This window comes from Diaphorina citri, unplaced genomic scaffold, assembly GCF_000475195.1.
Source record: "Diaphorina citri unplaced genomic scaffold, Diaci psyllid genome assembly version 1.1 scaffold238, whole genome shotgun sequence".
NCBI classification, from domain to species: Eukaryota; Metazoa; Arthropoda; class Insecta; order Hemiptera; family Psyllidae; genus Diaphorina; species Diaphorina citri.
In genome coordinates this window covers 186,643-248,734 of record NW_007377675.1, presented here as the reverse complement: position 1 = coordinate 248,734, position 62,092 = coordinate 186,643, and the positions used below count along the sequence as shown (strand labels likewise).

General features: G+C 36.6%; 3 protein-coding genes across 5 annotated transcripts in view; 1 reads left to right on the top strand and 2 right to left on the bottom strand.

Annotated features, from left to right (window-relative positions):
- Positions 1-6,072: 6,072 nt before the first annotated feature.
- On the top strand, positions 6,073-34,355 carry LOC103506485 (talin-1; the record flags this gene model as incomplete). Of its 3 annotated transcripts, none has more annotated exon segments than XM_026821536.1 (34): positions 6,073-6,215; positions 7,776-8,168; positions 9,690-9,960; positions 10,795-10,963; positions 11,338-11,595; positions 12,019-12,095; positions 12,612-12,703; positions 13,881-13,969; positions 15,773-15,916; positions 16,401-16,700; positions 17,006-17,266; positions 17,433-17,627; positions 18,014-18,172; positions 18,643-18,861; positions 19,366-19,656; positions 19,962-20,101; positions 20,602-20,792; positions 21,213-21,472; positions 21,885-22,082; positions 22,407-22,693; positions 23,135-23,372; positions 23,764-23,934; positions 24,516-24,627; positions 24,784-24,929; positions 25,322-25,585; positions 26,164-26,392; positions 26,842-27,092; positions 28,020-28,136; positions 28,704-28,889; positions 29,317-29,661; positions 30,869-31,005; positions 31,125-31,359; positions 31,855-31,991; positions 32,338-34,355. In XM_026821536.1, coding segments are annotated over 34 exon segments (6,867 nt in total). In that variant the 3' UTR covers positions 32,507-34,355.
- A 2,625-nt stretch (positions 34,356-36,980) lies between these two features.
- On the bottom strand, positions 36,981-55,355 carry LOC103506494 (protein quiver). The gene is made up of 6 exons (XM_017442892.2): positions 55,237-55,355; positions 41,319-41,434; positions 40,855-40,902; positions 39,548-39,694; positions 37,947-39,210; positions 36,981-37,025 (listed from the first exon to the last, which is right to left on the bottom strand). Exons 2-5 carry the CDS (start codon positions 41,395-41,397, stop codon positions 39,005-39,007), a joined length of 480 nt encoding a protein of 159 aa, XP_017298381.2. The 5' UTR covers positions 41,398-41,434; positions 55,237-55,355; the 3' UTR covers positions 36,981-37,025; positions 37,947-39,004.
- Positions 55,356-59,982: 4,627 nt separating this feature from the next.
- LOC103506489 (forkhead box protein P2) overlaps positions 59,983-62,092 on the bottom strand; it is a 10,270-nt gene continuing 8,160 nt past the window's right edge. Inside the window, exons 5-8 of the mRNA XM_026821526.1 lie at positions 62,022-62,092; positions 61,606-61,650; positions 60,760-60,841; positions 59,983-60,175 (exon numbers count right to left, since the gene is read on the bottom strand). The exon at positions 62,022-62,092 is cut by the window's right edge and continues 149 nt beyond it. Coding sequence (XP_026677327.1) covers positions 59,983-60,175; positions 60,760-60,841; positions 61,606-61,650; positions 62,022-62,092 — 391 coding nt within the window. The remainder of the gene's footprint in view (positions 60,176-60,759; positions 60,842-61,605; positions 61,651-62,021) is intronic.

Here is a 62,092-nt window from a genome sequence, read left to right as displayed (position 1 = left end):
ATACTGGAAAGAGAGAGCGAAATAGGAGAGAAGAAAAAGAGAGAGAGAGAGAGAGAGAGAGAGAGAGAGAGAGAGAGCTTAATAATAATAATAATAATAATAATAATAATAATAATAATAATAATAACACTGCTTGTTTATAATCAATAGGACTCCTTTACACCAGCAGTATACTGCTACGAAAACACCATCTAGGCAGAGGCAGGTAATTATTCATCTTACCATCAGTATACAACTCATGGCTTAACAAGGCCGAATATCCAACTTCATTTAAATTTTCCACACCAAAAAGTAAAGATTGTGGTTAAGCTCTGATGTAGGTGTAGTCAAAGTTCTGAATAGGGAGTGAGTATACCAACTACTAACGCTCAAATATGCTTTTTTCCTGAAAACGCCTGATTGTGGTTAAGCTCTGATGTAGGTGTAGTCAAAGTTCTGAATAGGGAGTGAGTATACCAACTACTAACGCTCAAATATGCTTTTTTTTCTGAAAATGCTCAGCTAAACCTTGATTATCATGGATTCAGTTTTCAACGAAAGAAAATGTATTCTTTCAAGTTTATAAGCTTCACTTTTTGGTTTCATTCAATCTCTTCTCTCTGAGATTTTCAGTCGCAAACAATCCTCCTCTCATAAAGCTTTGTCGTATTGTAAATCATCTTTATCGAATGTTATTTCCTTCCACATAAATCAAGGGGGAAACTAAAATGCCTTCATGTCAAACGCTAATAAAGTTAAAACTTCCACATAAAATACATTTACAAGCAGAGGGGCTAACGTTAGAACAATGTTAACATAAAGAGGGAGGAGGTGGGTGTTCAAGTCTGAACATTCTGTCAGCGAAAAAGCTCCAATATGAAAATGGATTAAATTTCATCAAGTAATAAATTTCATCCTCAAATTGAGACTAGAATAATGCAATAGAAATAAGAAGGAAGCGCTGAGAGAGAAGTGAAATATGAGGGAAGCTGAGAATAGGAATTTCTGACTCATTACCCAACAAATGATATTTTGATGGGAATTTCGCGTTGATTATGGAAATCTTCTTAATTTTATTCTCCTTTGTTTAGCTGCTAAGACAGAAATTATAAAGGCGGCTGGGTGAAATTAGCGCTGAAAATTGAGATTAAAAGATTTAAAAATGAAGGAAAACAAATTAGGAGGAAGAAAAAGTGTGCAGTATGAGAACTTTACTGGGGGTTTAAATTAACCCACACAGTGGTAATACGAATATTAATCCGAAGAATTCAATTCAGGGGAGAGGAAAACTCGGTCACGGTAAGAACGTGTACCTTACGAGTATTCTACAAGAGTAATAAAGGGTTGACTGTATGCACAGAGTTGAATGGTAGAGATTGCCTTAGGCAATTCGCCCTTTGTAACTTCTTGTATTTGTGTACATTGAATTAAACAATAACCAACAAACAGTCTAAATAAATAAGTAGGTAAATAAAAAATAGCTCAAAGGTCAAGATGTGCAGATTAAAAGCTCACTCACGTGCATTTTCACAAGCAGGCATTTAAAAGGGTTGTGTACTCATTCATTATTAAAAGATTTAAAAATGAAGGAAAACAAATTAGGAGGAAGAAAAAGTGTGCAGTATGAGAACTTTACTGGGGGTTTAAATTAACCCATACAGTGGTAATACGAATAATACGATTCTTGAGAATTCAATTCAGGGGAGAGGAAAACTCGGTCACTGTAAGAACGTGTACCTTACGAGTATTCTACAAGAGTAATAAAGGGTTGACTGTATGCACAGAGTTGAATGGTAGAAATTGCCTTAGGCAATTTGCCCTTTGTTTGTAACTTCTTGTATTTGTGTACATTGAATTAAACAATAACCAACAAAGAGTCTAAATAAATAAGTAGGTAAATAAAAAATAGCTCAAAGGTCAAGATGTGCAGATTTAAAAGCTCACTCACGTGCATTTTCACAAGCAGGCATTTAAAAGGGTCGTGTACTCATTCATACGAATTCACAATGCATTCAATTTTCATTCATAAAATGAATTTCAAGACTCTCAACGATATTTTAAACCTGTATATCAGCTTATTATCAGCCCATATGGTATTACGAATGAATTGGCCTTAACAGAGTTCGTATACGTTTCACTAGGCGTGGGCTGAATTAATGCTCTTGTGGAATTTAAGGGGGGTTTTCGTGGAATTTGGACTCTCGATTTCAGTGGGTGAAAACCACCCACATTGTTTTACTCCTATACAAATAAATAGTATTATTGTAACAAGTTTATTTTCATCATTCTTTAAGATACTAACAAACTCTTTAACATCTCTGTAAGTACTTGTGATCATAACTAAGAATAATTCGTAGGAAATACATATAGTTGGTGTTATTAAAATCATTACTTATTAATTTCACAGGGATTCCTGGAATAGCTGACTTAGCATTGTCAAAATCTATACACGTGCCATTTTGTACTTTGTTGGAATAGAAAAAGTTCTAAGACAAAAAGAAAAATTATTTTTTAAGTCCCGACCTTTTTTTACTTCTAACTAATAAGATTTAATAGAAAAAGGAGAATGGATGGGTGACTTCAACTCTTAAACATTATATTGGTATTTATTAGGAAACATAAAAGGAATAAAGAGAGAACGGGCTCTAGTCTTGATTTTAAATCATTACATGAAAGTAAAATCAAAAAATCAAATCAAAAATAATAATAAACTGAATATTAAACAAATTAGGTAGGTACATAGGTACTGATTTTCTTTGACCACGATCGAATAAACTACGGGCTAAAAAATTCCCGGAGGGACGGGCCCAGCTTGTTATCCTAATACTTCCCTTCTTCTTATGTTCTTTGGTACCGGATGTTGGCAATATTATGTTAAGGCGGTCTCTTCTTGTCTTGTCTTAATCTTAATCCCTTGTGTGCCGCGTCCATTTTAGTTCAGGACTATTACTTTGTTTTAGCAAGACAAAAAATTCTGCTGAAGACATATTGAACCAGACCCTTCTGGTGACGCTCCAGAATATTCCCATTTTCTATTTATTTTATTTTCATTTTCCTGGGAAAAATTCTCTCGTTTCCATGGAAACTGAGCTTTATCTGGTAACTGGCAAGTTTAAACATCATTTACTGTACATCCTAACGCTCTTAGGCTTCTTGAAAATACTTCAAACTTGGAAATACTCGAGTCTCTGCGTGGTACTTTTGTAAATTTACAACTTCAACACCCTGGCTGCCAAAGCATATTCCATGGCGTTTACCCTTAGAAACCCATGTATGAAAACATCCCTCTCAAATGGGAGACAGACTCTTTTTATTCTTGGAATTTTTTCGTCTAATAAATAGCAAAATTTCACTCCAGAGGCCCTCTTTCAGATAACCATTTTAAGACGATATCTATCCATCCATTAGAGACAGATACCTGAGTATCAATTTACTTCTACATTATTTTTTCGTCAAAGTTGTCTTCAACAGTCTCCTTCTTTGTCCGCCCACTCAGCGTTGTAGCTTATCGAGTGTTTCTATTGTTTAGATTTTTGGACTGGATTTCAGTACATTAGGTATTTAGAGAGTTTTAGACAAGGGAATAAATGCTGACGTTTCACTAATTAACACGTCACTCTGCTTATTATTAGGTTACAGAATAGAATACGCCTTGCTTATATGACAGAAAAGTGTTGACCGAAGATTTTAGCTTTTTCAGTTACTACCTATAATAGAATCAAGGAGTTTGAATTTCTTTTGAAATGTAAAGGGGCAGATATCTAACTTGGCCTGGCGCATTGCCGTGAGCTCACGTGAGTATCCCCTATTCAATACCTACTGATGTAATTTCAGCAATTTTTAAAACATCAGCCAAGAGCTATCTTGGAAAGTAATATTTTTTAGCCAGTTCCAATATAAGGTCTTCTATCTAGAGACGAGACATTTCGGGGCAGAAAGTTGCAATTTGGGTCGGTGATTGCTTTTTTGGGTCACTACCTATACCTATTTTCAATTTTTTCGCTTTCAAAAGAAGATAGTTTATGGTAGTCATAGGATACATTTATAAAGCCATCAAAAATTAATCACGAAGTAACACTACACCAGATGAAATAATTTAATCGTTGTATTTACACCTATCATTTGTATAAACACCTAGGTACTTGAAGAAAAAAAAAATCAAAAGAAATGATAAAATTGGAATTGAAAATTAAATTACCTTGTCATGCGATCAGTTAGGAAATTTACTAAATTCTTGTATTTTAATAGGTTTCCCATTATCACCATAACAATAAATGAATGGGTGACTTAAACATTATATTGGGAATAAAGGGAGAACGGGCTCTAGTCTTGATTTTAAATCATTACATGAAAAAAATCAAATCAAGAATGATAATAAACTGAATATTAAACAAATTAGGTAGGCTGCCAAAGCATATTCCATGGTGTTTACCCTCAGAAACCCATGTATGAAAACATCCCTCTTAAATGAGAGACAGACTCTTTAATTCTTGGAATTTTTTCGTCTAACAAATAGCAAAATTTCACTCCAGAGGCCCTCTTTCAGAAAACCATTTTAAGACGATATCTATCCATCCATTAGAGACAGATACCTGAGTATCAATTTACTTCTACATTACTTTTTCGTCAAAGTTGTCTTCAACAATCTCCTTCTTTGTCCGCCCACTCAGCGTTGTAGCTTATCGAGTTTTTCTATTGTTTAGATTTTTGGACTGGATTTCAGTACATCAGGTATTTAGAGAGTTTTAGACAAGGGAATAAATGCTGACGTTTCACTAATTGACACGTCACTCTGCTTATTATTATAGGTTACAGAATAGAATACGCCTTGCTTATGACAGAAAAGTGTTGACCGAAGATTTTAGCTTTTTCAGTTACTATAATAGAATCAAGGAGTTTGAATTTCTTTTGAAATGTAAAGGGGGAGATATCTAACTTGGCCTGGCGCATTGCCGTGAGCTCACGTGAGTATCCCCTATTCAATACCTGCTGATGTAATTTCAGCAATTTTTAAAACATCAGCCAAGAGCTAACGTGGAAAGTAATATTTTTTAGCCAGTTCCAATATTAGGTCTTCTATCTAGAGACGAGACATTTCGGGGCAGAAAGTTGCAATTTGGGACGGTGATTGCTTTTTTGGGTCACTACCTATACCTACATATTTTCAATTTTTTTGGTTTCAAAAGAAGGTGGTTTATGGTAGTCATAGGATACATTTTTAAAGCCATCAAAAATTACTCACGAAGTAACACAACACCAGATGAAATGATTTTATCATTGTAGTTTACACCTATCATTTGTATAAACACCTAGGTATTTGAAGAAAAAAAAATCAAAAGAAATGATAAAATTGGAATTGAAAATTAAATTACCTTTTCATGCGATCATTTAGGAAATTTACTAAATTCTTGTATTTTAATAGGTTTCCCATTATCACCATAATGTGTTTTGGCACTAAAAACTGACCATCGAAATTTTGACCCGATTACATTACTTTCCTTCCTATAGGATAAGGAAAGTAAAAATACAAAGCTGTGTGTATTTTTTTAAAGTCTCTTTCTCTAGATGAATGCTTCATACTATTTCTCAAAATGGGGAAAAAAGTCATTCCTTCTCAAGCACTTTCTATTAAGGGTTTTTACGGCAGCATTACATAAATTTTCTCCATGTTTTTGTTTGTTTTCCCCCGGAGAAAAAGAATAACGTATGCCACTTTCCTTACCCTTTCCTTTATTTTGAAGATGAGTAGTTTGGCCAGAAGCTTTTTCTTCTCCAGCAAATTTGTTTTAGCTAGGTATTATACAGAGATAGTATAAAAGGTGGTTGTAAATGATGTATAGGTAGTACTCGTTCTAGTCATTGTACCTATTGAAGTTAAATTGTGCCAGACCGTACGAAACAGTATGTTGTCTGTTCCTTTGTGTAGTCTACTTTGGACGGTAAAATCGGTGTGCACTTGTGCAGTCTTGTGCAGTCCTCGTGATGGGTTGCGACTGTTTAAATCCGGCGAAACAGCAAAATAGCCGATGATTGATATGTCAATACCCTCTGCTTCCAAAGCGCTTATAAAACCCTTCTGTCCATGTGTTTCAGGTGAATAATGGCTACCCTATCACTCAAGATATGCATTGTTGACAGAAATGTCACCAAGACAATGCAATTCGATCCTTCCACTTCTGTGTACGATGCATGTCGAATCATACGGGACAAAATTTCAGAAGCCAATTTTGGTGAAGGTAAGTGATTTCCCTGGTTTATTATTTGTATTTAAATTTAGAAAAAGTTATTTGCCACTTAGTAGCTTTTAGGGAGCATTGCAAAGACAGAAATACAAAATATGAATCTACCTACTCATAAATGTTTTATTTTCCAAACTGTCTTGCTCAGTTCGCCGTACAAAAAAATCATTACTTTAAGAAGAGAGAAAAAAAATAAATAAAAATAAACATTTTTAAAAATACACTTTTCATTATTTATTTTCCATTATATAAAAAATCTATCGAACCCAAAATCTGTCGAACAGCAGTACTCCCCGTCCCAAACTTGGAAGATTATGGTGTGTTTTCGATGTTTATAATTTTTCCCTGGTCATAAATTTTACTTATTTTTGTGTTTCCAAAATGTCAAAATACATTTTTTCCCTCTCTAATACCTAACCATTTCGCACTATAACTTTCTCTTCCGACTCACCAAGGAGGATGGTAAAGTGCTTATCGGAAGACTTATTTCGAAATAGTACGTTTGACAGGTTTTATTCTTGATGTTTTTGTGTGGTTTAGGAGATGAATGATTTCTACATTATCGACTGGGTGATGTAAAACCATTATGAACATATTTAGCTGCACACAAGATGTAGGTCATCATCCTATGGAAATTGTAGGTGTATACTGGTGAACTCACTCATACGTTTATATTTAAGATAAAAACTTCACGTTTCATTCGTGACTGGTCACTTGATAATGCAAACTGTACACGCTTGATTATACTCCCCTGGGTACACTTGGCTAGTATACACTATACACTCGTACTTAAAACAAGCGGAGTATACAATTTGTGCATTTGCCTGCAAAAAACGATGTGTGTCTCCCTCGCGTGAAAGGGGAGACAGTGACAATGCCGCTTGAAGAGTTGAGAACTGTTTTACATTGTAATCAATATCCACGCACTTGAGAACTGTAAAGGAACAAAAATGCATTCTCCACTTTTGCAACGATGCGATGTAAACAGGAATTATCATTTTCAAGTGGGCGCTCTCGTAAATGTTCCTACAACACAATGGAAATTAAACGCTCGGATTTATTTTCTTGTTCTTTAGGTGTCTGCAAAGTCCCGTAATTTTTACTTTTTGAGTCTCAGGTTCGTAGGAGGATTTACTTTTTTCGAGAATTTTACTGTGAAAATGAAATTTTTGGCTATTTAAAATAACACGTTTCAATGTTCATTTCTTTGTAGTCGGGGTTTGAAGTACATGAAAAGTTAATTCCGGGTACTGTCGATTGATGTAATTAAAAGAAAAAAATACTTTCTCATTTCTTTAGTAATCGAAAGTAATAAGTAGGTAGGTGTATTGAAACAATTTTAAAATACTTTGAACTTTCAATAATAAGAAAAAAGTCTTTATTTAAGTAGGTATAGATGTTATTTAATATTTAATAGATAGATGCTTTAGTTCTTTAGTACTAATCATAATTAGGATTATTTTGTTTACACAGAAGAAATTAAATTGAAAAAAAAAGTTAACTAGAAGGTAGAGCATGCTTTTTCATAGAAAGTATTTTCCACTTGTTTTGTTTCAGCCAAAGATTATGGCCTGTTCCTCTCAGACGGGGATGTCAAAAAGGGAGTCTGGCTGGAACCAGGCAGAAATTTAGAATATTACATTTTACGAAACGGTGACGAATTAGAATATCGACGAAAAATGCGAACGTTGAAAGTCCGCATGCTTGACGGAACTCTCAAGACTTTGCTGGTGGATGATAGTCAACCCGTTGCTAACCTCATGGTGGTCATTTGTACAAAGATTGGAATCACCAATCACGACGAGTACAGTCTGGTCAGAGAGAACCCAGAGGACGAAGTCGAAAATAAACCCAACTTTGGCACGTTGACACTGAAGAGGAAGAAGGAGGAGAAGGAGAGGGACCTGAAGATGGAGCAACTCAGAAAGAAACTGAAAACTGACGATGAAGGTAGGTGGAACTTTGTTTTTAAGTTTATTATCTCTAAACTTTTAATGAATTAAATGAAAAATTATTTTAAAAAGAACCTCTGAAAGTTTGGTAGAACATGGTTTAAAAAATACTCTGTGCTCTCTAGTTTCCAAGCATGTAACGCATTTGCTTACAATGCATCTTCTTTCAACTAAAATATTATATCATCTATCTGTAACGCATGTCATTACTAAAAGTACAAGCAGAGTACACAGTTTTCTTCATTACTCATAATTTCATGACTCAGAATAAAACTTCACATAACAAAGATTGAATGTAACGTTAATAATTACGCTCACATATTTTATTGTTAAGAAACAAAGAGCCACGTCAGGCATATTTTTCTTCTTATATGTTTCTTATTGAAAACTGCTGAGCCTCGAAACGATATTGATTTCTTATCTCAAATTACACCAATAAGAATATGTCCTCTTTTTTTCCGTACAAAAAGCCGGAGCTCCTTTGCCTCAATTGATAGCAGCTGAAGCGATTTTGTGCACAGTCATGTTTAGTACGAGAATATCACCAGGTTTATGCAAATTTTCCGATGAAAATTCCCCTCTAGCAAAACTGAAGATTGGTAGCCATGATAGACGGATCGCTTTCGACACTAAAAAAATGAATTTATTCTTTTACCATCCAAGTTGCGTTCTTCGTCTTATCCTCACACATCTTGCACTTTTTTCCACTTTGTCAGCATCCTGGTTTACGGTAAATAGAATCTTGAAATGATGACTTCGCACTTCTTCTACCCTTCTACATGCTGACATGACACATGTATGAACTTTCCTTTATGTTTGCCGTTGGGCGAAAATCAGAAGTCCTTTGATGTGCGCTATCGACACAAAATGACATTAGTGTCTGGATTTCGGTTGAAATATTATTTTAAACATCCTCGACTAAAAGGAAGATCTCTTTCCTGAAGTCTACAGATTGGTAAATTGAACCCACAAAAGGTTATAATTAAGTTTAGTTTCCACTTTAGGAATCAAATATACGTGTGTATTATGAAATGATGTATGTACTGAGTTTAGAATTTCAGTAGTAACATGACACATCGAGTTAGAGGAAAGGCCATTCGGAAGATAAAGTTCAAACAATATACCTTTTGTAAGATAAAGTTCAAACAATATACCTTTTGTAAGATAAAGTTCAAAAATTACGTTTTGTAGGATAAAGTTCAAACAAATTGACTTTTGTAAGCAATTTGATGCTGAGCACAATTCACATTTTTTCGCCTATGATGAAATGATCTCCACCCTTATGTCTGTTCATCCAAAACTACAGGCCCGGATGGTATAGCCTTCAGCATGATTCAAAAGCTACCCAAGTCTGCATTGGATAAGTTACTAGATATTTATAATTACTGGAATACACTAGATTATACTTACTAGATATTTATAATTATATCTGGGTTAAGTGGTAATTTTCCTTCCATCCAGCGAGAAGCCTTGATAGTTCCTCCCCTTAAACCCCTAATGTCTTTTTATCTTCTTTCAGTCAACTGGATCGATTTCTCCAAGACCCTCCGCGAGCAGGGTATCGACGAAAACGAGCCCGTCCTCCTTCGGCGCAAATTCTTCTTCTCTGACGGCAACATCGACTCTCACGACCCGGTGCAGCTGAATCTGCTCTACGTTCAGGCGAGGGATGCCGTTCTAGATGGCACACATCCGGTGACGCAAGATCTGGCCTGTCAGCTGGCCGGAATACAGACGCATATACAGTTCGGAGACTACAATCCGTCCAAGCACAAACCTCCGTTCCTTGAGTGAGTATTCGTAACCGTAATAGCTATGTGAGAGCCTGGAAAGGGACCGCTTTTCCCTCCCAGATTTCCTACAAATCTCCACTCTCCCGTACATTCACCATCCGAAAGTACCTCATGTATTTCCTTCATCTACAATAGTTCATTTATTTCCATTTTCCCTTATAGCATTCCTATAAATCTCCAGAATGGCATCTGATCTTCATTTAAAATTCGTCATTTATACTCCTAGGATGTGACTGAACAGTCCCTTATCCCAAACCCAACCATTTCAACGATTTTTCTTCACAATTTCATACTTCTACTATTGTACATCTCTCAGAATGAAGATAGACACTAACCTTGAAAACCTTTTAAGTTTTTATCCACTCGAATAAGTCTTCAGACATGAAAATCATTTCTATGATAAATATGCGTCTTGAAATCGATTGCATAGCCAAGATTCTGGTTCAGAGATTAAAGATCGATGTGCGGAAATAGGCAGAAAAGCTATGTGGCCCTTGGCACACTGGCCAGAGAAGGTGTTTTGAATAACGTTTTCTTTCTATGTTGTAATTGTTGCACAGGTAACAATTTAATAAAACAATATTACGTATACCTTATGGCTTTTATTATTTATTATTAGGATTACCAGGGTCCGCAGTCATTTATCTACTTGATAACAAGCGTCAAGAATCCTAATAGTTATTGAAATTATCCAACAGAAAAAATAAATAAAAATAAAACAAAAATGGTTTGAGTAAGCCCTTAATTCTGTGAAAGATAAAACTACCCTGCTGACCGCTGTTCTAGGAGACTTTGATGTTTTACTGAAGGTTCCAAACGTTCTGTTTTCAGTTTGAAGGAATTCCTGCCTCAGTCCTACGTCAAAGTCAAGGGAATAGAGAAGAAGATTTTCTCCGAGCACAAAAACCACGTTGGTCTCTCGGAGCTGGATGCCAAAGTTTTGTACACGAAGACCTGTAGAAGTTTGCCCACCTATGGCGTGACGTTCTTCCTGGTCAAAGTAAGTAGGAACTGAAAATCATTACTGAGAAAAAAATATTTGTATTCGGAAGCGATTTGCCACTGACTGTGATGTGTTTCTAAGAAGATTTTCTTGTTTCCCTCAGATCTGGTTTAAATTTCAGAGTACCTTTCTTCCTATGGAACTCTAGGCGAAGGTCTAGGAGCTGAAAAGGAATCAACCACTATGTCCATTAAGTTTAGGGTTTCGTTTACATTAAAAGTAATCTTTTCCGCTCATATTAAACAATAATGGGGTTGAATGGTAGAGATTGCTCTCTATAGGAATAATTTCGCCCTTTATAAATTCTTGTCTTTGTGTACATTGAAGTATAACCAGTAAAGAGTCTAAATAAAACCATTATTCTGTTGCAGGAGAAAATGAAGGGTAAGAACAAGCTCGTACCGCGTTTACTGGGTGTGACCAAAGACTCCGTTCTTCGTCTGGACGAGCGTACCAAGGAGATTATGAAAACCTGGCCCCTCACCACAGTGCGCCGCTGGGGAGCCTCCTCAAATGTGTTCACCCTGGATTTCGGTGACTATTCGGACAACTATTACTCGGTGCAGACAACGGAGGCGGAGCAAATCCAGCAGTTGATTGCGGGATACATTGACATTATCCTGAAAAAGGTAGGTCCTTATACTGACATTATCCTGAAAATCGTAGGTCATTATATTGTCATTATCCTGAAAATCGTAGGTCCTTAGACTGTCATTATCCTGGAAAAGGTAGGTCCTAATATTGACATTATCTTGAAAAATGTAGGTCCATATACTAACAATATCCTGAAAAAATTTCTTATAATGAAATGAGACTAGCAGGTTGCCCGTACTTCACCAAGGAAAATTAATCGAAACTCGAGATGGGTTAACTCATTTCTTTATGGATCATTTTATTCTCGTACTTTTACTGGAGAGAACACTATGTACCTATAGAGGAGGAAATATGATGTCTTCTGGTTTAGACTTCGGTAAAACAGATCCGTTTTAAAAGAACCAAATTTTCCGGACCACGTAATCTAATCCGTTCTGGTTCTGCTTTTTTGTTTTCAGAAAATGTCCAAGGATCATTTCGGTATCGAGGGTGATGAAGGCTCTACCATGGTTGAAGATAGCGTGTCCCCTCTCAAGTAAGTAGTCGCTTAAGATAGAAAAATTATATTGTTTATTATTAAATTATAATTATTATTTTAATTTTTGATAGTTGAATTTCGCAAAGCTTGAAGTTAGGCTAGGAATGAGATGAGATATTTTCATAAGAAGAGATTTCAGAACCTTTTGATCTCCAACTTTCCTCAGCAGTTATTTGATCATTTTGGCTTGAATGTTTTGTTTTCAGTGTTAAGCTGAAAGTTTCTTTGTACTTGGCTTTTCAATTCCATCGTTAATAGTCGTTTAACGATGGAATCTTTGCAATCTACAATATAGTCGTTTCTACATCTTGGCTTTTCAATTCCATCGTTAATAGTCGTTTAACGATGGAATCTTTGCAATCTACAATATAGTCGTTTCTACATAAAAAAAAAAAACATGAAATACCTACTAAAACTCAAATCTACTAGTTTTGTTCTATTCTTCCTTATTTGAAATTCGACTCCTTGTTTCGTAAACCAATGCTGACGTCAACTGTGTGCTGTATTTTTCAGAGCGACCATTTTCCAACACGAAAGCAACCGAGTGGGCAAAGTCAACACGGAATCTGTGGCCAAACCTGCTGTCATGAGAGCGGGCAACGATGGTAAGTCTAGCTTAGGTGAATGTGGTATGACCTATGAGACTATGGTAATTATCAGGAGTTCACTCCTATAATGAATTCACATGTAGTTTGTAAATTAGAACACCATGCTTTTCGGGAATGAGGTCCAAGTCTCTACAGTACATGCCTTGAAGGAATGTGATTAAGGGCGAGCAAAAGAGTGTGGGTTCGATCCGCACCGAAGTATGGAATTTTATCCTCGTACTTTGCCACTTAGATATTTCTTGAAGATGAACAAATTACGTTAGAATTCAGTCTTTTGCATGTATCTTCTTTGTCCGTAAACTACTGTACAAATCATGTAAATAATTCTTGTCAAATGTAAATAAATATATTGTTCACTGTGTTCTGTCTATTCTCTTTTATTTTTTCCCATACACTGTTCTAATTTCACTGTCAACCATTAGAGGGGTTTAACAGTCTAATTACTATCACCTGCGTAAATTGGTCCTGGATAATTAAATAATCATTTGTGTCTCGTCAATATAGAGAGGACAGATCTATGCACGAGATTTGAGTTGCTATTGATGTTGTCTCCAAATGTGACCATTTCTGAAGTTTTGTGAATACGCGGATTATGTTTCGCTTCCTTTGTCGTTTCTTTTAGCTAATTCTCTTTCAGTTCAGCTTTTAATATATACAGGGTGTCCAAACAAATAAGTAAAATTTATACAGTGTAGGGACAATCCTCGTCTGTATCTTTAGATCTTTAGATATACCTTTCAGAATCTTTAGATATACCTCTTTCGATGGAGTACCCTTGTCTGTTACTTCTCCTCTAAGGATAATTTTATCTCTGTTTTATGCCCTATAAAATACCGATTTCTTCATTATTCTTAGATTTCATAGAATTATCTATTGAATTCATTTAAGATTTTTTTTATATTATTATTATTATTATTATTTTAGCGCTCCGCCCCTCTAGGTCAAAATATAATCGAGCTATGAACGGTCCCCCATTTTGGGCTTTTAAAAGCGATTTTTTAAATGTAACAATGTTATGTTTTTATACGTAAATTATATCGCAGGGCCTTCTTAATTTAAGCTTATTCAACCTGTCCTCTAACCCTGTTAGGATTAATAAAACGGACGTTTTTGATGATAAAACGGACATATTTGATGCAAGTTGAGTTCTAGACATTTACCCCCTGGATTTCAGGTGCCCGCCCCTACGGAGTGGGGCATGTAGGCAGTGCCCAGTACACCACCGTCAGCGGACAGATTAATATTGCTCACTCACCTACCACGGTAAGGATAACTTGAGGGTTAACTTAAGACAGCTTAACTAATAACGTAAATTTGGAAGCAGATAAGTTAAAAATTGAGAAATCACATTAAAATAAATGTGATTTCTCAATTTTTAATGTGATACAAAACAATACTAAGTTGTATTTTGTTTTCGGAAACGGAAACGATGGTGGGCCATCTTGTATTTCATATAGTATAACTTCAGGGTTAACTTAAAACTACTTCTAGCCTTTGTAGTCATAGTATAAAATCTATTCCTATTAGATGTGGTTTACGTCCTGGTAGGTGTTTGGGATTTTTCCTCCGTCTTACTCAAAGTCTTGATATGAAGTACCTATATTAACTAACATTGCATTTGGTTTTCCATATTTTTCAAATAATAATTCCCTTTGACACCCTGTGCTTTTTTTAATTCCTTTGCTGCTTTTTTACTTTCCTTTTTTTGAAATTTTACCATCAAATCAAAAAATTTAGGTTGGTACCTACATTTTTGGCACTTCTATTTTCTTGCAAATTTCTTACGAAGTTTTACATTCATCTGCTTACCAATTTATTTTTCAAAAACTTCAATCTGTCTGATATGGGGGGTTGCATTTTTTGTTGATTTGCCCAAGCTTTTGCATGTTGCGCCTGTGAAATCACCCTAGCACTTGCTTCACCAAAATGTAACAAGCAAACTACTAGCTCCACACTTTATTTTTAAATCTTTAAAGGATTATTAATCAACCATTAAAGGATTATTGCTTGCCATAAAGTAATATCTGATTGTTTTTGGCAATCACATTTATTTTTCTCCTTCAAACACCCACGTATTAAACATCCATCCCAGTTTTCTTCACATAGTGTTTGGTACTTAACGCACTGTACATTTCAATATCTGATGAGCGAAAGGGGCGTAACTCCTGTTAATTTGACATGGTAGTTCCGCCTCTCAGGATTTATGCAAATTTTCTTCAAGTTCATAAGATCACTATTCTTAGGAAGAACGAGCAAAGTTTAGACAGATGATTTCACTGCTATGCAACATCAGTTGAAGTTAGCACTTTTAAGCAGAAACACAAGAAAAGTAGCTCTTTTACCATTCGCTTTACACTTAGGAAGTTATGTTAGGTTTCGCTGGAAAAACGGATCAAAAGAAAACCCAATAAAGAGGTTTAGTACTCTATTAAACTGTTAACATAATGGGACAACTTGTTCTAAGCTGGCAGTCCAAATAAACATTACTTTTTTAAAAGGAATTTTTTGTGTAACCTTGACTGTAATATTATTGTTCTCCCATTTGCATGCTTCTCATTTGTCTGGAAGAATCTATGTGGATCTTGGTACGTTTTGCTTCCTTGAGTATTGAATCTGTTAGTTTAAACGATACCCTTTTATCAAGTTTAAACGATACCTTATTTTATCAACGTTACTGTGCAGTCCTCGAAAAAATAGCCCTTGACAGGTTTGAGTTATGACAAGGTTTTGGAATGTCATTTTTAAGGGGCATGTTTTATTACCGGATATTTAAATCAAGATACTGGATTATGCCATTATAAGTAGACAGTGATTTCTTATTGCCAGTTGGTAGTACTCTTGTATTGCCAATGAGACGTATTGCCCGACAAACCAGCCCAAACCCAGCAACATTCTTATTTCTTTTGAAAGAACAAAGCCGTCTATACCTTTAGGCCGTCTTGGGTAGGTTTGCCGTCTTGGGTATAAGTGGCCATGGCAGTAATTAAGCAAAAGTCTATACGTAGGTAAATAAAATTCCATCATATGCCAATGGCCGATTCTAACACTGTTATTTTGCTTCTTCAGACGCAGCAGAGCCAAGTTACAAACATCCTGACTGGTTCTCAGAAAGCACTGCTATCTACGATAACAGAAGGGCATGAAGTCATTACTACCGTAGAGAAGGAGCTCATTTCGAAAGCTATCATCCCGGATTTGGGCAACGATGCGGTAAGTATTTGGATCCAAACGCCCTTTTAAGTGGTGTAATATTAAACTGTTGGTATAAACGATAAAGGGGATATATTATGTCTTACTTCGACAGTCTATAACGAGCGCTATTTAAGAAGTCTCCATTTATTTATATCAAATATATCAGTGTTATTTATATCAGTGTTATTCGATTTATTTGTTATTTGTCTCCAAGTGTTATTCGATATAAATCAATATGAAAAAAATATTCAATGAATGGTATACCCATCCGTAAAGCCGGAACTTGTGCCACGAATGTGCTATATTTCTATACTTTCCTTTCTCACATAAAGTTACTTACCAATATACCTACGAAGCTTCTTCTTTTGACTCCCTATTTTAACTGCCAGCTAACTAGGCTGGTTAGAAGTTTGCTTCTCTCCTCCCTGTTTATAGTCCTAAGCTAGACGCTGGTCTACTCCCTGCTTCTCAATACTAACAGACTTAGTGCTTCCTCTCACAGGCGTCTCTCAAATGGAAGGAAACAACAGTTGACGCCAACAAGCACAACGTGTCCTCCCAGATCGCGGCGATGAACGCTGCCACCGCCCAAGTGGTCACAATGACCTCCGGCGAAGTCACCGACTATTCTGGCGTAGAATCCGCCATTACTTCGATATCCCATACGCTCCCCGAGATGTCGAAAGGAGTGCGTATGCTGGCAGCTTTGACCCCGTCGGGAGATGAGCTTTTGGATGCCGCGAGAAAGTTGTGCTTTGCCTTCACGGACTTGTTGAAGGCAGCCCAGCCACATTCTAACCAGGTGAGAAACGGGTGAAACCCAAGTCTATAAAATCCAACTACGTGAAAACTTTCAGTGCTTGGCGCAGATTTCTTATGCTTTTTCATGAAAGGGAAATGAATGATATTATAGAATCATAATTCCAATATAATGTAATGTCAAAAAGGTGAAAAGTATATCTTTTTGGATAACAATATTACCAAAAATATGTATTTCATGCCTACTAGAACTAGTTTTATTTCCCCCTAGAACTTTACATAATACTTACCGTATACAGTAAAATAGGGTACATTTTCATCCTAATCTGAATTTCCAATTTTTTTCAGCCTCGTCAGAACCTTCTGAACGCTGCAACCCGAGTGGGTGAGGCCTCCCATCATGTGCTTACCGAGATTGGCGAGTCCCAAACTAACGAAATGCAAGACACGCTACTCAGCCTCGCCAAGGCGGTGGCTAACACGACCGCTGCCCTGGTGCTCAAAGCGAAGTCCGTAGCCTCGACTCTGCCGCCCAACCAACAGACGAGTGTTATAACCTCGGCTACCAAGTGTGCTCTGGCAACGTCCCAGTTGGTTGCTTGTACTAAGGTGAGTACGGGAGAGTATTGGGATATTAAAAGAAATGTTATTCTCTCTAGCTGGAAAACCCACCTCTTGCCGTAGTATTTAAAGTTTCCCCTCAAAAAGACTGAAATTTCTCGGAAAATGTTCATTTGCCTTAACCAAACCTTAACCATTCCATACTATGTCTCAGGTGGTCGCTCCAACTCTGGAGAACCCAGCGTGTCAGCAGCAACTGATGGCCGCTGTCAAGGAGGTCGCTAATGCTGTGGAAGGCCTGGTCGCTATGTGTAATGAGACGTGCACGGATGAGAATCTGAACAAAGATTTGACCAAAGCAGCCGCTGAAGTGACCAAGACCCTGAATCAGCTGCTGAATCATATCAAGGTGTGTAATGCTGATCCTGTATATAACTTTATACGTTGACCCTTAATACTTTAACATAAGTGGGCCTTTAATCCCTTAGAACTTCATATGTTGACCCTGAATCCTATACAACTTCATAAGTGACCCTTGATCCTATTCAGCTGCATAAGTTGACCCTTAATCCTATATAACTTCAAAGTTGGCCCTTAACCCTATATAACTTCATTTCCAGAGTCTATTATTCTATCAAATAAACTATTATTCACAGAATCAAAAAGGAATTATAATTAATTTTGGTGTGGAAGTGTAACCTCAAAATAAAGTAAGAATAACTACATTATTTTTACTCAATCCTATGGTATCTTCTCATCCTATTTTTATTTAATCCTATGGTATCTACTCAACAGGTGACAACTACAGAGCCTGCCCAGGATGTAGAGACGGCAGTGGAAGTGATGATGTCGAGCTCTGACAGGCTTCTAGCAGCCAGTGGCGATGCTCCCGAGATGGTTAGACAGGCTAGGATTTTGGGCCAGGCTACTGCCCAGCTTATCCAGGCTATCAAGGTAAACTTGGGTTTTATTCTTTGGGGAAAAAATTGCCTAATGGTAAAAAAATTCCGACATTTGTAACACCAACATACTTCTTTACGCCGACCCTATTTAAATAGGAAAAGGCTGGGAAGAAGAAGATTCTTACTCCAGCAGTCCATAAAACCATTATAACACAGCTCTCGCGGTAGTATGAAAGAAGAAAATAGTCTCCCCCAGAAAAAAATAGACAGTTTTTAGTTAGCCCTTCCTGAAAGAGTTTTCAAGGTCTTCTTTCTTAGACTTTGCTGAATCCCTGTAGACAATTACCAGGAAAAATACAGGTGAAGCGCGTGATTGCAACTTGTATTTTTTCTTCAATTTCATTTATTGTTGTTAGCTAATGTCAAGAGTTGACCATTAGGCCATTTTCTTGCGCGCATCCCCCAATATTTTCCCCAAGTTAATTTAATTTTACAATCTATTTTTTTAAATCTATTCTACAGGGTGACGCTGAAAACGAGCCAGACTCCGAGCTGCAGCGCCGTCTTCTGGCCGCAGCTAAGAACCTTGCCGAAGCTACGGCACGTATGGTGGAGGCCGCACGTCAATGTGCGTCCCACCCTCAGGATATTATGAAGCAGGAGGCTCTGGTGACCACTGTAGAAGAGCTGAGACAAGCTGCCACGCCTACGCTGAGATATAAGCTGTTCAATAAATCACAGGTTAGCAATAAATCATAGGTTGCACCACACAGATATACTTTTTTTTACTATAGCACTCTATTTATTTAATTTTCTAATCGCACCATTCCCTCTCCATCTTCACACTCTATCACACAGATATACTGTTCATGTGCAGTTAAAATGAAGATTATTATTGGTCTTTTTTGTTTGAATATTACTCATTCAGGTTGCTCACTGGGCAGAACTGTGAGGCTCAACACCTCTAAATTTATAAAAGTCTCTCTTATCTGTCTTTTATGTTCCTTGAACCCCCCTATGAAATCCTATAACCTAAACTCCTGCCCAGCCTTAGAAGCCAGCAATGACATTGTAGGTAAATACTGGGATGTGAGAGGAATAATGGACTAATGATCAAAGATCCTGCTAATAAAGTTCTAAAAAGTTCCTTCACCCCGGAGTATGGGTGTACTTGCTGGTTGATGAGTACTGTCCATTATTAATCATATGGTTATTCTTAACCCTCTTTCATCTGTGTCATTTCAGACGAACGAATTTGAAGGCCTCCTGCCAGGACAACAGGAAATCGAAGAAATTACCGAAATCATCGAATCCACTTACGAGCAAATTCACACCGATGATTTCCCTCGCTCTACAAAACCCATCGGTAGACTTCAGCAAGAATTGAGCTCAGCGGCCACCGGACTGAGTGAAACTACAAACGAAGTCATTTCGAGTGTGAAAAATCCGGCTAATCTGCCCGCTTCTTCTAAACAGTACAGTCACTCCTTGCAGAACCTGGTCGATATTGGAATGGAGATTATTTCCACAACTGAGGTGAGATTTGAGATCTTTGATGTGCTATTGTTTCCCCTATTCGTATCTTCGGTTTGATTTTCGGTGTACTGATTGATGTAAGGACACGGGCCCGTTTTAGGTTGCGCACCCCACCCCTTGGGCTTCATATTTTCTCCTTTACTGTGGGGCGGGCTCCGAACAAGATTTCTTGAGAGAGCCAAAATCAACTGAGAAAATTGCATATACCTTTTTTGGGGGTTAGAGATCGGAACTCAACACAAACTAAATTTTTCTAAAGCTCAATTCGAACACAAACTAAAAATTTCCGTGTGTTGAAATTTCAGAGCCGAGAAACCCAGACCAAAATGTTGAGCTCTCTGAAATCTGTGTCCACATCTTCTTCTAAGTTCTTGTCGACTGCAAGATCCGCTGCCCTAGATCCTTCAGCTTCCAACTCCAAGAGTCAACTGTCTGCGGCTGCCAGGTAAATACGAGCTAGAAGCAAAATCAAAGACGTTTACTTTTACAAGAATAGAATAGAATATACCTTGTTTATCCTGCTCGAATGATTCTAAAAAGTACCTGTTGTGTCTAAATATTTCCAATGATCGTATAGCCAAGATATGTCCTAATGTTTATTATCGTGTGGCCAAGTTATATCCAGGATCAGTTTCATTCAGTTCATTCCTAGATCAACGTTTCAACTCCATTTTACCATGATAAAATTTTTGAATAACATTCTATGACTTGACATCAGAGTATTTCATGTCACTTCTTTGAAGATGGAAATGAAATTATTATAAAAGACTTTCAGGGACTGATTAGTGCCTGAAGTGTTTCGGGGACTTTTCAGTTCAGTATTGTTAAAAAGGACTTAGTGTCCCCCCGGGCAAATAAAAGAGGGTATTGTATCCAATTTTATGAGCATTTTGAAAACCATACAAGCAAACAAAAACCAACAAAAATAATCTTTCGTCCTTCCAGAAATGTTGCTGACAGCATCAACAACCTCCTGAACATTTGCACGTCTGCCCTCCCTGGTCAGAAGGAATGTGACAATGCCATCCGCAACATTCAATCCATGAAGCCGTTCCTCGATAAACCTACTGAACCCATAAACGATATGAGCTACTACGAATGTCATAACTTGATCATGGAGAAATCCAAAAGCCTAGGTAAGTTGAGAGGATTTAAAAAGATGTTTGGTCGTTCAAACAGTTAGAAGGCAAAAAAAAATGTTGAAAGATTGTACGAATATAACTAAATCTAATTGAAATCATTAATTATTTCGTGGTACCCGAGAGCTTCTTTACAACTTTAACAACAGTACCACACTATTAATGAATATAATCAAATACAACTAAATCTAATTGAAATAATTAATTATTTCGTGGTACCCGAGAGCTTCTTTACAACTTTAACAACAGTACCACACTATTAATGAATAACAACATACCCGAGTGGGTATCGCACTAGTCTTACTCGCCGGAGGTCCCACATTCAATTCCCAGCGGGGTCGAACATACTCTTCAGTTTCTCATGTTTTCTACTTCTCTTATCTATAAAACCGGCCCTGATTTGTTATATTTTTCCAGGAGAAGGAATGACAGGCATGGCCAATCACGCCAAACACTCGGAATACGATGCCTTCGGCAAATGCGTCAACAACGTAAGCGACTCCATCTGTGGTCTCTGCGAAGGGGTGGCTCAGGCTTCCTACCTTGTGGCCATTAGTGAGGCTACCAGCAACACGGCTAACAAAGGTCTCATTGATCAGACGCAGTTCTCTCGAGCCGCCAATGCTATCAAACATGCGTGCAATACGCTTACCAATCCTTCCACCACTCAGCAACAGGTAATTGGACTTTTTATGTGAAAACTGATTGTTTTACCCTACAGTCGGTGTAAAACTACCTTCACATTAATTTCAACCAGGCTGAATAAGATCGAGAAAAGCCAGCAGCGCCAGGCTATTTTTCCTCTCGCATCCCAACATTTCCCTAAAACTAACTTTGCGTTCTCAACTTGAGTGATCCATTGTAAACTGGTGCATTAAGGTGTCTATTCCTATTGAATATCTAAACCAAACATCCCTAGGAAAAGAGCAGTCCGCTAGTTCACGTTTTTTAACCCATCACGGAAATACATTTTTACTTTCATTATCTTATAGGAAGGAAAGTAATGTAATCGGGTGAAATTTTCGATGTTCAGTTTTTTTATATATATATATAAACCATTGCCATTCTTATCTTTTTGATTCTCTTCAGATCCTGACAGCAGCTACAGTGATTGCTAAACACACCAGCTCCCTGTGCAACGCTTGTCGTATCGCCTCTTCCAAAACTACAAACCCTGTCGCCAAACGACACTTTGTCCAATCCGCCAAAGACGTTGCCAACTCTACAGCCAATCTGGTTCAAGAAATCAAAGCTCTTGATATGAACTACAACGAGAAGAATCACCAGGTAAAGATGCAGTGACAGCGTTTTAATATTGAAGTATTCGCGAAATAAATTATTTGCAAAGAAAAAACAAGGAGAAAACAATAATGAAACGAGAAAAATATAGTAATTAAGGATCTAATATGTACTAATCAAACTAAGGGGCGAGATTATTACCTGAGGTTTTACATTAACCTCGCCCACTACTTACCTTAAACTCAAGAGTCCATTATTAAACTTAAGAGTAGGTACTTTTTTTCCAAAAAAGCTCACTTTGAGGCTTAGGATTAGGAGAAAACCAGTCCAAAAATACGGGTTAACCTTATACGAATCCCTCATTATCCCCAGGTATGCACCCAGGCCACCAAACCTCTTCTGGACGCTGTGGACTCCCTAGTCTCCTTCGCCTACTCTCCCGAATTTGTCAACCGGTCTTCCCACTTCGGTGACTCCACGCTGACCGCCCAGGAACCCATCCTGAGCGCTGGGGAAGCCATTATAGAGTCTTCCTGCTCGATGATCAAGACGGCCAAATCGCTTGCCGTGTCTCCTAAGGATCGCCCGACGTGGAAACTCCTGGCCGATCACAGCAAACAGGTGTCGGATTCCATCAAACGACTCGTCACTTCAATCAGGTGAGAAACGATGAAATGGAATAAAACATTTAATAGAATAGAACAAAACATTTAATAAAATAGAATTCGGGTCAAATGAACTTTTTTTTTTCTCTGTACGAACATTATCTTTACTGTACGAATATTGGGACAAATGTGGTACAAGAAATCTGGATTTGAACTAGACATGTGTGAAGGCCGAGTGAGTTATAAAAAAGAACTACTTTTCAATGAACTACTCAGTCAATGAGTCAGATCCTAATTCTTTGAACATATAGGGAGTTGAAGAGTGGATTAATTAATTTAGGACCTGAATCATTGACTACGTTCTAATCTCCACAGGTACCAACTGCTCCTAGATGAAGCTATTCTTAGTCATTATGAAGAAAATGGCCTAATGGTCAATCCTTGACATGAGCTAACAGCTTATCATATTGTAATTATTTGAATTTCTATTTCTAGGGATGTGGCACCAGGACAGAAGGAATGTGACCAGGCCATCGAAGCCATCAGCTCGCGTCTTCGAGAGCTGGATGAAGTAGCCATGCTGGCGGTATCTCAAGGTCAAATCCCCCACTACAACTCTGCCTCGCTGCAAATGTCGGCGGAGAAAACCGAACAAGCCGCCAATGAAATCCTGACCCGCCTTGAACCTTTGCGACAAGCCGCCAAATACCAAGCTGAGAGTATAGCTTTCTCTGTAAGTAGTTTTTTGTTTAGATTTTTAATAGCCTTGAGATTCCTCTTCTTCATTTTCTTCGCCTTTTCCCGTGTTCAGACGGGGTCGGCGTTTTTCGTCCGCCTCTCAATCACCCCTGGGGTGATTGCTTTAGGCTGAAATTTGGTTTTGGCTACAAATAAATTTACAAGTGGATGTCCTTCACACTCTCTACCTTTGCTATTTCTTTAGCAAGGAACATTTCAGGCTGTTAACCTCCATGTTTAAAGTCCCCCAGCTAGACTGAGATTTCTCTACGGAGGAAATATTTTCGGTAATCGAACCCGCATCTTGAGTACGATCCTGTGGCTTGGATCTGATATTATTTGCGTAAGAAAAAAGATTGCTTATTGAATGACCATATCCGTTTCAGGTGAACCAACTCGTTACCAGTTTCGACTCTCTAGCCAGTGACTCGATGAATGTCGCCTCCAACCTGATCCATTCTAAACAACAAATGACACTCCTAGATCAAACCAAAACCGTGGCTGAATGCCTGCTGCAAGTTCTACACCTGATCAAGGAGGCGGGTGGCAATCCTGATGTAAGTACGAGGGTGGTAGAGTGCTACAGGCGATAATCGCCATTTGTGTTTTCAAAACCTCAGTTATAGCTTGTTTACAAATGTCTGGAATTTTGACCATTAGGCCATTTTCCTAAAGCTTCAGTTGTAGCAACAATGAAGGATAGTTATTTTTTATACTAGTGACCCAAAGTGACTTATATCTAAAATGTATAATGTTTTGTTGTAGTCTATTTAGTTTACAATATTCTTTCACATCAGAGCATAATATGGCTGCTCTGAGGTTTTGGCTAAAACGATAACTTTCTGATGATTTCTCGACCCTGATTGAACACAACACAACGGATCTATTCCAATCAAGTTGCCTAAAAACTCCCCATTATGAAATTATAATTTTTATTTTAGTATGTATCAAGTAATGTCCCTTAAGGTTTCATGTACAAACCGACACTATTATTGGGGGGGTTTTCAAGGCTTTTTCTCTGTTTTCCCTCCTAACTTTTTTTTTTTAATTTTGTATATTTTTTACAATGAAGGTTTGCCTACTATTCACATTTGCATTGAATTGTATATTAAAACTCGTGTGTGTATATAACTTGCAGGCTGTAAATATCCACCCAGACCTAGACGAATCCATCGAAGCCACCAAAGAAGCTCTCTCTGACATCACCAGCTCTCTGGACCACTTCACCGGCGTTGTAAATACGTTTGTAGATAGCATAACCAAATCAATGCAGCAGATCCCCGACCCAAATCAGCCCAATAGTCACTATGCTTCGGACTCTGTGGATTCCTATGTGGATTATCACACCAGAATGGTGGGCTCCTCATCTCTGGACCACTTCACCGGCGTTGTAAATACGTTTGTAGATAGCATAACCAAATCAATGCAGCAGATCCCCGACCCAAATCAGCCCAGTAGTCACTATGCTTCGGACTCTGTGGATTCCTATGTGGATTATCACACCAGAATGGTGGGCTCCTCGAAAGAAATTGCCAGGATCTCGCAAGAAATGGTGAGTGGTTTTTGACATTTTGTATTTCGTTCGAAAGCGCAAGTTCGCAATTGCAAAAAAATCCGTGTTTCAATCATTAGATTGATTTTACAATCCCAACGGTGCGGTGTAGTGGTGGATTTCACCAGTATTTTTATTTTATTTTATTTTGGCCTTAGAAGACCTGTTAGGTTCCATTTGATTTGTGTAGGCCTAATAGGACTGTTAAGCTAGGCTGTTAAGGGCTAAAAAGTTGGTTGGTGAAACCTACCCGAAAGTTTTTTTCCCCCACTTTGACCCAGGGGGTAAAAAACTCCAGATCTCACAGTTGGTATCTCGGCTACTACTATTGTTAAATTCTAATCTATTCTTTTATTTGATGTCAATTCTAATCTATTCTATTCTTCTTCTAGATGACAAAGTCCTGGTCGGACGTGAAAAGCATGAGCGGGCTCTCGTCTCAGCTGACGCACCAATATTCCAAACTATGCACGGACTGCATTGGGGCCGTGGCCTCTGCCAGCAATCCAGAAGTCAGTGGACGCCTGTGTGGTGCTGTCCACGATTTGGGAACGGCTTGTATCAACACAGTTACCATGGCTGCTACTTGTCAAACGTCGGGAGATGATTATACTCATCGGGAGTTTGCTGACACCAACCGCGTCCTGGCCGAGAAGGTAAGATAGTCAACACGATTGTTATTTAGGTTTTCAACCGTTTGAACCGGTGACACTAAAGAAACGCGACCTTAGTTACGTCTAATTTTAGACTCGTATTTATAGGGAAGCTCAAGTCAGACTGAAGTAAATTTTGGCCAATCAAATGTTTGGAATTGATGCTTTAGTGCTATTTGAGAATCAGTATTTTGTTCTGTTCACAATTTTTGACTAAAGAAACGCGACCTTAGTTACGTCTAATTTTAGACTCGTATTTATAGGGAAGCTCAAGTCAGACTGAAGTAAATTTTGGCCAATGAAATGTTTGGAATTGATGCTTCAGTGCTATTTGAGAATCAGTATTTTGTTCTGTTCACAATTTTATAGACTTTTAAGTGCCTCCTAATTGTTGCTCTATTCTTATACATCTTTTTACACTTATAATGGCGCCATTGAATTTCAAGATTGGAGAAAAATAACCTGATACATACTATGTTATAGTCTTTTACCATACTCATCTTGTTCTAACCTGACAGTCTAATTAAAGCATTACAGTATGTACTTGAACTTATAGTCTTATGTCTATTCTCATTCCTCAGGTATCCCAAGTTCTGTACGCCCTCCAGGCCGGATCCCGTGGTACCCAAGCTTGTATCAACGCCGCGTCCACAGTGTCCGGTATCATAGGAGATCTGGACACAACCATCATGTTTGCCACAGCCGGCACTCTGCATGCGGAGAAGGAGAATGACACTTTCGCTGATCACCGGGAGAATATACTGAAAACCGCCAAGGCTCTTGTGGAAGATACGAAAACACTTGTTGCAGGTATGCGAAATAAATAAATCTTCATCTTTTCTATCATTTAAATAATTATTATTAATCGTATGAACATATATTTCGACACCATATAAGAACTTCAGCAGGTCACTTCACTACAGGAGACTTGTAAATACAAACAATAGTATTGTTTCACTCATTCACAAACTGACCGCTCTGTCTCCAGAACTCCAACACCTAGAAAGCTGATATTTGGTAGGAATATTCCTAATATGTGCTAGATGTGCAAGAAAAGAGTATTTTGCGGAAATCTAAACCGATCTCGAGTTATGATCATTTTTTTTAAACGAAGCACGGCAACCTGCTAGTCTGGTCATATTTGGTTTGTTTGATTTTTTCTGATATTCTATTTTATTTTTTTGATCTTGGCTCGGAAGCACCAATTCCAAAAATTAAAACATATCCTATTTTATTCTAATCCTATTTCATTTCTTCAGGTGCCGCATCCTCTCAAGAACAGTTAGCCGTGGCCGCCCAAAATGCCGTATCTACCATCGTACAATTAGCCGAAGTGGTCAAATTCGGAGCTGCCTCTCTAGGCTCTAACAATCCAGAGGCCCAAGTCCTTCTGATTAACGCGGTGAAAGATGTGACCACCGCCCTGGGAGATTTGATTCAAGCCACCAAAGCCGCGTCGGGCAAAACCATCAATGACCCTTGCATGAACCATTTGAAAGAGTCAGCCAAGGTAATTAAATATCCATATTTATCCACAGCCAATTAGATATCCATCCACAGCCGAAAAAGCGAAACAACAGCCAATTGAAATAATTAAATTCCCCCTGAAATTGTGAACATATTTTGTATCAAATACACAATAGAAATCTTGATTAAAGACCCGTGCATGAACCATTTGAAAGAGTCAGCCAAGGTAATTAAATATCCATATTTATCCACAGCCAATTAGATATCCATCCACAGCCAAAAAAGCGAAACAACAGCCAATTGAAATAATTAAATTCCCCCCTGAAATTGTGAACATATTTTGTATCAAATACACAATAGAAATCTTGATTAATTAAAATACAAAAAATTGCTATCAAGGCTAGTTAAAAAGTATACCAGATCTCCAAGCATGACATAATTAATTAGTCATCATGATTGAAAATGTTCAGTAGAATATGGCACCAAAAAAAGAAGAATCTTTTATCAACCACCATAAGAGACACTTGTTACTGTGAGTTTCCTGAGTTTTTTCAATCATTTTATTTAAACTTCCATCTTTTCTAAAGCTCAGTGTTTTGGTAAATTTGTGTCCTGAAAACAACCCCACAGGCTCCAACATAGTGGTTGCTGTTGCTTGCTGTTAAACTGGTGTCAATAGTATACCAGATCTCCAAGCATGACATAATTAATTAGTCATCATGATTGAAAATGTTCAGTAGAATATGGCACCAAAAAAAGAAGAATATTTTATCAACCACCATAAGAGACACTTGTTACTGTGAGTTTCCTGAGTTTTTTCAATCATTTTATTTAAACTTCTTTTCTAAAGCTCAGTGTTTTGGTAAATTTGTGTCCTGAAACCTGAAAACAACCCCTCAGGCTCCAACATAGTGGTTGCTGTTGCTTGCTGTTAAACTGGTGTCAAATTCATGTTGTGTTTTGTTCTCAGGTAATGGTGACCAATGTAACATCCCTGTTGAAAACCGTCAAAGCAGTGGAAGACGAGCATACCCGCGGTACAAGAGCCTTGGAATCGACTATCGAAGCCATAGCGCAAGAAATACGAGTAAGTGCTATTTACTATAGTGTTTATTACTATCCAGCTATTTACTGTGCTATGTACTCGCGGTACAAGAGCCTTGGAATCGACTATCGAAGCCATAGCGCAAGAAATACGAGTAAGTGCTATTTACTATAGTGTTTATTACTATCTAGCTATTTACTGTGCTATTTACGTGCTACTGTGTTTAGTACATTCGTTAAAAGACCAGCTATATTACACCCGTGTGGTCTGTGTCGTAACATGTCCATCCCGGATTATGTCCCACATCAGATGGGCGAGAGGAAACAATTCCTTTGCCATTTAGGTGCTGAAATATTCTAGATCTGATTGATTTTTTATACCATCCAACCTTGTGTACAATATTCAATTTATTTAAATAACACAATCAAGTTGAATTGAATCAAAGTTCTTGATTGAAGACTGGGTAACTTTGTGAAAGTTAATTCTAACTGTATGGAAAACTATTACTACTTCACACAAAAAGTGAAGTAATATTCCTATTCGTTTTCCTTACAATCCAATAGTTTTAATTAAACTTGAATGGAATTATATCTTTCTGTATTTCAACAGGCACTAAATTCCGTGGAACAAGTGAAGAGCACTGCATCCCCCGAAGAACTGGTCCGCTGTACAAAACCCATCACCCAGGCTACAGCCAAGGCAGTAGCTGCTGGTAACTCATGTAAGCAGGAAGACGTTATTGTGGCAGCCAATATGGGACGGAAAGCTATATCTGATATGCTGGCCGTTTGTAAAGTAAGTTACAAGTAATGCTTTATTTAGATTTAGACTGTCAGCTTGAAATAAAGATGTCCCATTATGCTAACAGTTTAATAGAGCACCTCTTTATTGTGTTATAGGGAGATATGCTACCATAACCACATTATGCTAGGTTTTACGTCGGCCTTTCTTAGTTAGCATTATGCCTGCCAACTACTTTTAACGGAGATGCCCCATAGTGCCGTGTCATCCACATAGGGCAACCATAGATTACCAAGATGAGAAGTGAAGTTGTCTTGTAGATGAAGTTTCTTAATGATCTAAATTCCTGTCCAGCCTTGGAAGCCAGCAGTTCCATTGTAGAATAATATTGGGACGCGCTTAGAAAATGGCCTAATGGTCAATGTCCCGACATTTGTAAACAACAACAACAACAACAACAACCATTTATTTTCTTCCTCAGGGATGCAGCAACGCGGCAGAAACTCACGAACTGTGCGTCAAAACCTTAGACGCGGGCCAGGAAGTCGCGGTTCAGTATCGCGAACTTCTTCAAACCGTTCTACACATTCTTTCCCGCCCCGGAGACCGAATAGCCGACAGCAAGCAAGCTCTACCGCCCATCTCACGCCGGATCGCGCAGAGTCTTACAGAGTTGGTCTCGATAGCCGAACAACTCAAGGGGAGCAACTGGATGGACCCCGATGATCCGACGGTCATCGCGGAAACAGAACTGTTGGGTGCTGCAGCCTCTATTGACGCGGCGGCCAAGAAGTTGTCCAGCCTACGCCCGAGAAGATCCTTGCAGGTAAGGAGAGATGAATAGGTTAGAAATGAGTAGTGAAAAGAAGCAGAGGAAATGACGAAACTTTGGACTTTGGAGAGGTTAAATAGGCGTGAGAGAGAGAAAGAGGCCGAAATTTCCAAAGTATTGAAGGAAAATGAAGGAAAATTGTACTGTTCAAATGGTAAGGAAAAGTTCTTGAAAATCTCTTCTGTATTTGTTGAGACCGGAGACATCTAAGCTCTGCATTCCTTTCCATCGAAACTGCCCGTCTTGTTTGTTTTTATAAAGTTTGTTTCAGAGACAGCAATGACCTCAGATGGGTTAGCAGGTTCACCAAACTAAAAGATCACAGCGAGCAATGTCTCTATTCCATAAGATATGTTTGATATTCTTGGTTGTTTACTATTTTACCATTCAACCGAGAATCAAACATATATCATGGAGTGAGACCTCTAGACACCTTGGAGAAGTTTGTAAACAATGAATTGCAGGTTCACCAAACTAAAAGATCACAGCGAGCAATGTCTCTATTCCATAAGATATGTTTGATATTCTTGGTTGTTTACTATTTTACCGTTCAACCGAGAATCAAACATATATCATGGAGTGAGACCTCTAGACACCTTGGAGAACTTTGTAAACAATGAATAGTTTCTGAAGTGAACAACCGATGTAAACTGAGCCTCGTTTGTTTTTGTTTTATTTTTTCTTTCTAGCTTGGATTTTCCGGAATTTGGAATATTAGTAATGTGTTTCTATATATACTATTTTCTCTTCTGTTTTGTTGTTTTAAACTACAGAGGTCAAAGTCCAGAGTACGTTTCGCCGATGGTACTTCACTGTCGTCCGTTTGTTTACATTTAATCTCCTTGTCTTGATGCCCACGCCTTGCTCCTAATCACTCAGTCTTTTCATCTCAAGTCCTAACCATGATATTTTTACGTAGTCACCTGTTTGATCTGGTTAAATCTGATTGATTGTTTTAAACTACAGAGGTCAAAGTCCAGAGTACGTTTCGCCGATGGTACTTCACTGTCGTCCGTTTGTTTACATTTAATCTCCTTGCCTTGATGCCCACGCCTTGCTCCTAATCACTCAGTCTTTTCATCTAAAATCCTAACCATGATATTTTTACGTAGTCACCTGTTTGATCTAGTTAAATCTGATGGCAGGATCAGGGTCCCGTGACTTCGCCATGTGTGACTACAAATTCTATTTTCCTCCCCAGGAAACCGACGAGACTCTCAACTTTGACGAGATGATTCTGGAGGCTGCTAAATCCATCGCAGCAGCTACATCAGCCCTAGTGAAAGCAGCTTCGGCTTCCCAGCGAGAACTTATCGACGCTGGCCGAATGAGTCGAAGGCCTTTGACAAGTTCAGACGATGGCCAATGGTCCGAGGGTCTCATTTCTGCAGCGCGTCTGGTTGCTGCAGCTACACATACGTTCGTTGAAGCGGCTAACTCAGTGGTTTGAGTCGAAGGCCTTTGACAAGTTCAGACGATGGCCAATGGTCCGAGGGTCTCATTTCTGCAGCGCGTCTGGTTGCTGCAGCTACACACACGTTCGTTGAAGCGGCTAACTCAGTGGTCCAGGGAGCTGGTACAGAGGAGAAACTCATTTCTTCTGCCAAGCAAGTGGCTTCGTCTACAGCACAACTGCTGGTAGCGTGTAAAGTGAAGGCAGACCCAGAGAGTGATGCTACACATCGACTACAGGTATGTGCTGCTTTTTTATCAAATAGAATTCAGTACTAAAATCTGTTGGCGTAGTTTCTTTTGTATAGGACAATGGGATCATATCTGTCATTTTTAAGTCCAGTTCTGAGACCAATTATTGTAACAGAATAGCTTGTAGCGTGTAAAGTGAAGGCAGACCCAGAGAGTGATGCTACACATCGACTACAGGTATGTGCTGCTTTTTTATCAAATAGAATTCAGTTCTAAAATCTGTTGGCTTAGTTTATTTTGTATAGACTATAGAACAATGGGATCATATCTCTCATTTTCAAGCCCAATTCTGAGACCAATAATCGTAACAGAAGATCTCATTTTTATTGGTCAATTACCGTTTACAGCCGTCGATTAGATACGCGATCCTGTATAAAATTAAATTAGCCAAAAGTGACCTATTTTCAACTTAAAAGAGCGCCTGTAATAGTTCTGTTCTCAAACGAGGTTAGATGTTAAATCCTTTTGTTCCTTCATTTTCAGTCGGCTGGTAACGCTGTGAAGAGAGCCACAGATAATCTGGTTCGTGCTGCCCAGCAAGCTATTCAACAGGACGAAGAGAGGAGTTTGGTTCTCAATAGGAAAATGGTTGGAGGCATCGCTCAGGAAATTAATGCCAGGTATGTTACATTCAGAAGGAAATGATAATTGTAAGAGAATAAAAAGATGTCATTCTAAGTTTCATATTACAATGTAGATGTAATAATGTACGGTTGAAGAAAGAAGCAATACATATAGTTCGAAGGGAAGGTGTTTACAATGATATTACCAACAATATCATTGTAAGTGTGGGTGCTAAATTTATTATCAGGCTTCCTTTGCAAACCTAGATCGATTTCGGATTTGATTTCAGATAATTAAAAAGTTGGGCCATTTGACCTGCATATTCTTCAGTATGTCGAGAAAATTTGGTGTCCCAATTCGATAATTTTTCCTACTAATGAACCAAAACTTTTTCTTTTACAGGTCCGAGGTTCTGCGTATTGAACGTCAGCTAGAGGAAGCTCGAGGTCGGCTAACTGCCATCAGACAGGCCAAATATAAACTGAAAGGAGGAGACGGTAGTGCGTCAGACACAGAACCTGAAATGTACGAACCTACTTACAACGGCGTTGTTAACAACAAATCCGAATAAGTTTGTAAATCATTTGTTATGAAATTTAAATAAATTGTAGAATTCTGTGTTTTCTTTGATATCCGCGAAAGATAGTTCCTAAAGGAACTAGTCGGAGTTGTCAGGCTATAACGTTTAATGAAATTTTGAAGCAAGATAGTGGTCAGAATAACATTTATTGTTTGAAATACTTGGAAGGCGACAAAGTCAGTTCTTTCAAGGCTACTTTTGACTTTTGTGATTATTTTTTCGTCAGTATTTGGTGCCATAATCACGGTTTACTAAATTGCACTGCTCTTTAAAGTCCTGAAAGACAAGTGCTCACTAAATTTTAACTATCCCACTGGAATTTTTGTCTTAGTGGTAAAATATTTGAATGTCTCCAACAGGTGCACGAGGCTTGTAGCCTCCTATGGAAAGCTCCTGCTGCTTGAATAGAGATGTCTTATTAACCCAAGTTAACTTTGATATCGAATTACTTTGAACTTATTCAGGCAATGCTTCCCTTATAAAAGCGCTGTCTAAGCACAAAACTGGTAATTTGATTTGAAATCAAAGTGAACTCGGGTTACGAAAACACTCTGGGAACATACACGATATAGTTTTATTTTTCTATAATATATTAATATTTCTTTCTCTTCCCGCTCGTTTGTTACAATGCTTACTTATATGTTTGTTGATGGTTTTTTCTCGATTTGTCATGGTTGCCTTAAATGTTATGTTTTCAACGATACCTTTGATTCCAATTATTTTTAATGATACTCAAAATCTAAATTTTGCGTTAACAAAATTTTGTTTTTATATTTGTAAATTTTATATCCTTTATCTTGGTCGTTTTCCCACCTTCTCCTTTATTTGCCATGTGTAGGACAAAGTCCATTAATCTTCTATCAACTATAACTTTTGAAGCAAACTGGAAATTTTACTCTGGTTACTTTTCGAAATTATGTTGGTTTTTTGTGCTTTTTGTATAATTTTCACGAATTGAGATATTATGAATTTTAAAATTATGAAATATTAAATATTTTTATTTCTTCATGTTATTATGTTCGTTATACGATAAAAAAAAAAGACTTCTATGACAAATCGTGAGAAAGTTTTATTTAATTTTATTAATCTTATTTAATGTGACTAATGTACATAATAATTTTTTTCTCATTAGACTTGTGCATATTTGTAATTTGTGTGCCATTTTATTGAACTGATATATTGCCAATTTACCTCAGTCGATAGTTCTGGCAAACATTAAGATACCTGGTCCGATGGAAATGTAAGCGTAATAACCGCTTTCTTAGATTTTGCGTATAGTAACGCAAATCGTTATGAATTAAACTAGTGTTATGTTACCATACATTACCTATGCTCTGTCGTTTTGGCAAACCAAATTTTGGGCCGTTCGTCAGTAAATTTTATTGATTATTTCTCTTATTTACGTGAGTATCGGATCAGAGAATTTTAAGTATTCTTTAATGGCAACGGTGCTTTTCGATATATTACAAGTATGCGCAAGGTAGAATTCGTACTACTCATTGTGGTACAAGATCATGCTAGTGTAGATTACAGTGTTGCCAAGTGGAGCAAGTTCAGCATTATCAGATATTTCGGGGTACGATAGTTTGCCGCTTTTTAAATTATAGGGCACTCGAAACAATTTCTTCTCTTGAAGTTATCACAGATTTTTGAGAAAGAAATGGGAATGTTAAGACAGAAAATCTTCGTGAGGAATTTTCATTTGGCAGCACAGGTAGCTTAGTATTTAGTTATGTTAGTGATATTTTTATTATGTCTAAGTTACTAATAATATACATATCAAATGAATTATTTTTAATAAATGAAAAACAATTATATTTCTACTAATCATACGATTGAATTACTGACAATTTTATTTTAAATAATTTTATTTATTATAGCATTTGAAAATACGCACCTCATAGTTGGGTGATTTATAACTGGAAACGGTCGTATTTATTTTGTTTTTAATTTCTATTGTTCTCCCACATCTGGGGAAGGTCATTTCAGTGTGTTTCTTAAACGTTTGAGGCCTTTGCTACTTCCGAACAGTAAAATATAAGTTGAGTAGGTATGAGAAATTCGGTTAAAATATAAAGATGAAACCGCATAACGCATGTCGATAATCTCGGTCGTATTAAGAGTACAAAGACCTTCTATTGTTCTCCCACATCTGGGGAAGGTCATTTCAGTGTGTTTCTTAAACGTTCGAGGCCTTTGCTACTTCCGAACAGTAAAATATAAGTTGAGTAGGTATAAGAAATTCGGTTAAAATATAAAGATGAAACCGCATAACGCATGTCTATAATCAGAGAAAACTTGGTGGTAGAAACGGGTTACATAAAATATGTATAAGTGTGGGAACTTATGCAGAGGAAGACCTAAGAAAAGGCATATGTCCAGCGATGTACAGATGATCCAGATAAACCAAAAAAAAAAAAAAAACTCCAATAGAAAGTGAACGGAGCAGTGGTCAGTTTTCCAGTGGTCTCTAGACTTGTATAAGTGTGGGAACTTATGCAGAGGAAGACCTAAGAAAAGGCATATGTCCAGCGATGTACAGATGATCCAGATAAACCAAAAAAACTCCAATAGAAAGTGAACGGAGCAGTGGTCAGTTTTCCAGTGGTATATTTATTCCTTACCTAATTAGGTATTCCTAGAATTGTAAAACTGGAAGTATGATTCATAGGTACTTACTTTGGCACTCTTGAGCACTTGCTTCCGAAATGAAAAACAGGAGGAGTACTGGAAATTGAAAACAAAACAGGCAAGTTGTTGAAAAACAATTCCAAATAATTTGGTTAAAGAATCGGTAGGTATTTATTTAAATTTTACACAACACCTTGTTTAGACGGCGTGGCGGGACTGCGAGAATAAAGGGACTTTTCAGTCTCATTCTGGCAGAATCTTCTTTTTCTTCGCCATTTCCCGTGTACAGACGGATTCGGCGTTTTTCGTCAGCCTCTCAATCAGCCCTAACTAAGGTGATTGCTTTGGAGTGGCAGAATAATATATTATCTTTTTCTTTTCTGTTTTTCACCTGCCTTAGGCCCGGATTCAAAGATCAAATCGGACGGTATGATGGGGGGGTATACCACGATTCCGCGCATGTGCCCTGCGTAGAAAGTATCAGAGAAGAGTCGGGAGTCAAAGAGCGAGTTGAAAAAAAGAGTAGTTCCTTTTACTGAGTAGCTCAGTTGGGATTCAATCCCAAAGATGAGTCAAAAGTCGCATCTCTAGTGGTCTCAAAAGGCAAATAATCTAAAGTTGAACTTTACGCCCCTTTGCAGTTTTTCAGAAGCGGTTCGCAAAATATGGACCCAGAGTCGATTTCAGTTCGTATAAGAAAAAGTCTAATCGGGACCTTTTCGATGTCTTTTTTGGAAGCTGTTCCTAAAATATGGACACCCGGTACATCTAGAATTCTAGAAAATCTAGGATGCACTCGAATTAGGTAAGATTTACTTCAGGAAAATTCTGACGGACAGATGAAAATCAAAAGAAAAATGTAGACGAAATAGAGAATGTAAAATTTATTTATAAATATGCATTAACCAGAATTAGATCATAAATACATGAATATAGGTAATTTGAAAATAAAAACGGTAATTATAGTAATAGACAATACACGTGCGGTGAAAAACGATCTTCAAAGTCGAAAATACACTATAGGTAAGTTTGCAATTTCACAATTCACAAATAAAAAAAGAAAACAAAATATTTTCACAAATCTAAGGCAACGAAAATCTCCTTCATCTTGGCTTCATCAGCAATAATAATTGAGTTTAGAATTTATAAAATTGAAGTTTCTACCATCTTTCGAAGCCTTCGAAAAAAAGAAGATACAAAACGCAAGAATTGAGTTGAAAGAAGAATTTGAAAAGTCCTTATTTTGACTAATTTCTTGCGTTTACAAAGGCGTCAAAAATGGTAGAGAAAATTGATCTGGATTTATGTAGTGAAGTCCATGGATGATTCCTACAGGACAAAATTTTTTACTCAGCCTTCAGGGCCGGCCGAATGAATTATCTCGTAAACTATTGGTGATACTGACAAAATTTCAATAGTTGACCCCCCTAAATTGACATTAGAATGTTGGTTTTTAATCTTTTGGCCCGGTTGACTAACCTCCACTTGCGGCCGAATTAAAGAAAAAAATGAACATGATGGCCATAATGTCACTTGTAAAAAAATACAAGCGAGGAAAGGTAACTAAAATAAATTAGAATATCTGAACCTATTTAATTAATTTTAATACTACTAATGCACAAATTAATAATTATTATGCGTAACAAACTTCAACTCAGCCTAACCAAAGTTCAGGTTGGTAAATTGATTAAAGCCAAACCACAACAAACTTGATTTATTTTTTCATAATTCAAATTACTTAAACCTATTAACTAATATTTACAACTGTTAGGTACCCTAACATACTTTAAATTTTAATTTACTTTCTTTTTTGTACCCGGATATTTACTTTTTCTAAAATTTTGTACCAACCAATTGAACATTCGCATACCATAATAACCTTGATATGTGTGTATTGTGAGCTTCAGTTTGGCAATTTTACTAAATAAATGCGTGATATAATATGTATCTAGTACGTAAATAGTGTAGCTTACTATAGGCATGTAGATATTTGAAAAAGAAAACGAAAATTATTATGAACACCCCTTGTGCCATCCTTGAACTCTCAAATCAATCACAATCATACATCAGTAAAAAAAAAGAGCGATTTTTGGAAGATCACCAAACGCGAAGTTGATCCTTTAGGTTAGGATGACTGGCAAATAGAATACGAATAATTGGTCCAAATATAGGTACCTGCAAAACAATTTCTGAACTAGGTATCTAATGTTTCAAGATACAAGTCTTACAACCAAATAGGAAACCCTACGGAAAAAACATACATTCTCCAAAACCTACGAAGGACATACGGGACGGGCATGCTATGACAAAGAGTACAAAGACCCCTAGAAATTCAGCCTAACTGCTGTTTCATCGTCACAATATTTCAGGGCGATAAAACACCCAATCTTTGGTTTGCTTCTTTTACTTCCTATTTTACCTCTATTCATCTGGAACCTAGCTACTTCTTCAATTTTCTGGTTTAAACACCAGATGATCTTGACATGGTACTTTATTATTACAATAATATTATGATCAATACTCGTTTAGTTGGGTAGAAACTCAAGTCGATTTTTCTGACGTCAAAGAATTATTCCGTTTAACAAACAATAGAATGATATGAAATAGAATAAATGTTTTGCGTTGTAGAACGGGCCACTACAGACCTGTGGCCTGTTCCATAAACAAATCCCCACTTTTTATTCCACTCGCAGAAAATACCGATATCCGGAAAGCCCTCTCGGAGGCTTAGGTGTAGAGGCAAACAGCCCTAAGGGTTAAGCTTATACGAATGTACGAAATACTCGCATACCATAATAACCTTGATATGTGTGTATTGTGAGCTTCAGTTTGGCAATTTTACTAAATAAATGCGTGATATAATATGTATCTATTACGTAAATAGTGTAGCTTACTATAGGCATGTAGATATTTGAAAAAGATAACGAAAATTATTGAAAGTAAATGAACACCCCTTGTGCCATCCTTGAACTCTCAAATCAATCACAATCATACATCAGTAAAAAAAGAGCGATTTTTGGAAGATCACCAAACGCGAAGTTGATCCTTTAGGCTAGGATGACTGGCAAATAGAATACGAATAATTGGTCCAAATATAGGTACCTGAAAAACAATTTGAACTAGGTATCTAATGTTTCAAGATACAAGTCTTACAACCAAATAGGAAACCCTACGGAAAAAAACATACATTCTCCAAAACCTACGAAGGACATACGGGACGGGCATGCTATGACAAAGAGTACAAAGACCCCTAGAAATTGAGCCTAACTGCTGTTTCATCGTCACAATATTTCAGGGCGATAAAACACCCAATCTTTGGTTTCTTCCTTTACTTCCTATTCTACCTCTATGCATCTGGAACCTACTTCTTCAATTTCCTGGTTTAATCACCAGATGATCTTGGTACTTTATTATTACAATAATATTATTACGATCAATACCCGTTTAGTTGGGTAGAAACTCAAGTCGATTTTTCTGACGTCAAAGAATTATTCCGTTTAACAAACAATAGAATGGTATGAAATAGAAGAATAAATGTTTTGCGTTGTAGAACGGGCCACTACAGACCTGTGGCCTGTTCCATAAACGAATCCCCACTTTTTATTCCACTCGCAGAAAATACGGATATCCGGATATCCATACACAATAAGCCCTCTCAGGAGCTTAGGTGTCGAGGTAAACAGCCCTAAGGGTTAAGCTTCTACGAATGTACGAAATACACTTTTGGAGGGTTTCAGCAGTCAGCAGCAGCGGAGGGTACGAAATACTGACATGATTATTATTCGGTACCTTATTCTATCTCGTTTGTTCGATAATCGGAATAATTCTTCAAAAGAGACCGACTTGAGTTTAGAATCTTCAGGTACTTAGCAATGCCATCGACAGCGTCACGAGAAAGAGGAGTAAGAAGTGGGATGTCTCTGTGCTCATTGCTGCATTACACATGTCTTCCTCACAGAAACACATGTGTCCTGTACCAGTTCCCTCCATCATACAGACGTGGTCCACCATGAACAGATTGATTTGCAGCTGCGATGTACATGTCCTTCGGATGCTTTCGAATTCTGGGAAAGAAAAAAAAATATTTAAAGGCTACCTGGCATTTCCACAGTAATAATAACAATAGCTCTTATTTATACTGCTCTCATAGGACTAAAAAGTCCCTTTACTCCAGCAGTAGGCTACTACTATTAATATTGAAAAATCCCATACCTTGCCTGGGATTGAACCCACACCCTCCTGTTTACTAGACGAGCGTCTTGACCACTACAGCACAGAGGTAGGACTATAATCTGATAGACGAAGCCAGGAAAATGTTAATCCAATATATAATAAAAACTCAGGACTCCTAAATCTCCGGTTATTTCTTCAGGTCTTATCACCGCTTTCAGATAAACTTACGTGTTCGAGAATTTCTGACCATTTTGACACAGCATCCATTACAGGTCATGAGCGGAGGTTGATCTTTAGGAAGTACGGTGTAGTTGAAGGGATCTTTGCATCTGTGATCTTTCCAGCTGTCGCACTCATAACAGTAGATTTGGCGGGCTGCAAAATAAAATACATACAAACATAGGTAGAAGTTGATAGTTGTATTACAGCAATTTCAATTGTCAAGTATGAGTACTTATCAGTTATCAGCTTATCACAAAATAATGTCAAGCATTCTTTTCACAAATAGGTACCTACAACAAAGTCACTTAGGTTGGTTTTATAAGTTCGTGCTAATAATATGGAACTAGGGTCCTTAAAATCAAAGTAGGTAGATATAGGTAATACCTAATGACTAATTACAGTAATTACCTATATGTATACGAATATAGTCCCGATTTTATTATATTTACATCAATAATAAATTTAGTTGACGCATTAATAGGTACCTGTTTATCATTCATGATTCATCAAAAGGCACCTATTTACTATTAATTATTACAGGTACTCTTTTCACTAATCAACTCATCAGTTGATTTCATTCATCAAATTATCTGACCCAGATCAACTTTACTGATAAAAAATAGGTAAATGATCAATAAATGTACATCAAAGTATACCCAAAAAGGGTTATTTATATTTATTTAGTTGAAGGGATCTTTGCATCTGTGATCTTTCCAGCTGTCGCACTCATAACAGTAGATTTGGCGGGCTGCAAAATAAAATACATACATAGATAGTTGTATTACAGCAATTTTAATTGTCAAGTATGAATACTTATCAGTTATCAGCTTATCACAAAATAATGTCAAGCATTCTTGTCACAAATAGGTACCTACAACAAAGTCACTTAGGTTGGTTTTATAAGTTCGTGCTAATAATTTAAATGAAGTAGGGTCCTTAAAATCAAAATAGGTAGATATAATACCTAATTACTGATTACCTATATACGAATATAGTCCTGATTTTATTATATTTACATCAATAATAAATTTAGTTGACGCATTAATAGGTATCTGTTTATCGTTCATGATTCATCAAAAGGCACCTATTTACTGGTCATGATTACAGGTACTCTTTTCATTAATCAATTCATCAGTTGAGTTCATGATCATCAAATTATCTGACCCAGACCAACTTTACTGATAAAAAATAGGTAAATGATCAATAAATGTACATCAAAGTATACCTAAAAAGGGTTATTTATATATTTATCCCTTACCTAATTAGGTATTCCTAGAATTGTAAAACTGGAAGTATGATTCATAGGTACTTACTTTGGCACTCTTGAGCACTTGCTTCCGAAATGAAAAACAGGAGGAGTACTGGAAATTGAAAACAAAACAGGCAAGTTGTTGAAAAACAATTCCAAATAATTTGGTTAAAGAATCGGTAGGTATTTATTTAAATTTTACATAACACCTTGTTTAGACGGCGCGGAGGGACTGCGAGAATAAAGGGACTTTTCAGTCTCATTCTGGCAGAATCTTCTTTTTCTTCGCCTTTTCCCGTGTACAGACGGATTCGGCGTTTTTCGTCAGCCTCTCAATCAGCCCTAACTAGGGTGATCGCTTTGGAGTGGCAGAATAAGTAAGATATAGGTAAAATTCCATACCTCGGCTGGGATTGAACCCACGCCCTCCTGTTTACCAGGCGAGCGCCTTGACCACTACACCACCGAGGCATGTAATAAGTAAGATATACTCGTATTCTATTCAATGTTTAGACATTTAGGACCTACCTGGTATCGTCAACATTTGTGACCATCCCGGCCATCTGCTCCGAACCTGCGGAGTTTTCCTCTGTGCTGATTGTGACATGAAGCTAAGGGGAGAGAAGAAGTGGAAATCGCTGATACTGAAAATCAGAAAAAAAATCAATTGGAAAATTTCATCTAGATTCTAGAAAGCGTAGGACTAGAGTCCCTTTTCCGACCTACCTGGTATCGTCAACATTTGTGACCATCCCGGCCATCTGCTCCGAACCTGCGGAGTTTTCCTCTGTGCTGATTGTGACATGAGGCTAAGGGGAGAGAAGAAGTGGAAATCGCTGATACTGAAAATCAGAAGAAAAATTCAATTGGAAAATTTCATCTAGATTCTAGAAAGCGTAGGACTAGAGTCCCTTTTCTTTAGAAGTTACCTCGTGCGTTCAATTTTATTTATCTTTAAAAAATCCGATTCACATAACTAGGTACCGTTTCCAAAACTCACCAAAAAAAAAAGTCCCCTAGAACAATATTGGCAAATTAGTTGCCCAGAGTTTAACCAAGTAGGTACGTAAACAAAATATTGCTATCACTGGGATTTTGTGCTTGTAATCAAACACCAAGCAATCACCTACGCAAATTTCAAATTATAAAAATTACAGAAGGAACATCTCTGTATAGACCTATCTATTTCCATGTTAATAATTCTACCACATATCTATAAAGCTCTCATAAAAATTAAACTTACGTTATTACTTTGGTAGTGAGAATTTATTGGAAAGAAAAACTCATGGTCAATGTGTAGGTACCTACAATGTATGGTACCTTATAAGAATTTTATCTATTAGCTTTCAATACGTACCAATATCTACCTAATGACACATCGTATCATTTGTATCTTTTTTCAAATCTGTAGTTATAGCTTATTTCGTTGTAGTTATTATTACAATCATTCCACAATGTTTGGTGAAAGAGGTTAATGTTCGAAAATAGACAATAGGTTCCACTGTCTATTTCCTAATGTTAATTAAAACCTATCCCGCATCTCAGGGCCCAAACAACCGAGGCTTCATTGATGACAACACTCCTAAAACAGGGGGTTGAAACTCCAAATTCTCTCCTTTTATAGTGGAAATTGTATCTGTAGTTGAAAATAGAAGATCCTTTACCATAAGATAGGCACTTATCACTTATACCTAATTATGTTGATAACACTGATGGAAAAAAGTGCCCGAGTAGGTAATTCGGCCTTAAGGTGTGTCCAAACATAGTCGACCAGCCGTCGCATCGTTCGAAGAGATTAAAACTATGTTGTCAAGGCAGTGTGGACGGTTCAGTCGACATCGATCGACTGCCGGTCAACTGTGTGTGGACTAGACTAGTTAAGATAGCTATTTCGATAATCGGTTCTCTTTACTGTTACCCACAACCGGTCCTGACTCCTATATTGGCCTCAAGTAATCCTCACATAAACGCGTTAGAAGAAAACGGAGCCCCACACATGTTTTCGAAAGTGTGTAACCCCAATGACTTATGACTTTTATCTTTCTGACATGTTCAGGCCCTCCGAAACCTTAGACCCGAATAATTGACAGCCATGACCCAAAAATATGACAGATTATACGGTTACGTTCCACCTCATGTAGATTGAGGCTGACGTTTTTCAAATCTCCGGTAGAGATTTCTTCATGAATGGATTGGACAAGTGGATTTGAGTGTGACATGGATGAAATGGCCTGAAGAGCGCTTAGAGAGTCTGAGATGATGACAGCTTCTCCTATGGACTGACTTTTAATGGTTGATACAGCGTCAGAGATGGCAAGGAGTTCAGCATGGAATATGGATGATTTTGGGTTCAGTGTTTGTTTTTTAACAATGTGAAGTTGGGGGATGACAAATGCACATCCAACACTTGAATCACTCTTAGATCCGTCGGTATACACTTGGACAAAGTCGCCATAATTCTCGTTCATGTTTCTTTGAAATTCTTGTTGGAAAACTTGATGTGGCATTCCATCTTTCTTGTATAAGGTGAGAGATAAGTTACAAGAAGGTTTCTTATGGAGCCAAGATTCTTTTGGTTCTCTCTGGAGTATGACCTTATGGAAGGGGATGTCATTCATAAGAAGTTCTCTTTGGATACCAACAGTCGGGTTTAGTTTGGTTGAGTTTTCATAGAGAACTTTGTAAGGCGGATTATTGATTCTTTTGAAGTTGGGATTAGTAGAGTTGTGGTGCATCACCTTGGCTATGTAGTTGCATGTGAGGATCGATCTTCTGAACATTTAATTGTCACCTTGTGAAAACTGCTTGTTTGTTTGGCGTAATTATTTTCGCTTCTGTCGCCAATAAAACATTTTTTAATCAACCATTTTTCCATTATGGGTTCATTTTTCTTGGTGCTTTTTTAAGTGTGAAAATAGATTCACCCAAATGTGCATAATCGTTGCAGCCAGCATCGTGGGGGATTTCTTTGTAGTTGTATGTTGGTTTTTCATATCTTTGAAATTGGCCATGCCATCGTAAAATTCACAATAGAAGAGTCATTTTACAGTCCGAGGGCTGTTTACTCGAGCAAAGAAAAACTTCAAAGTTTTTCATTTTCAGTTTGCTTAGTGGATAGGTAGCTACATTTTAGTAACACTATGTACCTAATACCCTATAATTTTTTGAGCAGTCCGAGGGCTGTTTACTCGAGCAAAGAAAAACTTCAAAGTTTTTCATTTTCAGTTTGCTTAGTGGATAGGTAGCTACATTTTAGTCACACTATGTACCTACTACCTAATACCCTATAATTTTTTTTAAACTTGAAAAATATTTCCTCTTTTGACTTTCTAAATCTAAATAAAGCAATACAGCTAACAAGAACTAATTCATCAATAGAAGTACCTACTGTTATTTAATCAAGTAGTTCGTAGGTACATATTGTCTAGGCTAGGTTTTAACAAATGTTGTGGTTGTGGTAACTTATGTAGATCATTAGACAAATAAATCAAATCTTGAACTTAAGGATGTAGTGACATGTTTATCAATAACAATATTATAATTAGTATTAGGATAAGATAAGGGTTTATTCTAACACCTCTTAAATCTTGATGTATTGGAAGGAAAAAGCAAGAGTGCTGCTTATTTATACTGCTTGATTAGGACTTCAGAGTTCCTTGTCCCTTTAGGAGTAGGCTACTCAAACCTTGTTGAGGATAAAATTTAATAACTTAGCTTAGAATTGAACCCACGCCCTCCAGATTACCAGGCGAGCTTCTCCACTACTAGATACACCATCGTACATCTTATCCAACCACAGATTTTGTCGAGCACCTAATAACTAAACCTACCGACATCGACATTGACATTACCTCTGCCTTTTGTCTGTTATGTAGGTACAATTAAACCCCACAATTTCTAAAAAAAAAAAAAAAAAAAAATGAAAAAATCGAGATCTCATCCGCATGTTTCATTTTAGATTTGGTAGAATACCCACGTATACAGGACAAAAAGCACCAATCATAGAAGGCAAACAAAGTTTTTGTCGGGCAAAATTTGCGTCACACTAACACCTAATCTTTTCATAAGCATGCGGTGCGGGGTAACACACACAAGAAATTGAAACTCCACAAATTATCACAACAGTGAAAACCAATATGCGTTTAATGGTTATTTCAAAACATATTTGCCTAGATCCAAATCCAAGTGTTCCTTGTCTTCTTATTTCAAATAAATTTCACCGCTCTTTCGAGTCCTTATAAGAACTACGAGGAGCGTATGTGAAACTACAAAGGTAATAAATTAAAAGAAGAAAGGTCATTTTTGTCCACACCCATAAAAAAATCACAAGTGTTGGTAATTCTAGCTGACACACCAAAATAGTCATGTGTGAACCCACAACCTCCGCTACCTCGAACCCCCCCAAGCAACAGAGATTTGAGACTCTTGGTATCAGATGAATGAAAATCTAACCTAACCATGACATTCCTGTTCAACCGAACAAGCGATAATTTGTTGACTTTGTGTGAAGTAGAGATTACCCTTGTGAAATCAAACTTTCCAAGCTGTGTGAAAATGTATTCAATGATCTAATTTAAAAAAAAAAAATGCTTTATTTAACTCTTGATTGACATCATTCAGCATTTATTTTATCTTTCCTTCAAATTGAACAACTTGTTCTAAGCTGACAGTCTAAATAAAGCACTACTTGTACTTATACTTGAATTTTCCTATCTTTTGTTTCAGAACTGGGTACAGACGCATCAGGTCAGCAGTACGGTGAAGTGAATCAGCTCGGTGGTGTATTCGTCAATGGCCGCCCTCTACCCAACTCTGTGCGCATGCGCATCGTAGAACTTGCGCAACTCGGCATCCGACCATGCGACATCTCACGACAGTTGCGTGTTTCCCACGGTTGTGTATCCAAGATCCTCGCCAGGTATCACGAGACAGGTTCTATACTACCGGGTGCTATAGGCGGGAGTAAGCCACGCGTCACCACACCTAAGGTTGTCTCCTATATCAAAGAACTGAAACAGAAAGACCCGGGGATATTCGCCTGGGAGATCCGAGACCGACTGTTGTCGGATGGTGTCTGTGATAAATTCAACGTCCCCTCCGTGAGTTCAATCTCAAGGATTCTACGTAACAAGATCGGTTCCTCCATAGTTCAACACCATCACCATCCTCACATCTATAACTCGATCTACCCCAGTTACCCTTACCCTAGTAACACATCCCCTACGGTATCTTGTACAAAAGTTCCCATCGGATCTCTAACGCCACCACCACGGCCTCAAGTCTGCTGGCCGAGCTCCCATAGTGTCACAGATATCTTGTCAGCGGCCGCTGGCCTCCCACATCAATGCAATGAGCATCATGGGAACTATAGCAACTATTATCATATGTACCTAGGACAACATCAGAGTCCGTGGCCTCCTGTGCAGCATCAGTTGTGACATCTGATTGTTTGTTTATTTCTCTTTCCCGTGCTGGGATCTTGTGTTAACTTTTGTGCTCAACAAACGGAATGTCTGCTAAATCCTTCCCAAATGTGGTACTTCTTGTTCGGAGTTTCGAATTTTATTCCTCACAGTGTACTGGAATGAAAGTTGTGTGGGTATTTTCAGAGAGAAATTCAGGAAATTGTCTTTGAGTTTTTTTCGGGACAATGTAATTTGAATGTTGATATTATGCCATGAAATTACAAAACCGGAAAATTCTAATGAAATTCTGAAGAAGAAAATGTTCAACACAAAGGAACTTCACTCAAAAATCTTTTGGTTCCGTTGGATCCCCTTTTGCGGGTAAAATCTACCACTCTCTGAACTACTAGTAGACAATGAAAAGTAATCATTTATGATTCTCTGGTGACTAAAAGTTAATTGTTTATTTATTTTATATTTTCTTATGTGAAATAATCAAGTTAGTACATATTTATTGTTATTTTTATATTTGTATGACTATTATAATTACAAGTATTACTACAAAATCTATAATGACTGAAATTTTGTAATTGTAAACCTTATGTTTGTTTTCTATTTACAGCATGTAAGATTAGGTACATAGTTTCCTACATTAACATTATGCACGTTTTAAACTAACACAACTTCTTTTTAATGACGTATATCTGCTCCCCATATTATTGAGCCTCTTTCCTAACGTACATATTCATTCCTAGATTCCGTCATAAGCTTCTCATTTAGATGATCCAGTAAGTTTCAGGTATTTTCTAATTTATAATCTTTTTCTATACCCAGTATAATGATGTTCTTTGAATTTAAATCTACAACTTTACATTCTCTAAAGAAAGGTGCATTAAATGGGACGAACTGTTGCATTATTTTCCACCAATGAGGTGAGGTGTCTCTTAAATCTTGATGTATTGGAAGGAAAAAGCAAGAGTGCTGCTTATTTATACTGCTTGATTAGGACTTCAGAGTTCCTTGTCCCTTTACCCTAGGAGTAGGCTACTCAAACCTTGTTGAGGATAAAATTTAATAACTTGGCTGGAATTGAACCCACGCCCTCCAGATTACCAGGCGAGCTTCTCCACTACTAGATACACCATCGTACATTTTATCCAACCACAGATTTTGACGAGCACCTAATAACTAAACCGACATTGACATTACCTCTGCTGTTTGTGTGTATCGATTACCAGGCGAGCTTCTCCACTACTAGATACACCATCGTACATTTTATCCAACCACAGATTTTGACGAGCACCTAATAACTAAACCTACACCTACCGACATCGACATTGACATTACCTCTGCCTTTTGTCTGTTATGTACAATTGTACACATAACAACGACATTGTTGTAGTTATTATTACAATCATTCCACAATGTTTGGTGAAAGAGGTTAATGTTCGAAAATAGACAATAGGTTCCACTGTCTATTTCCTAATGTTAATTAAAACCTATCCCGCATCTCAGGGCCCAAACAACCGAGGCTTCATTGATGACAACACTCCTAAAACAGGGGGTTGAAACTCCAAATTCTCTCCTTTTATAGTGGAAATTGTATCTGTAGTTGAAAATAGAAGATCCTTTACCATAAGATAGGCACTTATACCTAATTATGTTGATAACACTGATGGAAAAAAGTGCCCGAGTAGGTAATTCGGCCTTAAGGTGTGTCCAAACATAGTCGACCAGCCGTCGCATCGTTCGAAGAGATTAAAACTATGTTGTCAAGGCAGTGTGGACGGTTCAGTCGACATCGATCGACTGCCGGTCAACTGTGTGTGGACTAGACTAGTTGAGATAGCTATTTCGATAATCGGTTCTCTTTACTGTTACCCACAACCGGTCCTGACTCCTATATTGGCCTCATCCACTAAGATTGAAGTAAAACCAAGCAAAAAATTCTATGACCGCCTGGTATTTTAATTAGTTATGCAATGCGCCATTCATAAAGAGACCTCAATATAAACTGTGAAGTGCAAGAGGCATCTCCACTAATTTTTTTACTTTCCATTATTTATTTTCTCACATTTTATTTCCCCCATTTTCACAACCATTTGACATTACTTATAATTCCAGGGGAAAAATTAAGTTTTTTTTTTTTTTTTTTTTTTTTTTTTTAGTCAAGTGATACCTATTAACTTAGCTAAGTAATCTAGTTTTCTAACTTGGAAAATATTTTCATAAACTTAATTACTAAACTTATTATTGGTCTAGCAAAGTAATTTGGGAATCTGGCATTCAGGAGATCGAAGGATCAAATCTTAGCAGAGTCTCTTTATTATTTTACCTACTCTTTGTAGGTACTCGTACAATGTCAGACCTGTAACTATTAAAGTGATGGAATACCTATATCTCAGGCTTTAACTTTACCCAGTGGTGTTACCTACATGTCATAACTTTTGTTAAAATTTCTCTCTTTTTCCAGTCCATTATTGAATCACCTGACAAACAATTAACGCTCAACGAAATATACAATTGGTTTCAAAACACATTTTGTTACTTTAGGAGAAATGCCGCTACATGGAAGGTAAATATTGCATTCTAAAAATTAGGTAATATAAAATAAGCCTCCTAGAATATTTTTCATTTTATTTTCAACTTTAAAAATACAGATCAAAAGATACATCAACAAATTAACATAATAACATAAAAATCCTCACGTGCAAAAAACTGCTTTTTTCTGGTATTATTTGTCTTGGCAATTGTTTGGTATGCTTACTAACCCCAGAGGAACAATAACAATTTACGGGTAGAATATTATAGGTACATATTTTAGATTTCTTATTAAGAGCTTTGATCAACACCGTTTTGTAAGAAAAGTCGTCGTCTTTTTTTACTCTTCTTGTGGTGGGCTCGGTTTTTTCACCTAAAAAGGTTTTGTGGTGATGGATATCTCTTTTAGCAACTTTAACTTAATTTTCCTTTTACTAACCATAATTTTCTAACTAGTTATCATTTCCTAATCCTTAATTTCAGCAACTATGTAAGTAATACCGTTTCGCTTGAGATGATTCTATGGTCAGGTCCAAAATCACAAGTTATTTACTTTACGTTTACTAGTAGGTAGTTAATGAAAGATTGAAGATATAAGTTGCGGTTCCTCTAGAAAATTGTGATTTTATTTTCTTTACGATTTTTTCAATAACTTTTGAGTTGGACTGAGCCTGGAATTAGATTTTTTTTTTTTAATTTGTTTGAAATAACATTGGAGATAGCCCACCTAGTTTCTTGTGTACTGTGATGTGATGGGATGTTTTTTCTATAGAACGCAGTTCGTCACAATCTGTCCTTACACAAGTGTTTCATGAGAGTTGAAAACGTGAAAGGCGCGGTCTGGACAGTGGACGAAGTGGAGTTTTACAAGCGACGACCACAAAGGTGCGTCCCAGGGTATGTGCTGTGCCAGAACATATTCAAGTTGGTTTTGCCTCTACTGACTTGCCATAATAACCATGTCGATCCGGGGTATTTTTTTCTTCTTAATTTTTCTCTCTTCTTTTCCACTTTTACTACAGTCTTGGTGTGTCGTGTGTCCTCTATCTTCTACATCGGATCTCAGGTTTGCCGGATCGACCATGTTTTATTATGTCTCAAGTCAGTAAAGTGCCTCTTCTTTTATCTATATCAAATTTCATTCCATACATGGGAGGAAGGCATACTATTGGTTCGCCATCACCTAAGAAGTTCAAGTGAGTTTTCTTAGGTTAATTTAGCTATTCTTACTTTTTTTTTATAATAATTTTGCTGTTTACGTACCTGCCTAAGCATTTTCGTAACACTTCCACTTTTATCTATTTTTTCTCTTATCTTTTTCCATCTCTTTTAATTTTTTTACTCTCTCACCTTACCTCACGTAATCTTGTGTCCTTCCTATACTTCTCTTGACACGTCATGGTCTCTGGTTATACAGAATGCTATCAGGACAAACCTATCTCTGCACAAATGTTTTGTGCGATACGAAGACGATTTCGGATCGTTTTGGATGGTTGATGATGCCGAATTCGTCAAGAGACGGCACCTCTCCCGTGGCCGACCAAGGAAGTATGACCCTATTCCTTCACCTCAGTAAGCATTCGAACCCTTTAAATGTCTGGACTTGCGCTTCGACTGCATGTGATCAACATTAATAGTGGAGCTCAGATGTTGCCTGGTTAGCATGGTAGCATACGTTGTAATCCGCCCAATCCAAGTCGACTCACAAGTCAAAGGTCAGATAAGATCGCTCAGATCGAAATTCAACATGGGACTCTGAAAGAAAAGGCTTAGAATCCTAAAAAGCTAGAGTGAATGGGGGGAAAACAACCTTTAAGGAATTTTCTTTAAGGATATTTGCATAGAACGGAGATAATTTTCGGGAACAGAGCACAAGGTAGTGGTTGGCAGAAGTTCAAAATAAGCTCAAAGTATGTACGAGTAAGTAAATTATTCTCAAGGACTCCTGGTGAAAGCATATTAAAGCTTCTTGTAGACACCTCGATACAAAGGTAAGACAATAAGGGGAGGCTGCTTTTCCAGAGTTACAATATGATCCATCAGTAAGTTATAAAAATACAAGGTGCTCCGAAAATGCTTCGTTATAACTTTCACCCATAAGCTTCTGGAATTGAGATATTAAATGAAATAGGCAAGACATTTAGTCCAAGTAGTGCCCTATTTGTCTAAACAAACATTTCTTCAACAATTTTTTTTTTATTATTGTATACGTGGTTTAGATGTCTAAGTAGGTAATTTTAGGTCATTCATTGTTTATCATTTTTTAATAATCTGCAAAATAATGTCCAACCCGATAGTGGGACACATTGGAATAAAATATCTTCTTATGGGAAAATATCAATCGGAATCTGAATGTTCCCATTAAATGATGACGTCGGTAGGTGGAGAAGAATTACTGTTGAAAATTTGGCCACATTAATGAACACAAAAACTGCAATCAATCTGTTAGGTAATAAGAACTTATTTTAGGTGCCAAATACCCACCATGATTTTTGCTCTTTTTAGTTGAATATTTTCACATCATCTTGGTAGAGATTTTAGTTTTGAAATATTTTTTAAAATTGCAGTACCGTGACGAACCATAAAAATCTTTTTAAATTTTTAAAACTACAAAAAAAAAGTGAAATCTTAGAATCGCAAGGTGAAACCTCAGGGTAATGTTTTTAGTCAGCTCACTCCGACAGTATTTTAGGTCAAGCAAATCCACAGCTCCTGGGATTCGAACCCCGACAAAGATCTTCAACAAAGCCGTTTTCGTTGTAATATTGGGATTTTTGTAGCACCTTGTATTAATTTTATATTCTTTTCCATTCTTTACTTCTATTTAAATCATCGTAGGAATTCTAAATTATTAATCTACCTAAATACCCCCTTTAAACAATCAATTTTCTTATTCCTATTTATATTTTTCTATCTTTACTTACTTCGCTTTTCAAATTTTCGCTATTTTCATTATTCGCATATCTGCACGTTATTCTTTATTACTTGATCAATATTTCAATTTCCAATTTTTAGTAGAACTGATTTTGTTACATTATTTTATATCCGTCGAATGTATGCTGCTTTTACTATAGTATGTTTCCGAACCAACTTACTTTACATTTAAATTCATGATATTCATATGTAGGTACTTATCGTACTTACCTATCTATCCTTTTGATCCTGATAAATCTCAAGTCTAATCAAGGACGGTAAGTAATTATTATCTGGATTGGCCCACTGACAGATCTTCAGCGACATCGTCTATGCCTGGCTGTTGGGGATAATCATCCGGATTCAACTGGAGTGGATCCGATTTGATATGATGAGCGTACGTATGACTACCATTCTGACTGGATTTGTAGTCGTCCAGATTGTCTGAACTGTATGAGTCGTCTTTGCTCCTGTGGGAATAGAATAGTACCTTGTTCATACTGCCAGCATGAGTCTGAAAAGTCCCTTTACTCGCGCAGTCTAAACAAGGTCTTATAAAATAAGTAGAGAGAATAAACGTCTTGAGATCTAAATAATGTGGAAATATTGTAGTAGGGCTCAAAATCTGCCTCTTGAACCGTAGATAACAGACCGAATTCTGGACCACAAGGTAAAGATAGGTAGGTATAAGGAGGTGTTACAAAAATGCTTAGGCAGGTACGTAAACAGCAAAATTATTATAAAAAAAGTAAAAATAGCAAAATTAACCTAAGAAAACTCACTTGAACTTCTTAGGTGATGGCGAACCAATAGTATGCCTTCCTCCCATGTATGGAATGAAATTTGATTCTGAATCCAAGTTGGAACCCTGGAATTATGAGTAATGTCAAATGGTTGTGAAAATGGGGGGAATAAAATGTGAGAAAATAAATAATGGAAAGTAAAAAATCGTTTGTTTTATTTTTTAAAATTAGTGGAGATGCCTCATGCACTTCACAGTTTATATTGAGTTCTCTTTATGAATGGCGCATTGCATAACTAATTAAAATACCAGGCGGTCATAGAATTTTTTGCTTGGTTTTACTTCAATCTTAGTGGAGATGCCTAACTTCTTTACCTCATAGTTTTTCAGTATTTATTTGAGTTCGTTTTTCTTCCCAATGAAATGTTTATAGGTCTATCTGTAAATTTTACTTATTATGTATGTATGGAATTTTTTTTATTGGAATTTGTATTCATTACCTGTACATTAGAATTATTGCTATCTGAAAATAATCGTTGATTTTTCGAGGAGCTTTGATCTTCTGATTGCGAATCCCTGTAAATAAAATAGAAAAGTATCTGTTATTAAATTGTTCGACCAGTAAAGTTATTTAATGTTAGTCACAGGATTTCCAAAATAATGAAAGATTATTCGTGATCTTTTAAGCACCCAGATTGGTATTGAACATCTCTCTAAAAATTTCAAGGTACCTATTACATATTTAACTTATATGATTTGAGTACTCAGTAATTTTTGGGCCATTTTCCAATCGTCTTTTTACTTCTAAAACCGAGATATATTCTGGGTTCCTAGTTGAGTTTCCACAGATTAAATTATCTTCAATCAGATCATTACATATGCCATCTTACCAAAATGCCACGAATGCTATATTTTTTCAGAAGGAAATAAAAAATATTATGTTGATACATTAAAAAATTATGATGAAAATTGCATAACATAAAAATGGACATCCTATAAGACATACATTAAATGTATGAAAAGTTTCATTAGTTTTGTTTGTCCACGGCAGTCAGTCTGTCATTGATGACCCATATTCACCTCAACAACACAGATTATTTTTGATGTGTTTCATATTTTGTACCAAATTTGGTAAGTCTTTAAAAAAGCTTTGCACCAAATACCTAACAACCCTTTGTTATTAATTAGATTTTAATAAGGTAGATAATAATTACAAGATGTAGATACCTGGATAATAATAAAAAATAAAACAATAGTTAATTTAATAAATAGTTATAGCAAAGATAAAAAGTTTGTAAAACAAGATAAAAAATACATCGTAAACGATTAGATAAACTAGACATTATTTTGCAGATTATTAAAAAATGATAAACAATGAATGACCTAAAATTACCTACTTAGACATCTAAACCACGTATACAATAATCGACATTATTTTGCAGATTATTAAAAAATGATAAACAATGAATGACCTAAAATTACCTACTTAGACATCTAAACCACGTATACAATAATAAAAAAAAAAAAACAATAATCATTTGATGAAATTACCAAGATTGCACTTTGAATCACACAAAAAAGAAATAAAATAAACAAAATGTCAGCTTATCGATCTACTTTCATTTTCAAAATGGGATAAATGATAAGAAATGAAATCAGAAAAACAACTTAGAATGAGATAGTAGTACAACATTGCAGTTAACACCATTGAAATGCCTACGACCTAAATTTATTTATTGCGATTTTTCAAAATTGGTAAGGACCTAACCAAGAGACAAAAATATTCCTTTTCACATCTATTGTTTTTTTTACAATTTCATCAAGCAAATCACTGACATTTTCGTCCTGCTAATGTCTAACACAATTAAATGCATTGTGACAAGTGGACAATGTTGATTAATTCGGCCTTAGCACAATCGCTCGGAATCCGCCGGCATTAGCATTACAGCCTCATTATTGTCCTAGCAATCTAGAATGTCAGCCACTTTCCGTGTGACAAACTAACAAGTTAGGCCAATGCAATTAAAATACGTTTCCTGGTGGACAGGGATGCTGATCAAAGGTGTTATTCTTGTAGTAACTAAAGTGTTTTCAAACGCTCGGAGTTGATTGTTAGCTTACAATTATTAGTATATAGAAAAAACATCCCATCACATCACAGTACACAAGAAACTAGGTGGGCTATCTCCAATGTTATTTCAAACAAATTAAAAAAAAAAATCTAATTCCAGGCTCAGTCCAACTCAAAAGTTATTGAAAAAATCGTAAAGAAAATAAAATCACAATTTTCTAGAAGAACCGCAACTTATATCTTCAATCTTTCATTAACTACCTACTAGTAAACGTAAAGTAAATAACTTGTGATTTTGGACCTGACCATAGAATGATCTCAAGCGAAACGGTATTACTTACATAATTGCTGAAATTAAGGATTAGGAAATGATAACTAGTTAGAATATTATGGTTAGTAAAAGGAAAATTAAGTAGCTTATTTCTGAAAAATTAAAGATGTTTTTGAGGAGTGTTCCTTGAATAACCGAGTTGGTTTATTTATTAATTTATAATTAGAAAATGCATAAACAATAAATTAAGCTGCACCAGAACTGCAGATAAAATACTTGACTGGTAAGTAGGCACTCGAAAAAAAACTTGCGTCTCAGTTATCTAAAATAAAATTAATTGAGAAATTTAAAAATTATACACAATTTATTTTACAATTATTTCACAGTAAAAATAAAATATTTTTAATAGATTATGGAAAAAGAAAAATGATTTAAAATCGGTTTAGTATTTCTCTAAAAAATATTAATAGGAGTATAAAACAAGAAATGTTCTCGCTACTTACCGCGTATCATGTAAACTTGAATCTGTTTTCTTATTCAAACTGCATTGCTGCAGACAGCTTTTGCGCAAATGAAAATCGATATTTTTCTCTCGAAAGTTTAGGCCGTTCCCAAGACTTTGGTGGCGCTAAGTTTTTCTGTTTGCTTAGGTTTGAATATATTCGGAAGATATTTTTTCATCCCTATGTCCTGTCTCTCCCTCTAATAATATTGTGTTTTCTGTGTTTATTCATGCATGGCTTTTTTTTTTTTTTATCCGCGTTGTTATCTTTTCGGAAGATATTTTTTCATCCCTATGTCCTGTCTCTCCCTCTAATAATATTGTGTTTTCTGTGTTTATTCATGCATGGCTTTTTTTTTATCCGCGTTGTTATCTTATATACAGACTACCGTATACGCTGCTAGCCAAGTTTTCCTGATAAACATCGATCAACATGCATGCGAGAAAAGAAGGGAAATGGGATTACGTATACGCTGCTAGCCAAGTTTTCCTGATAAACATCGATCAACATGCATGCGAGAAAAGAAGGGAAATGGGATTATTGCTTTGTTGTTGTTTTTGTTGTTATTTTCTCAACTTTTACCTAGTATAGTGAGTACTCAGTAATTTTTGGGCCATTTTCCAATCGTCTTTTTACTTCTAAAACCGAGATATATTCTGGGTTCCTAGTTGAGTTTCCAGAGATTAAATTATCTTCAATCAGATCATTACATACTCCATCTTACCAAAATGCCACGAATGCTATATTTTTTCAGAAGGAAATAAAAAATATTATGTTGATACATTAAAAAATTATGATGAAAATTTCACAACATAAAAATGGACATCCTATAAGACGTACATTAAATGTATGAAAAGTTTCATTAGTTTTGTTTGTCCACGGCTGTCAGTCTGAGATTGATTACCCATATTCACCTCAACAACACAGATTATTTTTGATGTGTTTCATATTTTGTACCATATTTGGTAAATAACAACCCTTTGTTATCAATTAGATTTTAATAAGGTAGATAATAATTACAAGATGTAGATACCTGGATAATAATAAAAATAAAAAATAAAACAATAGTTAATTTAATAAATAGTTATAGCAAAGATAAAATGTTTGTAAAACAAAATAAAAAATACATCGTAAACGATTAGATAAACTGGGTAGGTATGTAAAAGTTTTAAAAATGGAAATAGAAATATAAAGATCAAAAGATCTAAGATAAAATAGAAAAAGTTTTAATAAAGAAGTAAAGTAAACTACGTAAATTGGATAGAATGGAAGCGATATCAAAATGACAACATTAAGAAAATAAGTTGTACAGAATTATAATGGAAATATTGTAAAATGTGAAAGCTAAGAAGTAAAGAAAATAGTAATTTGAGAAAATGGTGGTTCAATGCATGCAATAAGAGGGATTGTTTAAAGATTACCAGGATCGTTATTGAGAAAAATTGCTCTGTTTGTGGTTGCTGTTTTGAGAAAAATAATTGGCAGCACTTTGTTTTCAACTCTTGCTTATCAAAGGTTGTTGTTGTTGTTGTTGTTGTTGTTGTTGTTGTTGTTGTTGTTGTTGTTGTTGTTGTTGTTGTTGTTGTTATTTTTTCAACTTTTACCTAGTATAGGTACCTATTTTTTCTCTACTTTATAGGTAGTTTTTCTATACACGTGCACCCCCTTTACTATTCCTCCCCTCTTTTGTTTACATGCTCACTTCAAGCCGTGTTTATGCGTTTTCCTCAGAACCTATAATTATTTTCTCCCGCCATTATAGGTACCTACTAGCTACCAGCTTGATTTCGAACATGGAAGCTTGACCTTAAATTAATTATAGGTAAAAGACTTTTGTTTAGAAGGGGTTGGGGGATGAAATGTGAAAAACGTACTTACCATCAAGGACGTACAACTTTTATGCTGTTAATGGATTTTCAAAGTCATAACCAAATCGTGCGAAAACTTCTTGGATGTGGAACAGTTCAGTTTGAAAGAGTGCTAAATCACTTACTATGTCCCATAATTCATCATACCAAATCGGTTTTGGTGTTAAGATCACCAGTTGCTTCTGGTTATGGCTGGATTTTTATTCCAGTTGGTCAAAATGCAGTTCTGTAAAGCTACAAATTCAATTGAAATTAGCCAACTAATTAGCCTGAAATATCACTGGAGTAGCGTTTACATCAGGCCAGAAGCTGGTCTACCTGCTGGCCTAATCCAGCCATAATAAGTTACAAATAAAGCCAAACACTCTGAAATACAGCAGAAAAGTATAGGAGACCAGGAAATAATAAAACATGAACAAGACAGTTTTTTAATTAATTATTGTAATAAATGAATAAAGAAATTAACAATAAGTATCACAGTTTTCAGTTTGTAAAATGATAAAATAATAAGTAATAAAATTGATTGTAGATTCTTTTAAAATAATCGAACATAAAAGGAATAAAATAAAACGAAATATACTCGTTATGTACCTATCTCATACCTTATCCAATATAGGGTTTAGTCGTTATAGCTAGATTTTCAATTAAACGTTCTTATCCATTACGCTGTGTAAATTTTGATCTTTTTACGACTAAATCTTGAAACCTAAACCAACCAATCTCCTGCTTTTCGTGAATAAAGAAGAGAGGTGAGCAAAAGTGAAATAAAACTGCCATACATACCTAGAATTTATGATCAAGATTTTGAAAGAAATTCGGCAACTTTTCGTACTAATAGGTCTATTCCTTTTCCCGTACTGATACCGGTCCAGACAAAAATAAAAGTAAAAAAAAAAAAAAAATGTTCCTACTAAAAAATAATTCCACATCTACCATGTACAAAAAGAATCGTTTTACGTGTTGATTAAAAGAAGAAAATATTTACATGAGATCATAGTTTATACCCCGTTATAAACTAAAAGAACGAGGGATTGACAGAAAAGTAATTCTTATGTAGGTACCCTAAGAATGACTTTTACTTTGTCACGTTTTACGTGTTGATTAAAAGAAGAAAATATTTACATGAGATCATAGTTTATACCCCGTTATAAACTAAAAGAACGAGGGATTGACAGAAAAGTAATTCTTATGTAGGTACCCTAAGAATGACTTTTTCTTTGTCGGGGTTCGAATCCCAGGAGCTGTGGATTTGCTTGACCTAAAATACTGTCGGAGTGAGCTGACTAAAAACATTACCCTGAGGTTTCACCTTGCGATTCTAAGATTTCACTTTTTTTTTGTAGTTTTAAAAATTTAAAAAGATTTTTATGGTTCGTCACGGTACTGCAATTTTAAAAAATATTTCAAAACTAAAATCTCTACCAAGATGATGTGAAAATATTCAACTAAAAAGAGCAAAAATCATGGTGGGTATTTGGCACCTAAAATAAGTTCTTATTACCTAACAGATTGATTGCAGTTTTTGTGTTCATTAATGTGGCCAAATTTTCAACAGTAATTCTTCTCCACCTACCGACGTCATCATTTAATGGGAACATTCAGATTCCGATTGATATTTTCCCATAAGAAGATATTTTATTCCAATGTGTCCCACTATCGGGTTGGACATTATTTTGCAGATTATTAAAAAATGATAAACAATGAATGACCTAAAATTACCTACTTAGACATCTAAACCACGTATACAATAATAAAAAAAAAAAACAATAATCATTTGATGAAATTACCAAGATTGCACTTTGAATCACACAAAAAAGAAATAAAATAAACAAAATGTCAGCTTATCGATCTACTTTCATTTTCAAAATGGGATAAATGATAAGAAATGAAATCAGAAAAACAACTTAGAATGAGATAGTAGTACAACATTGCAGTTAACACCATTGAAATGCCTACGACCTAAATTTATTTATTGCGATTTTTCAAAATTGGTAAGGACCTAACCAAGAGACAAAAATATTCCTTTTCACATCTATTGTTTTTTTTACAATTTCATCAAGCAAATCACTGACATTTTCGTCCTGCTAATGTCTAACACAATTAAATGCATTGTGACAAGTGGACAATGTTGATTAATTCGGCCTTAGCACAATCGCTCGGAATCCGCCGGCATTAGCATTACAGCCTCATTATTGTCCTAGCAATCTAGAATGTCAGCCACTTTCCGTGTGACAAACTAACAAGTTAGGCCAATGCAATTAAAATACGTTTCCTGGTGGACAGGGATGCTGATCAAAGGTGTTATTCTTGTAGTAACTAAAGTGTTTTCAAACGCTCGGAGTTGATTGTTAGCTTACAATTATTAGTAGGCATTTACCTACTTACTAACTGGTGCTTTTTTAGTTCCTCAAAAAAAAAAAAAAAACATAAACAAAAATAATTGAGTACCTACAACCAAAGAGATCGTTTTAAATGGAGCGCGAATCAAAACGAGGTTTCCTCAAAATTTACAGCGAAAATTTTCGACATGCCAGTTAGTGATATCATTCGATAGGAAGTTTGAAAATGACCGATTTTGAAAGAAAGAAAAAATATATCAGAGGACAAACCGATTGTCACCCGAAGTAGGGATGTTGCGATAGATCGAAAACTGATGTACATATATTTAAATTTACAGCGGAAAAGCCCCCAGTTCTTCCAATACCGTGATATAGACCTATCTGACGGAAAGCGAAGCAAAATCGGAAAATTCAAAATATCGATATAATCCAAAAAACCCAGCCCAAGAGGATTGCCCTGTTTTACGGGTATAATAACGAGAATCTGCAATCGTGAGTACACCTGGATGTACACTCTATACTGAATCTCGGATTCAAAGTTACGTTTCGGCCGCGCTTTCCGGAGCCACTGACAGATCTTCAGCGACATCGTCTATGCCTGGCTGTTGGGGATAATCATCCGGATTCAACTGGAGTGGATCCGATTTGATATGATGAGCGTACGTATGACTACCATTCTGACTGGATTTGTAGTCGTCCAGATTGTCTGAACTGTATGAGTCGTCTTTGCTCCTGTGGGAATAGAATAGTACCTTGTTCATACTGCCAGCATGAGTCTGAAAAGTCCCTTTACTCGCGCAGTCTAAACAAGGTCTTATAAAATAAGTAGAGAGAATAAACGTCTTGAGATCTAAATAATGTGGAAATATTGTAGTAGGGCTCAAAATCTGCCTCTTGAACCGTAGATAACAGACCGAATTCTGGACCACAAGGTAAAGATAGGTAGGTATAAGGAGGTGTTACAAAAATGCTTAGGCAGGTACGTAAACAGCAAAATTATTATAAAAAAAGTAAAAATAGCAATGACATGTAGGTAACACCACTGGGTAAAGTTAAAGCCTGAGATATAGGTATTCCATCACTTTAATAGTTACAGGTCTGACATTGTACCTACAAAGAGTAGGTAAAATAATTAAGAGACTCTGCTAAGATTTGATCCTTCGATCTCCTGAATGCCAGATTCCCAAATTACTTTGCTAGACCAATAGTTTAGTCATTAAGTTTATGAAAATATTTTCCAAGTTAGATAAGTAGATTGCTTAGCTAAGTTAATAGGTATCACTTGACTTAAAAAAACTTAGCTTTTCCCCCTTTACCATACCTGTCGAATAAGAGATGCGTAGGTGAAAGGTGGACGAACATCAGCGTTTTTGTAGAACTCTCTGTTCCTTTGTATTTCTGAAATGAAGGAAAAGGTTTCAATTCAAAAACAAAACGGATATTTCCATCCATTTCCCGATTGTGAAAATTTGGACCGATTGCAATACTTTCATTACTAGATAGTATAGCTCGATATACTGTAGTAATAGAAAGTAATACGTTATGCATAGGAAACATCTGGAATCTCTACCTCTACCAGTAAGGATCAGCGTTTAGTATTTTACCTACATAATTGTAAAATTTTAATAGCCTGGTATCTGAGATATTAGAAAATAAATAACACTGTACAAATCAAAGGAACGACCTACTGCCCGTAGTGTTAAAGCGCTTTAAGAAAAAAAAAAGAAGTACTGTAGCTACCCCACACTTTTTCTCCAAAGAAAAGGTTTCAATTCAAAAACAAAACGGATATTTCCATCCATTTCCCGATTGTGAAAATTTGGACCGATTGCAATACTTTCATTACTAGTATAGCTCGATATACTGTAGTAATAGAAAGTAATACGTTATGCATAGGAAACATCGGGAATCTCTACCTCTACCAGTAAGGATCAGCGTTTAGTATTTTACCTACATAATTGTAAAATTTTACTAGCCTGATATCTGAGATATTAGAAAATAAATAACATTGTACAAATCAAAGGAACGACCTACTGCCCGTAGTGTTAAAGCGCTTTAAAGAAAAAAAAAAGAAGTACTGTAGCTACCCCTCACTTTTCCTTCAAAGCGGTACCCAGATGCCTACCAAAAGAGTAGATACTAGATAGTAAATTGGATCTCACCTTGTTGAACATCCAGTCCCGCTCTCTCCAACATGTAAGGCAATCCTGAAACACAGGGACAGAGAGTTAGTTAAAATCTTTTGAAACAATTAACAAGTGTTTAGTGGAGATGCCTTGTACAACAATGTTTCTCCCAGAATTATTACCATTTTGAGGAAATGACTGATTTCAGGGCCCCTTATTCCCCTTAAAGAGTCCGAGCCCGGGGCAAAGCGGACCGGCTGAACCCCAGAGAGTTAGTTAAAATCTTTTGAAACAATTAACAAGTGTTTAGTGGAGATGCCTTGTACAACAATGTTTCTCCCAGAATTATTACCCTTTTGGGGAACTGACTGATTACAGGGCCCCTTAAAGAGCCCGAGCCCGGGGCAAAGCGGACCGGCTGAACGAACCTGCGAATGGCCCTGACCTCTTACCTCCACTCAAAGTTAATGACGACTTATCACAAATTCTTCGCTTCGAAGACACTGACAGGTTAGGGGTGGAG

What these genes read in the sequence shown, in the direction of transcription:
- LOC103506494 (XM_017442892.2), bottom strand. Translation starts at nt 41,397, where the DNA reads ATGTCACAATCAGCACAGAGGAAAACTCCGCAGGTTCGGAGCAGATGG. An exon ending in ACAAATGTTGACGATACCAG is followed by an intron (nt 40,903 to 41,318) that starts GTAGGTCCTAAA and finishes TTCAATTTCCAG; the next exon opens with TACTCCTCCTGTTTTTCATT. An exon ending in AAGTGCTCAAGAGTGCCAAA is followed by an intron (nt 39,695 to 40,854) that starts GTAAGTACCTAT and finishes TTTATTTTGCAG; the next exon opens with CCCGCCAAATCTACTGTTAT.